The sequence below is a fragment of the Nothobranchius furzeri genome, chromosome 15, assembly GCF_043380555.1.
Source record: "Nothobranchius furzeri strain GRZ-AD chromosome 15, NfurGRZ-RIMD1, whole genome shotgun sequence".
In the NCBI taxonomy this organism is placed as follows: Eukaryota; Metazoa; Chordata; class Actinopteri; order Cyprinodontiformes; family Nothobranchiidae; genus Nothobranchius; species Nothobranchius furzeri.
In genome coordinates, this window is record NC_091755.1 from 27082270 (window position 1) to 27141076 (window position 58807).

The 58807-nt window shown below is 41.1% G+C and overlaps 3 protein-coding genes across 3 annotated transcripts; 1 reads left to right on the forward strand and 2 right to left on the reverse strand.

The window, feature by feature from the left end:
• Positions 1-18243: 18243 nt before the first annotated feature.
• On the forward strand, positions 18244-35530 carry avpr2aa (arginine vasopressin receptor 2a, duplicate a). The gene is made up of 7 exons (XM_015967823.3): positions 18244-18457; positions 19295-19346; positions 28620-28999; positions 31224-31469; positions 31709-31855; positions 32898-33447; positions 34572-35530. Exons 3-7 carry the CDS (start codon positions 28622-28624, stop codon positions 34769-34771), a joined length of 1521 nt encoding a protein of 506 aa, XP_015823309.3. The 5' UTR covers positions 18244-18457; positions 19295-19346; positions 28620-28621; the 3' UTR covers positions 34772-35530.
• A 5296-nt stretch (positions 35531-40826) lies between these two features.
• On the reverse strand, positions 40827-43107 carry ssr4 (signal sequence receptor, delta). The gene is made up of 6 exons (XM_015967822.3): positions 42928-43107; positions 42625-42743; positions 42467-42541; positions 42276-42365; positions 42121-42186; positions 40827-41329 (listed from the first exon to the last, which is right to left on the reverse strand). The coding sequence occupies exons 1-6, from the start codon at positions 43091-43093 to the stop codon at positions 41225-41227; spliced, it is 621 nt and encodes a 206-aa protein (XP_015823308.1). The 5' UTR covers positions 43094-43107; the 3' UTR covers positions 40827-41224.
• Positions 43108-44779: 1672 nt separating this feature from the next.
• arhgap4a (Rho GTPase activating protein 4a) lies at positions 44780-58559 on the reverse strand. Its single transcript, XM_054745896.2, has 22 exons — positions 58427-58559; positions 58053-58142; positions 57687-57858; positions 57447-57609; positions 57315-57377; positions 57114-57242; positions 56900-57028; positions 56599-56820; positions 56418-56519; positions 55927-56106; positions 55769-55853; positions 55529-55553; positions 52080-52176; positions 51899-51959; positions 51721-51798; positions 51501-51629; positions 51049-51154; positions 48782-49009; positions 48631-48686; positions 48326-48548; positions 45361-45409; positions 44780-45135 (listed from the first exon to the last, which is right to left on the reverse strand). The coding sequence occupies exons 1-22, from the start codon at positions 58434-58436 to the stop codon at positions 44998-45000; spliced, it is 2535 nt and encodes an 844-aa protein (XP_054601871.2). The 5' UTR covers positions 58437-58559; the 3' UTR covers positions 44780-44997.
• Between the last annotated feature and the right edge of the window lie 248 nt (positions 58560-58807).

Sequence of the window (58807 nt, forward strand, 5' to 3'; positions counted from 1 at the left end):
CAGTCTTCTTTGGTGGTTTCTGATGTCAGAGGGAGGCATTCTCATGTCCTGAAGAAGTCCAGAGCCTGTTGAGCTCACTGAAGCAATTCTTTATGGGGTCTCGTGAGACTAAAACATGTTGATCCCTGACTGAAAATATTTGTGCTGGTATCACACAGTTTTCTGTTATTATGGTCTCTGGCTTTTATTAAATAAACATATGAAAAATGTTTGGTTATTTGGTTTTGCACAACTCACACACACTTAATTTGTCATGTAATGTGGTTTTAACCAGAAACAGTTTTATTTCAATTAACATTTTAATCAATTAGTTACTCTTTTACACTAGTTGTTAGGCTGGAAGCACAATCAGCAGGGTTATACAGTAGATAAATCTACAGCCACATGTTTTCCTCCAAGTCATTAAAAACTTGTTTTAAACAAACTTAGATCAGATCATGTTCCGTCTGACAGCAGGCAGAGAGAACAGACTGAAGATAAAATCCTGGAAACAGTAATATCTCACTCTTTGTACATCTGAAGGTAAGCGCAGAGCTCTGAACCACTGACATATTTTGGTCAATATTAGGACCAAAAGTACAGCATCTATGCTACCATGCAGACAACAGAAGTTCTCAAATTATAAACTACAACCTTACATTGATGAGTGTATTATAGGAACATGTATTTTTATATAATTATACCTATTTTAGCCATATATGAGCTGTAACCTACAATCCGTTTGCAGCCTGGCTGCCCAAATGTCGTTTGTGCTTTTCCAAAAGTTAAACCCTTTGATAAAATACATAATCAGTGTAATAATCAATAAATATTATTGGTCAATAATCACCCCCCCCCCCAAAAAAAATCACTGTAGAAATGAGAAAAGGGTCGTTTTAGCGTCCAGTCCGGCCAGAAGTCGCTCATATTGACTAGCAGCACTGAGCTGTTTGGAACTATTCAGGGCTGCATGAACCACATGACCGCGTGTCAGCGAGTTCAAAGAGTGTCACAACTTTCTCTTTCTCAGGCTTTGGTGCTAGCTGCAGCAGGGTTGTTTACGACAGTTGTTATTCCACTTTCAACCAGTAGGGCAGAGGATCAGGAAACTTCTCACTGTTACTTTAAAATGCAACAATTCACAGATTTTCAAACGTTCTTGACTCAAAGAAAGTCAAGAACTCCTTCAAGTCGCCTCTTTCTGCTGCCTCCTGTAATTTGGGACTATTTCCTGATTTTGGCCTCCTTTGACTTGAATGTCCTCTCTCCACTCAGCGTGCGTCACGCTTCTCTAATAAGTTTTGATGAGAAAAGATTTCTGCAAATCCACCTGAAAACTCAACTTTGATTGTGTTTCTGCAGTCGATGTGTGACAGCCTGGCTGGATTCTTGTTCAAACTCTTGTGTTTTTTGTAAGAACAGTCGTTATTTCCTTGTTTGATGAAATTTAAAAGGGAGAAGAAAAGAAGAGCGTTTTGTAGACTGTGCGTGTGTTCAAGCTGATGCAGTTAATTAGAAGTAAAATTTACAAGAAAACAAACTAAAAAAAGCTGAGTTCTGACTTTTATGAAGAGCTGATTTGTTGCGTTGACCCTGGTGAAGCCAGGAGTTTGCACACATACCTGCGGTGACTCTATAAAGCCATCAGAGATTAGATGGTGACCCAGCTTCCCTCTTAGATTTTTCGTCTTTATGAGGCTCCAGTTAACTCAGTCTGAGTCTGATGCAGGAAAATGATTCAGCCCGAGACTCAAGTTAAGTTTTGTCAATGATCCTGCTTTTATTGATTTCAGAGCAGGAGTGAGACTCAGAGACTGACAGTTTTGTTTGATGAGCAGTTCATTTCCATATATAAATACTGATTATTAGATAAATTATGTTCAGCCTTTACCTCTTCAACATAATCCAGTTGTTCTTGGCTCGGAGGGCCAGCAGTGTGTTTGTTTTCTCTCATTCTGCTGCTGACCTGATGTTTCTTTCATTAGCCAATTAGGTGCACATTTCTTCCCGGCTTTCCCCGAACCGATGGCACGCTGTATATTTAACACATGGCTTCACTTTTCAAAATTTTTTAAAAGTGAGCTCAAGCTCTATTTTTCACCGAGCTACTGTACATCATAGACGCACCTCAGCATCTCGCTTACCCAGCATCGCAGACTCTAGCGCGCCTGTGTGGAGTTTCCATGTGTGCTCTTCTGTGGTTAGTGCATGTCAGTAAACACTTTGGTTAGGAAGAAACAACATGGAAGAGGGAAAAACAGGAAAGCAGGTGGAATCAAGCAGGAGACGGGAGGAATGATTGAAAGTGGCAGAAAAACTCTTGTTTCTTGTCACCTCTTGAGTGTGACCAGCTCAAGTTTTATGGATGCACAAAAGAAAAATCCGCTCTAATCTTGCCAACCTATGATTATATTTGGACGCAACTTTGATTTCTTCAATTTTCGGGAAAAAGTGTTTTGAAACCATTGACAAATAGCCTGTTTTGTATTTATGAAAGTACTCTGGCTGGTTTTTCTGCCTGATGGCGAACACATGACCTCATGAGTGAGGCCGGGCTGTTTATCTAACACCATATGAACCATTGTGCTCAGGACGTCCACTGAAAAGCTTGGATGAAATGGGGCCACCCAGAGATAGTTTATGTTCAGGGGCCTCCCCTCAGCCCCCCAAAACAGCAACAGTGAGGATTTCACTCTCACATGTTTCACTCGTGAATTATTAATGGGATGTACAACGTGGCATCTGCGTTGCATAAGTCTATGTGGCCTTCGCAAAAGGAACATTTAATCCACTGTCACTAAAATTTGTCATCTTTCCTGCTTGGCAGGTTGATGCATCAGCATGACTGTCCTGTCACAGCCTTGTCATCATGAATGCAGGAGCCCAGACTGAGCAGTAGCAGATGGAGTGAGGCAGGGATGGTTTGCCAGCACACTCAAAACAAGTTTGCTCCACATCCCAGATTCTTTACCTCGGGTTACACCTACGTCCCAGGAGATGAGGGGCAGTAAACAGGCACACTGAGATCTTTTCATGGCCTTTAACGTCAAACCAGCACTGGATTTCCTTCGAGGTTTGGAGTCTTCGAGGAGCACTGGCATAAACACTTTCACACCACACTATACTTCACGCTGGCACCGTTGGACTTCATTGATGCGAGGCCAAAGGATCTTTTGCTCAGATTAAAGTAACAGAGATCTGTGTCTAGACAAGGTCTGACAAAGTCAGTCAGCCAAATTAGTGCCCTTAGATGAGCTAACTCAAGACCGATCAAGTGTTGGGACTCGTTTTACAGAGGAGGGCTTCGGTAAACAAACACAAATAGGTGGATTTGTGCACACGGGCTCAGCTCACAGGCACAGAAGGCTTCACAAAACAGGGAAATAACCCGACACCTCATATGCATTCTACATTTGGAGACTGAAACTGGAGATGATGTTCAATTTATTTAAAAGCCATCTTTTATGCATGTATGTTTGTGTATTCCCATGTTTACCCACCTGCCTCCTTTCTAACCACCTGAGTCCATTTTCTTACAATTCGTGTATTTTCCTATCAGATTCTAAACTTTCCACAATGTGGTCTAGACTTTTGGTAATGGGAAAAAAAAAAAAAAACATAAATTAGACTCTTTCTGTTTGTCATGCTAGACTGATGATGTGCATGTTCCATCCTTTCTAATCTCCGTCATCTCCATCTCTTCCTCTCCTGTTTCTAGTCCAATAAAGAGAAACGGCTCTATTTATGAGTTCCTTAAATCAGAAGGAAAATATCATTGATTTACAATAGTTCAGAATAATAACCGACCCAAGCAACAAAGCAGGACAGGTTTAGCAGCCTTTTGTTGACATCATCCTCCTTTGCCACACAGCTGAGAAGATAAGTTCTTGAAAAGAGAAGCTTTTGCCTCTGGTTGTCTTTAATTTCTATAAGTGAAAATGTCCAGTGATAAAATAATATTTTGTAAGCATCTCAAACTTGGTCTAACCAATCAGATTCAATAGACTCCTTTTAGCAGCTGATTGGCTCTTTCTGAGTTAGTTCACGCACATTAAAGCAGAAGAAGGAATTTCCCTAAAGGACAATACTTTGACAAGCATTTGTTTCCTCATTTTGCAAGATGATTCTGAAATAAAAGGTCAACAGAAATGACTCTCAGTACGAACAGATTAAAGTGAATGCAATCATCATCATTCTCCATCACCACTCAGAAAAACATTTTTGTTGCAGTATTTCAAGAATGTGTTTGTAAAATAACAAGAACATCAGATTCCCATTCATAACTGGCAGTGAGTGAAGAGGTAAATGTGTAAAGCAACAATGCTCATTAATGGTGAAAGTTTTGTCACCATTTGTTACAAATCAGCAAAAGCTTTTTGTCCACACAGGCTTCTAGAGAAGGAAACACGGCATCCAATATGGTATCGCCCAGAGACTTAGACCCGCTCCATGTATTTTAGAACATATTTTTATGGTTATATGTTATATATTTTTCAACAACTGGGCATCTTTTAAGTCATTTACAACAATATTTCGATGGCTATTTCCATAGATTAATGGTAAAAACTACACATTGTCACTTTAAAGTCAATCTCACACGATCTGTGTTTAAGAAGTTATTGGGACAACAGTGAACCCAAAAGCAATTTTACCCAAAAGATATATAACATGTGTCATTTCTATACTAGGAGTGTAACATCGATCTACATAGATCAGTTATATGGTCGTCGATCCCAAATGCAAAAGTCGATAGAACAACTATTTAATTTAAAAAGTACTTTAATTTAGAAAATTACTTTATTTTGAAGTTCTACTGATACATCGTTTTCCACCTGATCTTGCACAACACCAAACACGACAAGTGAAGAAGCTAGTGGTGTCATGGCGAGAAGAGAGAAAGCTGTCAGTGAGGAAATCGCCCCTCCCCTGAGAAATAATTCTATCAATCACTTGTGCTGGTGAAGGTTCTCAGTCATCCAGGTCATGGTAATCCAAAAGGGTTCAAATGAAGCCAACTAGACTTCTTTGGTTTCTTGAAGATGTTTTGGTTCTCATCTGAGAAGCTTTGTCAATTGTAACTAAAATATGTAGCTGTCTTTTGTTATTTAACAAGCAGAAACTACTTTGGGTACCCCATCTCTCCATCCCCTGATGAGACACTGGCCTCTATTGAGAGAGAGTTGTAGTGATTAGATGCAGGAAGGTGTGACCTAGACTAAAACTGCCTAAGAATGAGATTCAAAGCTGCATTATTGGAAAGGTGAAACCATGTCCATTTACATTTCACTAATGACACATGTTCAAATATTTACACATCCCAACAAATCCCACAGGGATTTTCTTTATAATGAGACCAAAGTAATCAAATAGACCTTGTGGTTACAGAAATATACTCATGAAAGTGTGGGTGTGTCACCTGTGCCTTACTGACATTATTTTTTATGTAAAAAAATTGTTTTGGCACAAATTGTCTTGAACGATTAAAATGCGATTAATAAAGATTAATTTATTCAAAAGCCTCAAGTTCATTAGATTAATTGTTTCATTGAGTCCTGCCCCTACTTGTTAAATTACAGTTGTTTGGAACTGACTGTGTGTAAATGGATTTTAATCTAGACCTGTTTTCATATCAATCGGACATGCTTTTCAGTAGCATTCTTAGAGGACTTTTGTTTTGAAACCCTAAACCAAATATTGGTATATTTATTCAAACGCTTTTAACAAGAATAAAAAAAAAACAACTACTGAAACATTTTGCTTTGCTATTTATAAATTGTCACTTGTCAAAAGGCATGTTAGATGGTGACTGAACGTGCCAAACTTGGTCCAGACTTACAAAAATGCATTTTTTTTGTCATTTTTTTACACTCTAATCTTTCTCAGAAAATTAAAAGCAGCAGGCAGTCTCCAACTCTTTGAAAGGCAAATTGTATTTGCTTTGCTCATGGAAATTCTAACTATATTTTTGCATACCTTTGTTCTTCCACTAGCATTTCTGTAGCCAGAGTAGCATCAGGCCAAATTCAGATTTACACAGCCTGCCACACACAGGTGGATTTTTGCCATTTTAAGTCACAAAGGAGAAATAACCTGCCGCTTTGAACACATTTCACCCTTTTGCACAGGCTCTACATTCACTGCTGCTCCAAGGGTCACTTGATGAAATTACATTTATACGACACTTTGGAGTGCAAAACGGATTTAATGGTATTCCACTTAAATCATGGCATCTGAATATGGAAACCCCACAAATTGGCCCTGGCACTCTCAGATATACACAAACACATACATGCAATCAATCAGGCGAGGAACTATGCAGCTGACATGTAAACATACCACAAGAGTCCTTCTCTCTCCTCATGCGGACCAGAGAAGGCTCCATTTTCCCTTCTCCCTCTCTTCCTAAGTCTCTCAATCTTCTTCACACTGCTCTCTTTCAGCTTCTATCTTTTTTGCAGCTCTGCAGATAAATAAATACCATCACCAATCATCATTAAAACCATGTCAGGGCTCTACTGCACACAGGACTTTGTGTGGCGCACACGTGCATGCACACAAACACATGGAAGTGGAACGTTTCAACAAGGTGTTTTTCCACATGGTTCATTGGCTTCTTGATGCAAAATAAATATATTTTGATAGAAGCACAAGCACATTTAAGATGAAATGATTGCATATTTGTGTTTAGAGTCTGGCAGGTCAACGTTTGGGGAAGCTGAGCGTATTTCCAGCCTGGATTTAGCTCATCCTGACAATGTTTATGTTGATTCTTTTCTCTAGAATATTGTCACGGAAAGTTTGCTTTTCTCCACAGACTTCCTCTTTGTTTGACTCTGTGTTTACAAAGTGAAATTGATACACCTACTTTGTCAGTATTTCTTTTCCTCCCCAGCTGCAACTCCTCACCTGTCTGTCCCAGTTTGTGAAGCGGTGGCTCGTTGAGTCGGAGGCTTTCGGAAACATCGGGGATGTTCCAGGATTCGGGGGGGATCTGTCTAAGCAAACAGAGGCAGCTCATCTGATGGTTATATCTGTTCCATCACTGCCACTCTTCGCTTCATGCTCAGCTGGGTTTGATGATTTAAGACTCCTCTCTGTATTAATGTTATGCAGGTACACAAGTCCAAAGAGAAACCTGCTTTAAGCAGCTGAACAGAACCTAGCTGCAGGTTTCTATGCACCACCCCTCCTCCTCTCAGTCTCATCCTTAGTTATCAATCAAGCACATAGTTGACTTCACATGGCATCTTAATTATATTTAGCCTAAAGCACTAGAAACCAACTATTACTCCTTTGCAGGGAGACAGCCTCAGATTTGCTTTGTGTTTGTGGTCATTTGATGAAAGAGTATTTTAATTGGAAATATGCAGAATGTATGTCCAATACCAACAAGAAGGTCTTCAACTAGACGACAGGCGACGCCGAAGCTGAGCAGGATGGCGAGATTAAAGAACAGCTGGTTTTTGGTTTGTTATGTAATGAAATTCTATTTTCAAAACAAAATGGGAACAATGCAAAAGCATCAAGCTAATGGATGCATAACCAACTTCAGCACAGATAAAGCTGATTTTGTTTTATGCATTAGCATTAACTCAGATTTTGACTTCATGGTAAAATAATAATTCGACCCAGACTGATGGAAAAGTTTATGCATTACATCATTTAGAGGTAAATAGAGATGCACTGATTCTGGTTTTGAGATGAAACTAATTTCTGATTCGTGTACAACTGACCCACTGGAACAGGATATGGACCAATTCTGATTTGTCTCAAAGAAGCAGAATTAACAGAAAACTTAAAAATGATTGAGAGAAAATGATAATTCTGGATTATCTAGTGATACAGCACACAGTTATTGCTTCATGAACCAGTAAAAAAGTTGGAATTTTTAAAGACTGCTGATACCAGTGATGCCTTGACGAGCCTGGAAAAATAATCAGAATTTTCAGTTTTTGATCATGCCGAATCCTGGCCGATTCCAATCATCTACTGATTTTTGGTGCATTTCTAGAAATGTGAATATAAAGTTATTATTACAATTAATTAAACTACTGAAGGGGAATATATTCTGAAAATTTAAGAGTTGAATTCCTGACTTTCTCTGGCATTTAATCCACTCCAGATGACAGAAGCACCAAATTCATGGGGGTAGTGTCTATATTCAGACACTTCTCATCGTAAAATGATGTTAGTGCGCCTTTTCATGGACTCTTAGAGTGTCACTCAACCAATCAACAGAGATCAAGCTAGTCACAGTTTGCGCCATGGCACCATTCGACCAATCGGTGCGGGCCTGTGGCATGTCATTGGAGTGTCTGCAGAACCAGAAAACTGCCTTCTTGTAGCCAGGTCTCTTCTCACGTTTACAGCCAGATCTCTAAAAATAGCAACTTTTACATTACAAGATTGACAATTTGTGCTAAATAGGAATAAATACGTTCTAAATGTTAAAGTCAATGAAGTTGGTGAAATTATAGTGTGAAAATCAAAGCTGCCATATTTGATCATTTGCCCTGAACAAGTAAACAAGAAATTATGTATTTTTTAGGTAAAATCTATTGGTTTTTTTTTCACATAATCTTCATATTGATGATAAAAGTAATAATTATTATATGTACGTTTACTTTTTATCTACTGTATGTTTTTGCAGTGTACAAACCATAATGTGTTTGTTTTTATTACAATTGTTTATTGGCAAACATTTTTTACAGTTTATGATTTCTTAGATCAGAAATGTGATTTCTATCCCTATTTTTTAGCTTTCTTCTGAATTTCAAATGATTTTTACTTCCATGAGTTCACACACAAATGGTGGGTGTTCTGCTCGGATCTGGTGTTTACAAACACATCCAGCAGCTGGCAAGTCAGTTCAAACGTTAAACCAACAAGTTTGTAGTGAAGCCAGCTGTAATCAAACCACTTTCAGCTACCAAAGTTGTAAACCACCGTCCAAAAAACTCATGCAAACACAATCTCATTAAAATAAAAGAAATAGGTATAAATATGAGTTTTTATCCTCAGTTTTATACCATGAAACATAAAGATTATGTCATGCATTCAATTCTGTTTTTATTTAAACTCAGAAATGTGCACATACCTGCCAACAGTCTTCTCCTCTGTGCCTGCATCTTCTTTTACAACATTGTAAAAACAATAGAAACCTTCACGATGCTTTTTCAGTTTCAGCTGATTTTTCCACCAGATGACAAATCCAACAAAAATACTTACCAACAAACAGTCAGTCAGGTTTATTTTAGGCCTATAACAAATGATGTGTTCATGTATCAATAATGTGCATAACACACACAAACACACACTTGAGACTGTGATTTGTGGTGCATTTGGGTAGGGTGCTGGCGGATGTTGGAAAAGTGGATTGTTGAAGTGTGTTCTTATCCCAAATCTCTGTCTTTTCTCGTCTCACAGAGCGTAAGACACCACATCTGCATCCACATCTGTATTCTCACTCCTCACACTCAACACTCCAGTAAACAAACTCTCATTTGCACGGAAACACGCCGCTGCTTCTTTATGTACACACTCTGTGTAAACACAGGCCACACTGCTGCCCACAACCATCACGTTGTGCTTACAGGCTGTTTTTTCTGGACCATCACACTCTCCTCCTTTATTCAGCTGTGATGTCACTCGTGTTCTCGTATTTTCTCTGAACATTGACAGATAGTTTTACCTCTTCCCTAATTTACTCTGTTCTTATTTGGCTTCTATCCTCTAGACTTTTTTTTTGTGTGTTTGTGTGTTGATTGTTTAGTTCTCAATAGGATCCTGAGATCTACCATTCATCCATCTTTTCCTATTGCAATCAGGGAGAATAAATCATTTAAAGAGGAAACAAGTGAATAAATAAGAAAAAAACACCTTTAATAGAGTTTTTATCGTGTGTTTTTGTTGCAGCCTGCCCTTGTTTAAATGCCACACTCCTAACTGCATCATCCATCACTATATTTCAAAAGCATCCTTATGCTGAGTTAAATCACAAATATGTTGCAGTCATAGTTGTTTAAACCATCCTGTTCTTCATTGATTCTCTTGGTATTTTTGGTCATTTTTTGTGTGCATGTGTTTTGTCCTTGTTCTGCTTTTATCAGTCAACGTATTGCTTTGTTTTTCTGCACTTATCTGAGCCTTTTGTATGTTTGCCTTGCACACAGATAATCCATCACTGCCAGCCAATAAGATGGTTTTGAGAGTAGCAGCAGGCTGATAAAATGACAGGGTTTGAAGAACAGAGGACCAGAATAAGAAAAAAAAGATGAGAATAAACAAGTTTTGAAATCTCTTCAGTCACATAACAAATGCATCAAAATGCAGAGGAGGTCTACTTGTGCATACACAGACCGCCCCTAAAATCTAATGAATAACTCAATCCTAGCATACTGAAAGATTCTTTAAGTGGTGATTTGCTGGCAATTCTGAAGAGAGTGTCAGTATGAAAGTTATAGATAAGCATCGCCTTAGGTTTTGAATGGCCTATGTTTGGCTAAACGGAGTTTACCTACATAGCTGATGAGCTGACAACCAGTCTGAGTGCAATCAAGGCCAAAAATCACCATTCTATCATCATGGTCATCATGGTTATGCACCAGTAATTTAGTTAAGAGCAAATTATGCTTAAATAAAAGTCATGATTTGCAAAAATGACAGTGATGTAAAACTTTTTCAAATTTGCATAAAATGAACAACAAAAAACAACTAATTTCCAAAAACAATTTATGATTGTCTAAATGTGGTGGCATGGTGCTTCCTCTGAAATAAGCACATTTTTGCAGAATTTTTTTCTGCATATACCACCTGTGTAACTGTAAAAAGGTTAAGAGTATAATTCAGCTGCGACCACACATATAACCTCTTTGAAAATGTCAGAAAAAAAAGAACATTTTCCTTCATCTTCAACAGCTGAATGAATAAATGTTGGAATGAACCTTCCAAAAGGCCAGAATATGAAATAATGAAAAAATATAGGGAATTTTCACTTTACTGTGTCTAATTTTTAGTTTAAGCACAAAGAAAAAAGGAGGAAAAACTGTAAAAATGTGTCAAGTTGAACATCACTTCGACTATAAAGCTTGGTCATACTTTGGGTTTCCATTTCAGCCAGTTGGGAAGTTTTTATTAGTAGGGAAGAATTATTTTAAAAATATATCATAAAACACTAAAACCAAATTTGTCACGTAACATTTCTTGGCTTCAAATGGGCTTTCCACAAACACACAGGTAGTATTTTATTCTTGTCTGTATTTCTCAAAGGTGATCTTTTTTCTCTTCAAAAAGAGCCAAAAGTTTACAACAAATCATCAATTAATGTAACTTATTGGTTTAAATAGTAGAGCTGGACAAGTAACATATTTTCTAAACTATGAGGATTAAATGGACTGCTGGAGGAGAAAGTAGTCCCTCTGTTTATTAAAGGGGACATATACAAAACTCACCTTTTACCTCCATTTGTGTTGCCATGTGGGTCTCTACCTCTATGGGAGCCTAAGTCACGCCCATCTACTTCCGGACCATTGGTCCCCGAAAGAACGAAAAAATGAATGCAAGTCAATGGAGCTAAAAACATTACTTTTCCAGAGATGGGGAATTGTGGCATCAACAAGTCCTCTCCATGCCATGATTTATTTCAGCTCGGCAATGAAACCAGCTGATTTCAATCAGCACAGTGAATGCACCTGGGTCAGTTGCTGAGTAGAACAAAAACACGACATGGAGAAAACTTATTGATGCTACAATTCCCATCTCTGCTGTTTTCTAATTCCGCTTGTTATGTGCAGAGATTTCACATATGATGTCTGTAAATTTTAAAGATGCATTTTGATGCCAAGAAAGTGCTTATTTTCGAATGGGGAGAAACATTATTTTAGGTTTTACGTGAAAATGTGTCCAGAACTACAAATGCGCATCGCCAAAGTGACATCATCAAACCAGACATGGAGAAAAAAGGAAAAATGGCTGACAGTTCAGCAAACATCAAATCCGTCCTTCAGGAGGAAAGAACCACCATAAATCTGGCCATGTAGTGAGTAGCAGCTACACTAGGGAAGAAGACATTATGTGATGACATCATATATGCGACGTACCAACGTCTGATTTGTAGTCAAGCTAATCACAAACTTTTACAAGCTGAAAAGTCTCAAATACATGATACATCATTGCTTTTCATTTAAATTGAAGTACAGCATATGTGTAATCCAGGGCTTAAGGCAAAACGGATTAGAAAATAGCTCATTTAGGCTCATTGACTTGCATTCATATTTTTGTATTTGTGGGGACCCATTAGTTGACCGGAAAGGAGGAGACTTACCCCTCCTTTCTACCGGAGCCGTCAGCAGCACGTTACTGCAGCAGCACGTCTTGCTCGCGTAAGCTGCTGCTTGGCCCTTCCCACGAGACGCGAAGCAGCAGGGGAGCAGCTGTCACCGACCGAGCACGAAGTCACGCGACATTAGCAAAATCATGCGTGACTTCGTCTGTAAACACAACAACAAGCGGGAGAAATCTACAATGTTCCAAAAGGTTTGTGTTTTATGTTCTGTCCATTTTATTTTATATTATTTTATAACCTTTTTTTTAAAGTAAAGCAACCGGAAGGCAGTATGTTTCTTTATTCTGAAAACCTCGGGAAGCTTTGCTCCGTTTCCGCGTCCGATTTCCTGCCTTTCCTTCCCCAAAAATGTCGAACTTGACCTGTTTCAGAGGCGTAGTGCGTAGAAAATAGAACTGGCGCGTAAAGGCCACGACATGCTGCTCCTGAGACGCGGCCGACTCGTGCTGCTGACGGCTCCGGTGGAAAAGGTTCTGTTGACCACAGCGGTTCCTATCAGCAGCTATGACGTGCTGCTGCAGTAACGTGCTGCTGACACCTCCGTCACGGCTCCGGTGGAAAGGAGGGGTTAGGCTCCCTATAAACACTCCATATGTAATAAATAAATAAATAAATAAATAAATAAAATAAACCCAGTCTATTCATTTTTTTCAGAGTATTTGATTTTAGGAATTATTATGCCATTCCAAAAGTCCTCAGGCGGAAGAGGGGTGGGCATGTCCAGCTCCAGCTTGTATTCTTAAAGTGACAGAACCCTAACAGGACTCATTCTGGAAGGTACTGAAACTGACAAGAATAAATATGCTGAGATTGTCTGATGTGAGTGAGATTAAGTGCAAAGACCTTGATGAACATATATTTTATTGAGCATAGAACTATTTTAATTTAAGAAAATCAGTCATGACCGACTTTCCCTGCGCAGCAGCCATGTCTCTGCACGCTGCTTGCTCAGATTCATCTTCAGAAGCTCTCATTTACATCCTGCTTGTCAGTGAGAGTCACAGAACAGCCATTCAGCAAATTCATCTGCGTCTGCAGTGGCTATTAGCGTGACAGAGCACACAGAGTTAATGATGGTATGAAACATGTCTGTGGCTGCCCAGCTGTGACCGTATACATATGTGACAAATGAACTCACCTTTCCTTCCCTAATTTTATAAAAAGATCATGTCACGGTCTATCATTTGACTCCTTTGATGTGGGAACAAAACATTTGTCATGTCTGCACTTGTTATTTTTTTCCGTGTAGGAGAACATTTGTGCACAGAGATCACCTTGAAGCCGACAGAACAGCAGCATCACGTCCTGCCAAAGTGTCATTTATGGAAATGTAACTGAGACTGAAAGGACATGTTCACCTTGTTCAATCCCCCAGAAACAGAAGCTAAGATTGCTTTGTTTTCTAGATTCAGAAGTTTCAGATTTATTTTTAATTGGCCGCCACCCGAAAAACAATAATCCAGCAATAAAGTTTCTACCTGTGTGATTTTATCTGTTCACAAATATCTCATGAACGACTGGACGGATTATAATCAAATTCTCAGAAAGCGCCATCAGCTGATTAACATTTGTAATCAAACCCATTCAAGATGGCTTCCAAAGCTAATAAAAAAATTTTAAATGGCTGAAATTTTATCGATTTTACATGCAGGTGAAGGTTCTCAGTCATCCACGTGATGGTTATCCAAAGGGCTCAAATGAAGGCAACCTGACTTCTTTGGCTTCTTGAAGACGTTTTGCTTCTCATCCAAGGAGCTTTGTCAATTCTGACTGGAATAGGAGAGAGTCAAGCTTGTAAACTGTAGCTGTCTATTTGAAACAACCTATGAATATCCCCCCCCCCCCCACACACACACACACACACACATACACACAAGGAGTCATTGATGTCGTTATGTCCTATTGTGTTAGAAAGTGTATGTGACGTAGACTGAATCCGTTTTGGAATTAAGTTCCCAGCAAACATTGGTTTGATGACAATGTCGTATTCCTGGCCAAAAATGATCGGGGTAGGATGGCTTAAATTGGTAAAACATATGTAACAGAACATTTCCTAAAAATCCATTCCAATACATTTGTACATGTCTACAGTTATCTGGGGTTACAACTTTAATTTTAAAACTATTTAAAAACTGTTCATCTTATAAAATGGTTTGTATTTTAAATGCGTCCCGTCATGGTTGAAATTTCAACATCCACGGATTGGACTGACGTTTCAACATTCATCAAACATCATCAAATGCCCAAATATTTGCTGGGTTTTGAATTATGCCAATTTTACTAAAATACAAATTTTCTGTAAAAATTTCATTTTTTATCATTGCATCAAAAGTCAGAGGAGTTATCGTGCTGCTGCGCCCTGAGTGAGTCAAGTTCTCTCCCATTGGTCAACATCATCATAAAAAGTGTATTTTTCGATTTTCAAAAGTCAAAAGGATAGCTCAACTAGTAAGGCACCCGACTTACACGCAAGGGACCTAGATTATGAATCCAGGCTGGGGCAAATACTGTACCAACATCCAGTGTGGGTCCTCAGGTAAGACCCTTGGTGCTACTGCCTACTTCATACCAAGATGAGAAAAACCAAAATGTATGAGATTCTGACTTAGATGTCGATTGGTGTTTTCTTTTTACAGATACGATGTCCGCTGATGGCCATTAAACTTTCAAATGAGAAGTGCCAATAGACGTTGAATTCATGGCCAGAAAAGATGTTGTTTCAGCTTTCATTTTAGAACTATTTGTCCACCGTGACAGGACGTCTTGGACTGATGTTGCTTCAACGACCATCAAACGATCAAATGTTTGCTGGGTTCTTAGAGTCATTTTAAACCTAGTTCCAAAACAGTTTCAGTCTAGGTCACACCTTCCTGCATCTAATCAAAACAAGCATTCAAACACAATAGGACCTAACGACATCAACAACTCCTCAGGGGGTATGGAGAATGAGTATTCACAAGTAGTTTCAGCTCATTGAGCAACAACAGACAGCTACAGTTTGTAAGCTAAACTCTCCCATATTCCAGTCAGAAATGAAAAAGCTCCTCAAATGAGGAGCATAACATCCTCAAGAAACCAAAGAAGTCCAGTTGCCTTCATCTGAACACTTTTGATCATTGATTTTACAGATACAGAGTTTAAATTGACTCTGACAATAGATGCTAGCTGTGTCAATCACAACCCCACTAAATTATTGTATGTGATGTTTTTTCCAATATCTAACCAACAATTATTATAACTCCTTAACTTCCTTTATAAGATGTCATTTTAAGTCTGTCATAATAGGGGGTGAGTGATATGCATTCCTTAAGTGAATGACAGGCCTTCAATCACTTCCTGTTAGGAAGATTGGCAGCATACATCTCTGTGGTTTTACCTAACTAAGCGACCATTGTGTAAAGAAACGAAGCTGTCTTAGAGAAATCTGCTTGTGAGTTTTTCCCCCTTTTTGTGGGGTTAAAAATAAAAGCTGTAAAAGGATGCTTGACCAACAAATAAGTGACACACACTCTTAATAAAAGCATGTATACATTGCCTATTTTTTCCCATCTTGATGGCTCTGCACGAGAGAGGGAATTGGAAGCCTGAAGCAGACGTGGAATGTAGGTCAGATTCACGTTTACAAGTGATTCACGCTTGCAGCATCTTGTGGAAGGAGCCTTTTCTAGTTATTGTGGATCTACATAAAATACAATTCTTCATCTGTCTCTGGTATTTATAGGTTGTCTGACAGTTAATGATTCTCTCAGATATCCTTTAACTTCTCTTTTCCAGCGTTGCAGCCAGGTGTTGAGCAAACTGAGAGAACATTTATTTTAAACTCCTTATTCTCTGTTAGTAGCTGCGTCAAAGTGGAAAACAAAGCCAAAAACTTTAGACTAAAGTGTGATTAATCGCTTTTTCCCATTTCTTTATTCCTCTTTTCAGAATCTTCTGATCGACCTTCTCTCTGCATGACGAGGGCCCCTGGCTTGACTGACCAAGAGGCTGAGTGGTACGACTCTAGCTCAAGATTCCTTGTGCTTGTCAACACTTCTGTGCAAACAAAGAGGTCCCAGAGAGGAGCTGGAGCAAGATCATAGCTGGTGAGACCCTGTCTCAGAGAGAAACAGCTGTCGCTTTTGTTTTTTGATTTTTTTTCAGTTTTTTTCTGCTGAAAGAAGAGCTGAAAATAAGCCCCAACATGTGGGAGAATGACCAGCCAGAACTCCCAAAGGAAAAGATATTTTAAGTCCCGCTTTTCAACTCAAGTGCAGCCGTGCAGCTGAACATACTGGATTAAAGATGTTCCACCTGACGATTGACAGTCACAGTGTAACATGGAAACAGATACTCAGAAAACATCTCTCTTTTTCTTCAAGGTTATGTAATCTTGATCTTAAAAATTACAGGCAGCTTAAATGAAATTTTCATTTTACAGACATTTGATTTGTGGCCCACAAAAACTCTCCTTGTGTCCTCTTTACTCATTAGTTGGCTGGTTTGGCATTTAAACAAGAAAAGTGGATTAATGTTGCTGCTCTGCAACAAAACGTCCTCTGAGATCAGATAATATCACTAAAGCGGCTCTCCGGGATCTCGTGCGTGGTCCAAACTTCTCGGCTGAGGATGAAATCTGAAGGAAACATCTCCTGTGAATCTGGTTGGAGTAGCAAAGGGAAAAGGTCAGATTCTTTAAAATCGTTTGATAATCAAATCTGTCTTGGCTGCATGTTCAGGTTTTACAGACAGAAAACATGTCTACTGCTTCTGGAGAATCACGTGTCATGCCTGTACTTTCAGTTTCATTGATAACAATATGCACATACAATGTTGTGTAAAGGTTTAAAATAACCAAACTGGTATTGTTCTATTAATTTTAATAAAGAAATGAGATTAAATCTTGTTTTTGTGACAGGGTGCTGGTAAAAAATGGCAAAAAATCTCATATATAACATATTATTGAAGTCGTCTGTTATATTTAAACTCAAAACAGGTTCATTTACTCAGTTCAGCAGCTTTATGTCTCAGTTAATGATATGTCAGAGTTAAAAGGTAACAAAGAAAATAGAGACTTAGAAAATGTTTTGATGTCAAACTGAAAATGAGCGAAAAAGAAACCAAAGTCCGTCTACACCTTCAGAAGGGTGTGAGGAATTACCAATCAAGACCATTTTCTGGATTCTGAAGTGTGTTGCATTGGAAGTAAATAAATAACTTAAGCTTTTTGCATGCTACTGTTTTCCTTACTTGTCAAAATAAATGTAGTTACGCTGCCTTCTTTTTTCCCGTTCAGTGTGCACAAGCACTTCTGTGTCTGCAGATGGACATGGATTCATGAATTCCCTCTCTGTGTGCACACCTGTGAATGCTTCCTTACACCGCTTCCCTACAATCACGTGCATGAGTGTGAGAGAGAATACTGAAACTCTGAAACAGCATTTTTTTATTTTATTTTGTGTAAACGTCAATGTGTACATCAAGGGCGTGACCCTGGCTGACTCAGCCGTTTGGCATTCCTCAGCAGCTGCAAGACAAGCGCTTCAGCTTCCGTCGTCCAGAAACAATGGAGACAAAAGGAGCAAGCTTAGAATCAAAACACAAGCGGCGTGCACTGATGACTTACACAGGACACAAATTATTAACGTGGGAGGAAGGAGGATTGTCTTCCCCTGTGGTGTGTCACACACACACACACACTTCATAGGTATGTGTAACATCCTCCCTCCACTCCTGGCTCCACCCTCAGTCCCAGAGCACAGGCTGGTTGACCTGGGAGGAGGAGGAGACAGCTGGGGAGGGAGGTGGAGAGGGGTCCACGGAGCTGAAACTCATTTCTGCTGGTGCAGCCGGAGGCACAGCACATTGCAAAGGAATATTGGGACGCTCAAGGACCGGAGACACACACACATGGCTATTGAATGGACTGCAATAATAAACAGTTGTGAACGACAACACAGGAAGGACAGGAGGGTGCAGGACGTCTTCGTTTCACTAACCAAAAGATAAACTGTATTTTCTTTAAATTGTTTTTTTTTTCCTGACCTGACTGATTCCATCAGGATCCATCTGAGATTACACAAAATGCAAAAGTATGGTTTAAAAACAGAGATGTGAATATTTTGAGGATAATTTGACCGCAGAAGCAAATCATAAGTGAGTACAATCCTTTTATAAAATTTGTACCGATTTATTAGATGATTAAAGATGACCCTTAAATCATTTTTCGCTACAGGTTGATGTTAACAATGATCTAATCTCAAACTCACTCTTGGTGATTGGTCTGATTTAGAGAATATATTTATTTAGGTCGGCTAACTTTAGGTTTTATGCACGCCTGTGGTAGATAGTATCCCACTTCAGCTCTGTGTGCATTATTTATTAGTTTGATTCAACCAATTTATTTCTATTGAACATCTTGTCATTGATCACTGACACGTTTGATCATTCTAAGCCTTAATAAAATGTAAATAAATAAATAAATAAATAAAAATAAATAAATAAATGAAAGAAGTGGCATTTAAATCATTATTTTAAACAAGACGTATGAAAAGAAGTACACTGATTTCCACATTTAGCCTTTGAGCCTGGAAAACATTCATTTTGGTTTGATAGAAGAAAATGAGCTATTTAGTTTCTTGACTGAACACAAGGTAATAATATTTATTCATATGTACATTAAAAGTGGTATTTAATGCAGTTTCTTGACCTCAAGGGCCAGATCATCACTGTCAGTTGGTTTTCTAAGCAACACAAAGCTTGTTTAAACTGCTGGTATTTAATGGATTGCAGTTGTCATTTCATTTTAAACCTTATGGTATTTTAAGTACAGCTGACTGTGGTTGATTATAATAATTCTGTCATAAAAATCCTAACGGAGACCAGTTCCTTTGAGTTTTTCCACAGATCAGAAACATGAAGAAGGCGCTGCTCTCTGTTTGTTGTGGCCTGCTCTTATGTGTAACAATAATGGGTTGATGTTTTGTCTTATAGCCAAACAAAGCAAAGGAACACATGACAACGCCTACCATGCACTGACAACAAGGTAAGTGATGGAATCACACACTCACCTTGGGGTGCTCTTCGTTCTCTCTCTCTCTCTCTCTCTCTCTCTCTCTCTCTCTCTCTCTCTCTCTCTCTCTCTCTCTCTCTCTCTCTCTCTCTCTCTCTCTCTCTACATATACGTGCATACATGTGTGTTTTTTCTTGGAGAATGTGTGTGTCCTGCCCGTATTTTGAAAGGACAATTAAAGGTCTTCAGCTGACAGAGAAGATTTGTTATCCCAGGCAGGATGAATGTGTACGCCAAACGCTCATGTGCGGTTTGTCAAAGCCCGTTGATTTATTACTCGACTTTAGAGGAGGGGATTAAGAAATTGGAGCGGATCGTTATAAAGCTTGGTTTTCTTTGACAGGGAAGGCGATGATTACAGGATTTCCTTTAATAAAACTTGTCCCAGCAGAACAGTTTCCACCAATGAAGGAAATCTTTCTGGTTCGTCAGGGTGAATCGGGAACCCGACACTGATTTAAAGCGGGTTTTTTCCCATAAAATTCATTCCCTGATTGCGGCTTCCACCAGAGAAAATCACAATCAACACAGTTATTGTCATAGCTGGCTCCGTCTGGTATCCAATGGGGAACGGTTTCATCACGTGGTGCAGATCTGACCATATCAGCTGCCAACCTCCAGGCCTGTTTATATGCAACCTTCTTTTCTATCCGCAAAAGGGAACACTCTGAATTTTATATTAGCTGTACGACGCCCTGCTTTTGCATCAGGGCACAAGTTTGCTGCTGGTGTTCTAGTTAATGATACATAACAAGAAAAACAGTCAGTGGGCTTATGAACGGTCACTATCAGCACTGATAAGAGGACTTGGACCTTCTTCTGGACCAGACTTGGCTGAAGGATGGCGACAAAGTCGCTGCCACTTAGTGGCACAACTCAGCGCTGATGTGGGCAGGAGACAAGTAGGAGGGATGACGCGTGGTCCTACATGATTAACGTTTAATGGGGGAGTTTGGGCTACAGTTTGCAGCGGACAGGATGGTCTGACTGACACATATTGACAGAGAGTCGTGAATGGAGAGGCGTGAATCTGGGTTTTAATGAGTACATCAGGTGCCCCATGCACATTGAAATGCATGAGTATGTCCAGAGGATCCAGATGTCATTGATCTGAGTCATTCAGTAGGTAAAGTTATACTTTGTGTGTGTGTGTGTTGAAGTGTGTGTGTGTGCCAGTTTTGATCTAATTAGACACAAGGGTTCAAAGGGTCGCAGCCACTTTATCATGCAGATGAAATACCAAACAGCAAAGCTAGTGGCACCAAATGACTCATCGGAGCTTTTACTGTGTAAGAATCTATTTATCAGTGTGTAACGCCTCATGCTAAATTAGGACGAGGAGCAGAGACCACACACGGTGACGTGCAGCCTCAGCAGACTTGGATGCTGATTGGGACCCTCTTCATTTCCAGTTCCCTGCTGCCCGCGTCAGGACTCAGGGACAGATGTGAAAAACAAAAAACAAACAAAAATGATCAGGCATGTAAGAGGATGTCTCCTCTGTGGAGCTGACTCTCAATGACAAGAAGAAGAAGAAAGTATAATTTCTATAGCGCCCCTCAAGATAAAAATCACGAGGGTATGGGGGATTGTCTCAGAGGGAGAAGGATGAAAATGCAGCAAGTTAGTGAAAATACCAGGTAAGAGCAATGAATAAAGGGAGGAAGTAGAGAAGAATGGAGAAGGTGTCTGAAATGTGTTGTTTTGGTTCACGCTGAACTGCTAATGAGGACTGAGAGGTTCCCATCGATCAGACTGGGTCAGACCTTGTCAACGGGAACTAATCAAAGGACTGGCAGGCACAATCAAGACAGAGAGAGTTGCAGGAAAGTGACTGATCTTTAATTATGTCTGGATTATAGCATCTAATGTGAGAGCACCTGTTAGTGTTATTGAGCTCAGTTATTCTAAATAATCCAGTATAGTAACACCGAAACAATCTAAGCCTACAACACCTTCACTGGGTCATTGAAATGTGTTTGGAGATTGTCTGTGGAGTTATTTACATTCTGCACTGCGTGTTAAGGTTTTAACGACAAAACTGCCAGCTGAGGTGGCTCGGGCATCTGGTTAGGATGCTTCCTGGATGCTTCCCTGGTGAGGTTTTTGGGCACGTCCAACCTATAGGAGACCCAAAGGAAGACCCATGACACGCTGGAGGGACTGTGTCTCTGGCCAGGGAACGACTTGGGATTCACCCGGAGGAGCTGGCCCGAGTGGCGGAAAGAGAGGGAAGTCTGGGCACCTCTGTTTAGACTGCTGGTCCAGCGACCCGTCGCCGAATAAGCAGGTTAAAATGGATGGATGACAAAACTGCACTCTCACAAAGTAGAATAATCTTAGTTTTTCAAACCGCCCTGCTACTGACCAGAGTTTTTGCTAATTAAAATGAGCCAATTAAATGAACCACTTATTCAAAGAGCTTTTAATTGTAATTAGGGTTAGGGTTAACTTGACCTAGGGCTGACCTTAACCCTAACCCTTGCCTGGGTGGCAACAGATTTATGATCCCTATTTCTCTACTGCTTGAGACACTTTCCCCCCAAAACATGTCTCTTGAAGACGTTCTGTTCTGCACTTTGTGATGGTTTTAGTTTTTATAACTCAACATAGCAGGGACATGATGTAGTTTGTTAGGAGAATGACCAAAACATCTGTGCGTAAAGGACGACCGAGTCGTTAAAAGATATGAGTGTTTAGTCCTCGTAATGTTGCTTTTTGCGATTCAACAATCTGTTTCTGTCATCCCCGAAGGCTTTGTGAGTTTGAGCCACATGTGTGAGAACGTATGAGATGGAAAGCAAAGGACATGAAAATGGATGGCTGCACACCAGTTTGCCCATGGAGAGGGAGGCGGAGGGGAGGCTGGGGTGAGGTGGGGGTGGGATTCTGACTCCCTCATTAATCAGACTGAAAGCTTTAAAGTAAAGAGAGGAAGCAATGCAGCGAACTAACTACTAAAAGCAGTGTTTACAGTCCATCCAGCACAGAGAGATCGGATCATTTGTGCTTTACGTTAAGCCAGGCAGAAAAAACTCAGCGCCGATGTGATGTGCTTGGAATACATGAAACCGTATCCGGCAAAGTTCTGCAGACATGACGTTCTTTCATTGTGTTGCTACGAGGTTCCTCCTTCAATATTGGAAACATCAACACAAGAAGTTCAGAGCTGAGCGTAATGGCAGCGGCGTCTCTGAGCTGCTAAAGAGAAACCGTTGACACACAAATGATCCCAAACTAGTGACCAGCAGTTCAGGACAACAGGGTCTTATACAATATGTCTGAGAACAATGATGAGAAAGATGTACTACAGATGTTTCCACGGGTCCAAAAAAGTCATCATCTGTTTAGATTAACCGGTATTTAAAATAACTTTTGTTTAAACCAAAATGCTGTAAAATATATAAATATGAAAATACAAACTCAACAATGATCCGTATTGAGAGAAATGGAATACATGTTACTAACCCTAACCAGCTCAGTGGCCTAGTGCTAGAGCATCCGCCCTGAGACTGGGAGGTCAGGGTTCGATTGAGTCATACTTTGAAAAACTGGGACCCAATGCCTCCCTGCTTGACATTAAGCATTAAGAGGCTGGATTGGGGGGTTAAACCACCAAATGGTTCCTAAGCGCGGCCGTGTCTGCAGCTCACCGCTCCCCCAAGGGATGGGTCAGGTGCGAATAACAAATTTCGCACACACACATCAGTGTGTGTGACAACTGATGGGACTTTAACTTCAACATGTACCGATATTACATATTTAGAATACTAATTATGAGTAACTGTATTCTGTTACAGTTACTATTTTTTAAAATTGTATTTAGAATACAGTTACTTTTGTAATACTATTGGAAAACGTGTGTGTTTTCCACTTTCCACCAGAAAGATAAGTAAATATATTTTGGACATTGCCTGTCTCCATGTTGTGTAGAATATAGTCTGGCCACAGTTCATTAATGGCTCTCGGTCGTGGGGCGGGACCTACGGTTGTCTTTTAAACCGTTTCCGGATGCTGTTGGATAAAAAAACAACGTGACGTACTCATCACTACAAATGTTAGTCAACGAGGCAGTCCACCATACTTCGTCAAAAAGATGCAAATACAACTTTTTCTAAATTACCTTAAGTACTTATATCTGCTCTTGAGTCAAGGACAAACCCTGGCCAAAATAGTCCAAAGTTGTTTTAAACAAGTTGTTGCCATCTTTATATTAGTAATGTTCCACCCACCAATAGAACACTGTAATTGGACCGCTACGAATGTCAGTCAACATGCCATTGCATTGTTAAACTAATACACTGGTTTTCTAAATAACAGAAAAACAATCTATTGACACTTTGATAAATAAATAAATAAATAAATAAATAAATAAATAAATGTTGTTTTATTTATTTTTCCCAGTCAGTAAATTATGTTTAGTCTCAACATTCCCTCTATTTTCCTGCTGGAGTAGCTACCAACACAGGTTGCGACATCTAATAGACTTAAATGCTGTTTTTAAGGGGAAGTATTCCAAGTATTTAGAATGCAGTGCCAAAATTAAGCAAAGTAATGGATTGTGTTACAAAATACATTTTAAAGCAGGTATTCGGTATTCTTTAACCAAATACATTTACAAAGTATTCTCCCCAACACTGACAATGATAAAATAACTTACAAATACATGCAAAAATGATCAAATCAAGACTATGTTCACAATAAAATCACGTGTTTAATGTTCAACCAGAATGAAAAACCAGCATTAACAGATCCAGGGTGTTTGAAGTCACTGATGGAAAGGAAAGGTAGTACTGTGTTGCTATTTAAAAACAAGGAGAAAACGTGTCATTAATAAATACATAACTAACAAATAATGCACAACCTTTTGAAAACACTAAAACACAAATTGCACAACCCATTTGGCCTCTGGAGGCAGTAATTTTTTTAAGTAGGATGAATACTTTGAAGGCCACCTCTCAAGCCAGAAGGTGAAGGCTTCGCTCTAAATGTTGGGTGGATTCAACAAAACCGTTTGTGCCTGTTTGAGTACAAACCGCGCGTAAATGTCCTGGATTCAGAAGTTTTCTGTCCCCACATCAGGAACATGTAGCAAATGCATTGCTTCCATTTTCCCGAGTCTGGAGAAAAGCTGTTTACCATCCCTAAAACACTTCGGTGGTGTTTTTAGTGTGCCTTCTTTTGCATAAAAGCATATTTTAAAAAAGATTTCACCAGAGAATTTAATCAACTGGGCAGATTTTTATAATTAGATTATTGGAGGTCATGATGGACCAGCGCTTCATGCTCCAATAAATTATTCTGTAATCACACAGAAGGGCAGAATTCTCCTCAGATTGTGACTAAAACAAGGTCAAGAGAGCCCTTGATGAATAGAAAGCCTCGCTGCATAAATTCGTATTCAAACAAAAGTATTAACTGCATAGTAAGAAGGAAAATCTAAAATTTACTGTGAATAGATGAAGGTCATCATTTTACAAGAATTCTAAAAACTGGCAGGACTCAGACAAACCAGAAGTGTTTTTTCCCTCTTATGAGAAATGCTTTTCCACAGATCTTTTTTAGCCACATCTCCAACTTTGAGCTGGACAGAGAGGAGCAGCTGGCCCGGTCCATTATCCATTCATTTGAAATACATTCCTCTGGCTGAAGCCCTAAACACAGTTTGGAGATGTTATATGACGGCTTTTCACCAACTTAAAGAGTGCAAATATCTCATGATGGCCTTCTAATTGCATCTGATTGATTTAAATTTGCATGAATATTTTGTCATTTGTACTGTACCCAAATACCCAAAACAAGAAGTCATCATGGTCAAAAACAGTCTTTAGAAACATTATGAAAACATTTTGAAAGTCCTTTCACAAGAACAAGATTTTAGCTTTAGACACACCATTATTTATCTTAAACAACTCTAATCCCAGAAATGTAAAGATAGCAGCTCATGCTAACAATGTTTTAATCAACATTTACAGTAGGGATGTCCCGTTCCAATATCGATATCGGAAGTAATTCAATATTGGGCCACGAACAGTGTATCGGATTATATCGGACGGCATCAACAATTTCAGATGCAAGCAATCCATTAAGGTTCCCATTTTTGCAAACAGTGGTTTCGAATTTTTTTTTTTCACACTTACTGTTATTGGCTCTTGTTCTCCGATTGAGTAAGATCACCACAAAATAGGTAAAAGTATGTATGATTTGTGCCAATATCATTTCAGATTGATATCGGTATCGATCAATACTGAAGGCTGCAAGATCGGTATTGTATCAGAAGTGAAAAATTTGTATCGGGACTTCCCTAATTCACAGTGTTGATTGTTGTGAAAAACACACTTTTATTAATAGAAATATTGTTTTCTGGCTGGAAGTGCTTCACTGCTAACTCCCACTACAAATAACCAAATAAATGCATGTGACCACATAATACATGTATGACAGCTTGGTGATGTTTGATGAAACACGTCACGAGAATAATTGGGATTTCCTTTTTAACAGAGCTGTTTTTGGACACCAGTAACTAACCAGTTAGCCGTTAAATTGTTACGCTGTCTGGAATTAATCTCTAAAGGTCATTCAAAAACCTCCAACTGGTGTGATGACCTTTCCAATCACTCTAAGAATGAAATGTTGAATTTACATCACCAAGTAATCAGTGTTGAGAATGTCACTTCAAAATGTAATTAGTTATAGTTACTAATTACTTTATCAACAAAGTAACTGAGTTAGTTATTGAGTTACAAGAATATAAAAGTAACTAAGTACCAGGAAAAATAACCATTTCATTAAAATTTTCATAAAAATGTGAAAGAAAAAGTAAATTTCCTCTTTATAGAACTTACTTAATTTACTATAAACAATTACAATACCTAAATATAAATTTCTAAATAGACTGGAACACAACAAAATGTGTGTTCAAATGTTTATTACAAAATTAATAATTGAAATAAATGGGAACCTAACAGGAGGAACTGCAAACAGGAAACGTTACATTAATCGAACATATCCAAATGTCACTGTGTGATATGAAACTTGACCCTAATCAACTAAAATGTATTATTGTAAACAGAAAATACCTGCAAAGGGTTCCTGAGCCTTTAAATGGTCTCTCAGTCTAATTACTGAAATAAATAGACTTTTGCATTATATTCTAATTTTTCCAGTTTTACTTGTATGTATAATTGTCTGTTTTTATTAGCATTTCCACTATTGATAATCTACTAACAGCATATTTATAAACTAAAATCCTTAAAAACACCAGAACAGGCACAAATTTGATTGAGGACTTACATTTCTTAACTTGGGTCTGACCCAAATGTGGAAGTGCTGCAGCTGGGTGTTAAAGTCGTTCTAGTAACGCCCATGACGTCTGAGACTGATACAATCAGAGTTAGAGCGGGACTAAAGAAATAATCAGGAACACTAACTGGTTCCTGTTGGATACCTGGAAGATGGACTGGGAGGACAAAAGATCATGACGACGAATTAATGATAAACAGGTAAACAGGTGAGTGGACCTTCCTTACATGGGAAGTCCTGTAAAGAAGTGTAAGGCTGCAGACTGCAGTCTCTGGGTCTGCAGCCTGATCACGTGTTCCTCATTCCTCACTGGTCGTGATGCCTTGAATGTAAACATCCACCCCTTTAGCTTCCAATCAGCTGATGACAGCTTCAACACACCTCGCTGCTGAATTATAGTAATGCACACATTTTCTTATCGGTAACGGAAACTGCGTTATGACAAAAGAAGAAAGTAATAAATTTGATTACATGCTACTGAAAAAACTAACTTCCGTTTTAACTCTTTGATGCGTGAATTGTGAAATCTTCAACCATGACTTTTTAAACAATTTTTTTTCTTTCATCGTTAGGTGTGAATGAAACAAATTTCATATTTACATATTTTTTGTAACATTTAATTTACACATAGTTTATTACATGTCCACCTCAGTGGACAGCGTGCATTCTGAACATGAAATATGTTGGCTTGACTTACCGAAGTACAAATGGAGGGGCTCAAATGCAATAAAGTCTTCAACAGCTGTGCTTAATAGCAAAAATAAATAAATAACAATTTTGAGTACCTGTCCACTGTAGTGACCATTATGCATCATAGGATTAAACACCGTTATTCCCAATCCCATCAATGCAAGTAACATACACTTCCTTTTAACACAACAATGTTACCCTTTACATTTAAGAAACTAGGTTTATTGAAAGCAGTTGACATCACTTGGTTAAGAAAATTCAACATTTCATTTTTCACAGTGTTGAAACCCACCTAAAACAGTCAAAAGTTGCTACAAAGCCAAATTTGGTCAAACCCAATAACACCACTCTCGTTTATAAGAAAACTGCCAATTCGTTTGCTTATCCACTCTACTTTCATTAATGCTCAGTCTGGATTTTTATTTGTTTACATTTGACGAAATGTCCCTCCAAAAGCAGCCCCGCTACTCTGTTCTCAAATTGTCATCACGTTCCTATCAACTTTCTGTTCTCTTTAGACATTTATTTTGAAGCAAAGAAAAGTAAACTTTGAGTTCATTGCGACCAAGAGTGAGTATGACATGAAGGGAGGAAAAAAGAAAATGTCTCGATGCATGTGACGGAAAAAAGCTGGGGAAAGGGGAACAAAAAACCAAGGAAAAACAGGAATTCAGGGGGTGAGCAGGGGATGAGAACGATAAGGAGAGCAGAGGTGAATAGATGTAAAACTGGTAGGATAAAGAGGAAAGCTGTCAATTCGACCTTGAGAAAGTTTGAAAAAGAAAATAAACCAAAAATGGACTTGCGTCAGAAAGAATGGGAAGTTTAGAGAAATGAACAGGCTGAGGAGTTAATAAAAACACAGAGACACCAAAACATGGCAATGTATAAATGGCAGCATGAGGTTTTGCCTTTTATTGCTTTCACTGACAAATTTCAAAGTTACTAAAGATCTATTAGTAGTATATGATGTGAAGCTGTTCCTGTGGTTAATGGCTTTTTGTTTATATTTATATAAACGTCTAAGAGTTTCAGATTCTCAGTAACTAAATATGGAAAACCGAACCAGCCCGCTGAGAAGAATAGGTTTAATTTAGCAGAGTTTAATAATGTGGTTAAACATGATACTGATGTTGTGAAACGCTACCAGGGGGGTGCCTGGAGCACAGAGGCATGCTTGACTCCTGTTTGTCATATTAACCACAGATTGTTTACAGAAGCAACAAACACATTAACACTTTGCTTGTTTTCCAGGAATGGAAAGAATCAGTGCGGAAACAGCCTGGGATGGGTTAGGTCTCTTCTCCGTGGACGCCACAGGAAGAAACAACTTCTCCTTGTTTGTTACTGAGCTGAACTCCATCAACGCTTCCCGCAACAGCGGGGGATCCCTCTTTGGGATCTTCCCCGAGAATGGCTCCAATGCCACGCCTCACGCCCTGCCTCCACCCAGGACGAGGGACCTGGGCCTGGCCCGGGCGGAGATAGCCGTTCTTGGGGTGGTGCTGGCTCTCACCACCTTGGGGAATGGATTTGTGTTGTGGGTGCTTTTGAGGAGGAGGAAGCACAATGCTCCAATGCACCAGTTCATGGTCAACCTGTGTGTGGCTGACCTGGTGGTGGCGCTCTTTCAGGTCAGTTCACAAATGCTACAGCATGTGTCTTCTGATAATACACAGAAAAAGTGTCTAAGTCATTTTTCCATCCACAAATTTTTGGTTGTCTTCCCAATCACATCCTCTCTGTGGCTATGAGACCCTCCTCATTAACAGGAATTACCTTTGCACACCATAGCCAGAAGGTTTATCTTCATCAACACTCAAGGCTTGTTTCCAAAATCTGCTTTTCTGCCAACTTAGATGGTTTTCTGTAAAGGACCCAGGAAACATTTGACTTTTTAAAACTCTATCAGGGACTCATTTGTCTTATGAAAGACCTTGCTGCTAAAATAAAGATCCCATATATCAGATTTGACTTTTAAGACACCTGGGAAATTTTTAGAGTGATCAGGCCTTTTTACGATCAAAGTTTCATACATCTGAAGATAATTCAGAGCTAGAAAGTTGCCCTTTCTGTTTTATTAACAGTGTTTTTACTCAAACTCCATCATAGATTGTAAATTTTATCAGTTAAAAAAACTTAGTGAGTTATGTTATTTTCCAAAGACCGATCTTAAAGGTGTGGTTGACTTAAATGTTTTTTCTGATTATAATCGGTCACTCTGAGTTTTTCATTCAGGCTGAGCATGAAAATAGTCTCCTACACCTATCTCCTGCATTATTTCTGATAGAAAACAGACGATCAAATGCTAGGATTTAAAAATTGTCACATATCTATGTCACACTGTGAATTTGCATTCATGGCCACACCCATCTTGGTTCGTGCCCGCCCACAGGAAGGCTTTTTAAAACATTTTTTGCAGCGAGGAAAGAGAGTGTGTCTTAATGATAGTGACTTTGCAACATGGCTGAACGCATTCTGTTAGCCAATCAGAAGCGAGGTGTGTGCATATCATTAATAATAATGAGTAATCCTGCTGTTTCCAACCCACCTCAGCACCAGCTAACTTCTGCATCTCAGAACAGAAATATCGTAGATTTATTTTTAAATGACTGATAAGGCATTGATTTACACTTAAAAACACTGCGAATGTTTTGAACAAACAAATAAACCACACCTTTAAGGCTTAATAACGCACAGAACAACGTTACTAAAGTGACCCTTATTGTAAAGCGTTGCCCTGTTCTGTTGTGGACTTTTGATGTTTATATCGTCTGAAATGATTCTGACATAGCAGTGACTTGTGCTGAGCTGTGGTGGCCTCATGGAGGGGGCCATCGACTAGCACACTGCTGCTAACCACTTAAACATTCTCTCTCTCCTGATAATAACTTTTTGGTTTCCTTGACTTTTGATGTGCTAATACTAGTTTATCCGTTTAATTATAGATCCACTAGGATAAATACAATAAAGTTTATCTCTCACCAAATACAATATTTACTAAGACATCACAATATAACTATAGACACATTACTTGTCTTTGTGTGTGTGTGTGTGTTTGTGTCTGTGTGTGTGTGTGTGTGTGTGTGTGTGTGTGTGTGTGTGTGTGTGTGTGTGTGTGTGTGTGTGTGTGTGTGTGTGTGTGTGTGTGTGTGTGTGTGTGTGTGTGTGTGTGTGTGTGTGTGTGTGTGTGCTCTGTCTTCTCGATCCCCAGTGAGTCGTGGAGGACGGCTGCTTATACTGAGCCAGGATTCTCTGGAGGTTTCTTCCTGTTAAAAGGGAGTTTTCCTCTCCACTGTCGCTGCATGCTTGCTTAGTATGAGGATTGCTGTATAGTCACTGACACTAGTCAGTGACTTGATGCAATTTGCTGGGTTCCTTATATAGGAAACATTATTTCTGATTGGTTTAATGAACTGTGAATTGGAATGTTTATTATGTGAAGTGCCTTGAGACGACTCTTGTCGTGATTTGGTGCTATATAAATAAACTTGAATTGAATTGAATTGAATTGTGTTGTGTTTAGTTTCAAAGAAGCATTCTGTATTAGCATTAAAAGCAAATATGTGATCACTTCCTTTACTGTAAATATCAAGCTCTTTAATTATAAAGAGCCATTATTTATGATAAACATCATTTAAAAAGAGGTTTGTTGTGTGTAAATACAAACTTAGTGTGAACTGCTGATTTACTGATGTATGGTTAGATATCTACAGCAGCCTGCAGCACGAAATGATAAACTGCCAAGCTTGAGCCACCAAGACGTAGGAGTTTAATTCGTCCAATCCATTCCAACAAAGACATGTAACGTTGCTGCCAGTAATTAAAGATGTGTTCTTTTGTAATCTGTGATTCCAGGTTCTCCCCCAGCTCATATGGGATATAACAGAGAGGTTTCAGGGGCCTGACCTGCTCTGCCGGTCCATCAAGTACTTGCAGATAGTTGGGATGTTTGCTTCCTCCTATATGATAGTTGCCATGACAGTGGATCGGCACCACGCCATCTGCTGCCCTTTGCAGGCCTACCGTGTTGGGGCGATGTCCCGCTGGAACACTCCTGTTATGGTGGCGTGGGGCCTGGCGCTGGTCCTCAGCATACCACAGGTAGGGAGGGGTGAACAAACAAACCCTTTGACACACTTTTATGCACATGCACACACAAACATGCTGAAATAAGAAAAAAGAAAAGACCTCAGCAGGCGTCACACCCTGGTTTGTACAGCAAAGCTCAAGATGCTGGCCTATTTTTAGCTGGCTGAGGTCACTGCAGTTCAGGTGAGGGAGAGTCACCTTGTGTTATGCCTGCGGGTGAGCTGACCACCGGTTCATGTTGCGTCCATCAGGTGTTCATCTTCTCCCGCTCAGAGGTGGCTCCTGGAGAGTACGAGTGCTGGGGTCACTTTGCTGAGCCGTGGGGACTGAAGGCCTACGTCACCTGGATGACCGTGGCCGTGTTCCTGCTGCCCGCCCTCATCATCACCATCTGTCAGGTAAAACTGGTTGGACCTCTCCACTGTGTCCACAAAGACGATAGACAACAGGATTGCACGGATGTTACAGAGAGATGTGGCATGAATGAAATGCTGGGTAAATGTGGCAGCCATTGTTGAGTAACCCATGGGACTCTGCAGTTGGTGTTATGTAGCTGACAGGCGTTCTGGGCTGCCTCCCACCAGTCCTGCTCTATTTGGGGAAAGATATTTCTAGCGTCCAGCTATTTCTCCTAATTAAAAAAGCACTTGGAGGTCCACAGTAGAGATGGCTGCCCATTCCAAGAGCAGCAGACCCCATCTCAGCCAGACGTACAATCCACGACTCGTTTCTTAATATCACGTTTCAGATGGAGGAATGTGTTTTGACTTTTTAAATGAGAAAAGGAAAAATCATACCCCAAACAAAGAAATCCTGAACATTTTAGAAGACCTATCTGCATTTACAACATTTAAATTCTGGGACTTCTTTTTTTCCTTAAAGATCTAAAGAAAAAAGAAGACAAACAGCCTTTTACCCACTATTCTGACTCCAAGCTTCCTTCTGGAGGTTAAAAGGTCGAGTTGCAATTTGTTCATGTAGCTCACTTCCTGCAAAAAGCAACAAAATCAGCTTTATTTTACAGATAAAATACAAGTTCAACAAAAAGTGCAAAGATAAGCACACACATGTCCCATGACAGAGGCATAAATGGATAAATAAATCTAGAATAAATCCAACTAAAATAACATATTGCTGCTATCCTGTCTCATGTTAGTGATAATGTGATATTTTTTAAAGTACTACGTGACATTTATAAATGACTGTTATAGAAATTATATTGTTTGCTTTATTTTATTACTACTGAATTGGCATTAGGGCATTTTTAGAAGGCGTGGTGGTGCTTTGTAATTTTACCAAAAAAAAAAAAAAAGTCACACACACACACACATGCTCTTTTCTGTCCCGCCTCTGTTAAACTGGATTATTGGTCAGACTAACAATCTGTCTATCATAAAACTCAGCTGAGACTGATGGAAGAACAAAAATCCTGTTTTCCAGATTAGGATCTTCCGGGAAATTCACAACAACATCTACTTGAAGTCGGAGCGGATGGTGATGGCTGAGCTGAAGAGGAATGAAATCCTCTTTTGCTTCCACGGCTTTAAGAAGGAGGACGAGCGAGCCAGGGAGAGAGGGAGGCAGCTGATAGGGGCCGGGGGCCGGGAGGGGAGAGGGGCACAGCTTTTAAAGGCTGCAAATGACAGTCCTCACTGTCACATTCACAACAGCCACGTGGGCGAGCGTTACGACTACGTTCCACCTGTTATCCAGTACAGTAGCTGCTGCGAGCACCAAACCACAGCAGCGACGGAAGAGCAAACGCCCAGCAGCTCGGATTTCCACGAGTCTCTCAGAAACTCTCCCCGCACCTCCCTCGATTATGTTCCCCCGCCTCCTCATCCTGTCACCCCACCCCCAAGCATCACTAAAGCCATGTCCAAGACAGTGAGGATGACCCTTGTCATCGTGCTGGTCTACACTGTCTGCTGGTCACCGTTCTTCATCGTCCAGCTGTGGGCAGCCTGGGATCCCGACCCTCCCAATCAAGGTCAGTCACAAACACCCCCACTGTGTGCGCTGCTCCCTTTGACTTAACAAGAAAGGCAAACATCTGTATCCCAGAAATCTGTAGTGAATCCTTGATGTTGTTTTTCCCAGCAGGACTGACGCTCCTCAGCCCAGTTTATCCATTTAATTGCCCCAAATGAGCAAACTGGACCTGTTTTTACACTTCAGACAGACGAGCACCAAGTGATTACAGCCGTAACCTGTGATCACTGCTGTTTCCCATCTTGCTGAGTAAAGATCCCTTGTTATTTCAGTAATCATTCATTAATCCGAGGGCCACTTGGTATTCCAAGAACAAGATCCAGTGTGAATGTGGTAACAGGGAGGATAAGGTCAGAAACCATGTTTGTTTTGAGCCACGACCAGAAATCCCTGGATCACATGTCTCTGGCTACTGTACATTTTGGCAAACAAACAGCATCTGTTAATGTCTTTACATGAGGCAATTGATGACGACCGGTTCCACCTTAAGTTGTGGCCGATATTCCGGGCTGAGTAGGTGTCAGACAAAAGAGAAGAATAACAGTAAATAACCTGTTTACATCCTGCTCATTTTGCAATCCCATAGCTGGTTTCATCAACAGAGATCTGTGCCAGCAACGCGTTGTCAAAAACACAGGCGGACAAGCTGAGCCAAGTGTGTAAACACGTACACAAAAGCACATATGCATATAAAGAGTGTTTGCACATGCAGCTACGAGTGTGCATAAATATGAATGAGCCCTTACTGGCAGACTGCTATGAACATACGGAAACACACATCTGATCGTTATCAGCCTCGTGTTTCTGTTTGTCCCTGTCTGATGTCATCGAGAGGCCACAGTGAAATAAACATGTTATTAAGTAAAAGATCTATTAATAAATAGATTAAAAAAATGTTGGATTATTTTCCCTCGGGGACATTTTTAGTCCAAAAGGGAAATAAAGCAAAAACAATAAACTTGAAGGCTTTTCTTGTCATTGTTTCCTGTGAGAAAACAGTGTCATGTAAGTTGTACCGTGTCCTCGGTTTGCCCTCATTTTGTGTATGTGTGTGTGTGTGTTTGAATTCTCATTTTTATCCTTCTTTGAGTGTGTTTGTCGATGTTTCCGTGTCTTCTGCAGGAGTGGCTTTCACCATCCTGATGCTGCTGGCCAGTCTCAACTCGTGCACCAACCCTTGGATCTACACCGCCTTTTCCAGCAGCGTGTCTGGAGAGCTCCAAAACCTGCTTCACTGTCGGTCACGGCTTGGCCGACGGGGCTCCCTGCCCGATGACTCCACTGCCACGCACACTTCCACCACCAAGGACAACCAGTACTGACAGAGGCAGACGAGACGGAAGCTCACGCACCGAGAAATGCATGGAAATGCAAGGACGTGCTGCTGCACACAGATCCACCACCGCTCACGCTCCTGCAATCACTGGATGCAACAACACGCTGCTTGATAACAGCCTGACCTCCACCAGATGTTTGCACCAACAAAGGACAGCTGTTCTGACAGCAGGACATCTATCTGTCATCACCTGACCGCCCCACCCCTACAGTGAAGGAAGGGTGTCATTGAAAGGCGTCAACACCGTGCGCAGGCCTGCCTTTTTGGTGCATCTGTGATGCAAAATGACCTGGAAAGTAAAGAGATTTTCACCTCCACAGCTTCTGAGTTTGTTCAGTGATTCATGTGAGGAAAACAGAAAGAAAACACTGGCTGATTCTGACGCAGCAGAGCACGAGGAATGCAAAGGAGGGATTGCTAATAGCCTCGTGGTGATGTACAAAGCAGCAGCAGACAACAAGCTGTGGATGGAGAGAAAACCGAGCTGCAGCCGCGTGAGCAGAAATCATTCTGCATACAAAGGATTTCTGCAAAGAGCTGCAAAACTGGGGATTAACTTACAGGAAGAAAGAAACAAAAACAAGCCTATAAATGGACAGAAAGTCCAGTTAATGTGTCTGCATTCTGAGCAAACACAGTTTAAATGACACTTCCTGTTATGAACTCTTGGAAGTACTAAACACAAACATATAGAAGAAGAAAAAGAAATGAAAATATTCAGTCACATTCCATGTGCAGCACAAACAATGTAAAGTATATTTATTGACTTTGTAGGGCACATTATTTAAAAAACATCTGAATGTGAATCATAAACTAAAGCCGTCAAGCCAAAGATTTTCTAAAACTTAACCATCTACGCAGGTCTTAGTGGGAGAGGCGATCTGGGATTCAGCTGAAATGTAAAATGAAACAAGTCATTTAAATCGTCTGAATAAGTTCAAACCAAGTGCCTGTTGGATATTTTTAGAGGATTATTCTTCAGCTGTGCTGATCTTAGACTGATTCCTCACCAGAGCAGGGATCATGAGATTTGTTATATCACACTCTGAGCCATTTATGTACTTTTATTCTCTTATTTATTATTGTAAAATAAGAATGTACACATATATATGTATATATCTATATATGCATGTTTCAATCCTGCCTTCCTCCTCCAGTTTTTACCTTGCATCTGTGCAGAGACTAATGTATTAAACCCCCTAACTGCATGTCAAACTAAATGTTTTTATTTTTATAAAAGCTTATAGCTCCATGAGCTACTGCACAGACAGCAGAGCTGAGATTAGGTTTTCAGATCCGATGTTCCTGATGATCCCGTTGTGTTTTGTTCAGCGCTGTTGCAAGTGCGATGCTTTCAAGGTGTCTCGGGAGTGCTGGCCCGGGTCGAGAGGAGAGGCCTCACCTTTTTCCTCTGGGCGCTCGTAGTGTTTGGGATTCAGGCACGCCACGGTGCATTTGTTCCCCAGACACGAGCCCACCCCTGCTTTGATTCGCTGCCAAACAAAAGGTTGCTGCAACAGCGTCCCGCGTCTCACTTTGTTATATCAGGAAATGGATAAACTTCTCCCAAACCTCCGGAGTATTCCTGTACTTTTCCTTTCTCCATCAGGAAGCTGGGAGGTCAGAGGATGAATCCGATGCATAAAAATAAAAAAGACTTAAGACTGCCGTACTTTTCAAAGACCAATTATCCTTCATCATTCCATTATGCTTTTTGCAAATCCATTACAGGGCATTACAACAGGTTAATAATGAATGTACTCTAATAGATAAAGACTTTCCTGACACAAAGACCTAAAAATAGACCAATCACTGAAGTGAATTTCCTTTTCGCTGTCTTGCTTTTCTTTAGAAAAGACCTGACAGTTACTGTTGAACTGCAGCCCTCATCATCCCTCTCTTGTCAAAGAATGATGGATATGCTAGGCTGCAGTGAAGAGGGTGCTTACACTGAACGTCCTAATGCTTTTAGTTTTTACGGGAGGTGTCTAAACTCAAGGTCACCTAGTTCTTACCGGTGGACAGCGTTTGCTGCCCGCCTGTGGTGGCGTATGAGAATAAACAAATGATCAGCGAGCAAGGACGGAGACACGGGGCATCTTCCTTCCTTGGATCAGCCTGAGGTCAGCCAAGGAGCACAACCGCTGGCACTGAAGAATGACGGCGCCCAGCAGCCTTGATCAGAGTCGGCATAAATCAGGCCCAAGCTTTACTATTTAGAGCAATGTCGCTTAACTCTGCAGACCTGATGACTGCTGAGGCTGCTAAACTCATTCCAAGATGACAGGAAGGCAGATCCATCCCGGACCGGCCTACGCAACCAGCTCCGGCGTCAGTGTGAAGCATTGCCTTTTAAATTCAGATAATGCAAAAGAAAAACAGTGATCTTGTTATTCCTTCTCTTCTTCAATTTGTTTTTTCTTTTCAAATGAACAGCCAAGACCCATCTCCCATGTGTGTTTTCCTATATATAGACAGATGTGTACTTTTCAACCAACCATTACGATTCAACACAAACTTTCACCTCATATTTTATGGAAGAGAAATTCAAATGGATCTCTTCTCCGAGGGCTAGCTTTTATCGCCCTCCGCCACCTTGTTTTCATTACTCCAAGCACGGCTGTTTTTACACCTCTACAAGCCCTTCCAGGTTTTTCTTTCTTTGCAGTCGGAACAGGCATGTGGACTTTGTCTGATAAAACACGTTTTATGGGAATTCATTCGACATGCGTTGTCAGGATTTATGTGCTGAGAAAATAGCGTGTTGTGATGCGTCTGCTCCCGTTTAACCTGCAGTGTTTCATAGCTGCAGGCCAGCTCAGCTGTAAATGACAAGAACAATGCTTAATACCAGCCGCTGACCTTCTGCTGTGTAATGAGGGGTTGCTAATAGGATGGAGAAAGTGAGCATGTTCCCCATATATGGTTGTTTTATTTGACTGGAGATTGATTTGGGAGGCAGCGCGGATTATGGGATGCACAAACAAGACAGGAAGAGGGAAATGATGCAGTCACTTTGAGTTTATTTTACAGAGGCACCGATTTGACTGGACATTTATGGAAGACGTTGTGGATGTGGTCTTCTGTTTGATTGTTGGGTTACTATATTTATTTTTTTTTAAAGTGCAGGAGGGGTGATGCTCATGACATGCTGCAGACAGAAAGTGTGACTCCATGTGAGCATCATTTGTGAGATGCCAGTTTCCACATTGCTGACTCTGACTAAGCCCATCAGTGTCTGCTTCTGGAGCTGGTTTTTTACACACTTTTCTTAAAGTTTTTTTTTTTACTTCACAGAGAACATTTTATATCATTTTAATACACTGAAGCTCTTTATTAGAGGCTGAATTTTCTGGAAATTTGCCCTAAAGATGACAAAAACAGACATAAGTCTGCACATTTTCATTGATTTTTATTTTATTCAGAAGCTACAACCTAAAGCTGTTTTTTTTCAACATATTTAGACCAAACTGCAAGGTTAACTAAAGATAAAATACACTTTTTAATTTAAATACAGAACATTCCTTCTTTACTTTTTTTATTCTAGTTTTATGCACAATAATAAAGATTAGATCACATTAATGCAGGGTCTCACACAACAAACTGTCTTCTAATCAAACAAAAAGGATGTAACAGCCAACTTGGAGAATAAGACATACACGAAGAAAAACCCCACAGATGAACTATTCATAAATTGTAATTTCCTGCCTATTCATTCTGAAGTGATGATTATCTCTAGATGTTTCTCTCCACATCCATCGTTCTGAGCTCAGACTTTGAGAGCATGAGTTGTCCACTCTGCCCCAAATCACAGAACAAAAAGGAGGAAGAGTTTTATTACGAGCAGCAATTTGTTGGTTTTTGTTTATTTCTATTTACATCCCTGCTTCCAGCCATTTGGCCTCTTCCCACCATTTAATAAATGACTCCATGACAGTGCCTGGATTTAATCCAGTTGAACTCATCTCAGATTTGCCAGATGCTGAAAAGTGCTCGTGTTGAGGGTGTGTGATTAGAACACTTTAAAGCTCAAAAGATTTATGAGAACATGTTCCTTGGTGAGCATCACCTATAATTCACATCATGATGGAAAAGAGTTCTGAGTTTTTTTTAGCTCTTCAATCAGTAACTTATCAGCAAGTTTGCTTGAGGTGTCTGAAATGTGATTAGCTGCAGAGGAAATAAAATGTGGATTGTGCAGTCTTATTACCTAAACACATATGTGAAAATCTTATGGTCTTCAAAAAGCAGCGCAGAGCTGCCACCGTGTGTTCAGCTGGTGCCACTGCACATGGGAGTCAGAAACCAGCTCCATCAACTGCTAGCAGAATTAATGCTTATATGTGTTGGCATGCACTGAGAGAAAACAGGACCTGAGCTGCTGGGGCGTCTGAACACTGATGTCCTTGACTTTTTAAAAAACGCTGGTGAGGCAGTCTGCTTCCCTGCAGACAGAAATAAAAGCCAACATGCCAATCTCCAGTTCAGCTATGCTTTTCAAAGTCACGGTTCAAAGGAGACATATTATACAAGTTTTTGTTGTTATGAGGGTCTCTCCTGCCTCTATAAACACTCCAAAAGTAAAAAAAAAAAAAAAAATTCATCTTTTTTTCTGTTAATGTTTGGTTTAGGAATAACATGCTTTAAAAAAGCTGTTTTTAAAAAATCCCAATTTGTGACGCCACGAACAAGGAAATTAGAATTGGACCACCATGTGCAAGAGTTGCTGATGGGGGAGCAGCGTCTCTACACCAAGCCCCTCCGGGTTATCAGAGCTTCTCAGCTTATAGCAGCCTAAGGCCCAGTCCCAATACCCACACTTCCACCCTTCAAGTGCACGATTCCATCCAGGGATGCAAGTGCGTTCCGATCATCAAGTGCGGAAGTTGATCACACCTCTTTTTACACCCTTGAGCCGCACTACGCCCAAGTCCACATACATGCAGTCATTGGTGAAGGGTATTACCCACAATCCATTGCTGCATGGGAATTTTGAAAAGGCAAAGCAATAGCTCAAGTGCTTTTTCTGAAAATGTGAATTTTATGTTTATGTTTATTCATTTAGCAGACGCTTTTATCCAAAGCGACTTACAATTCATAACCTATAGGGCATGTTGTGATCTGTGGGGGAAACCGGAGTACCCGGAGGAAACCCACGCATGCATGGGGAGAACACGCAACTCCACGCAGAAAGGCCGCAGCAGAGTTTCGAACCTTAAATCTTCGTGCTGCGAAGCAACAGTGCTAACCACTGCGCCACCATGCAGCCCATTTTCAATTGAAAAACGTTCATTTTAGGACGATTAATACTTTTTCATGCTCTGAATATTTGACTAAGATTTAATTCAGACAGCATTGAAAGTAAATTTTGTCAAATAATTGTAAGTTGCCGATTAAACATTTGTTTTATAAAAGAAACAAACAGCGACCAGCATCCCAGCATGCAACGCGGTCGATGATGCAATTCTCCGTCCCAATTCGGACATCGATTGCACACTTGTATAATACGCACTCAACCCCTTACTGCACACTTCCTTTCATAGCGCGCTGTGCAAGTATTGGGATTAGGCCTAAGTGGGTGGGCGTGGCCAGCTCCAACATTTTTCGTGTAAGTGACAAAACCCTGAAGCATCTCATTCTGGAAGGTACTGATTCAGGTAAGAATGAAACTGCTGAAACTGAGTAATGCGAGAGGGATTTAGTGCAAAAAATGTAATAACTTCATGTCCCCTTTAAAGCAAAGTTGCTTTTTAACTATTAAGACTGTTTTAAAGCAGGTATGAAGTTTTACTAAAAAAGGTCAAATGAATCAGATGTGGGACGGAAAGAGAAAACGCTCAGCAGAACTGCTTTTCCATGTTTTTTATAGTCTGTGGAATATAAATTTGCTTGGACGTAGTTATCCAAACAGATTTATATTCTAGAGAAACAAAACATCTCACTTGACATGTTGCTAGGGATTAAGGGGTGGTGAAGTTCCTTCATTCCGCTGGAGAAAAATGGTATTTATGGAGGAGCAGAACCAACACATTACACACAAATTAGAACAAGCCATTTATTCGTTTTCCTGGAAGAGACACATATTTGAAGGCCTGTTCAGGCCAGCTGGTGCTGACACATTGTTGACGTTTCACGTGTGTGGAACTCAGTTGGTATTCAAAATATCTGCATGAGTCCCGCTCCGGCCACAGTACCCACACAGAGGAAGAAGCAGAATGTCCTTCAACACAGAGGACAACTGGTGACAGATTTATTCTGAAACGTTACAAGACCGATTGCACGAAACAGTCTGATTTTAGAAAATTAGCCATCGGCTTTGCTTCTTGCTCTAAAGCAGAAGTGGCAAACTCCTGTTGGTTCAGCTGCAACAGCAACTATTAGTCACATCCACCAGAGTCCAGTCTTTAATGATCCAGAGGTGGAAACAGTGTGGATCATGTTATGCTTGGATGGTGCTCTTGGCGCTAAAGGCCAGGTAATAGACCAAGATACCAATCAGGGCAGCCACCACCTCAGTTGAGACCCATGGGCCGTTCCACGCTCCCTGGAATGAGAGTTTTGGAGCAATTGAAGCCATAATAAATATCAGAAAAAGTATTCAGATTTTATTATTTCAGAATATGCACAGCTTTGGAAACTGGAATTTAAAACTCTTAAACACTAATAAGCTCAACCATATTATGATACATGAATTTAAAACAAACTGTTTTTATAAAACCAAGTTTCTATTTGGAAAAAAATGTGTATACAAAACCTTACCCAGGTTTCTTTATCATTTAATAGTTTATCTTTACATCCTTTCTGGCATCAACCAAGAAAATAGAGTGCACATTTTAAATAGATATTTTCACTTGGCACAACTTCATATTTAAACTGATCTCAGATCAGTCACAAAATGATGCTTCCTGGGGCTCTTTATTACGTTTAACTCAACGCAGTAGCTCAACAGGTAGAGCGGGTTGTCCAGTAATTGGAAGGTTGCAGGTTTGATCCCGGCTCCAGACAGAGAATTCTGCTATTGTGTTCTTGGGCAAGACACTTAACACACCTTGCCAGCTGGTGGTGGTCGGAGGGACCGGTGGCACCTGTGCTTGGCAGCCTCGCCTCTGTCAGTGCGCCCCAGGGCAGCTGTGGCTACATCGTAGCTCATCACCATCAGTGTGTGAATGTGTGTGTGAATGGATGAATGATACACTGTAGTGTAAAGCGCTTTGGAGTCCTTACTCTGAGAGGCGCTACACAAGTGCAGGTCATTAATCATTACATGGCTCTTCAGCTGATGAACAGGACTTTATGTGTTTACTAAACAATCATTGCATCATGGTTAAGACTCACCCTGTGGTCAATGTTAACAGAGAACAGAGGCTGGATGGCATTTATGTCTTCATTGTTTCTCTGAGCCTGGAACAAATGGAATTTATTATTAAAACATACTTACTCATAAAAAAAAGTCCCATAAGGTTTCAGCTGATCAAATAACAGAAACAAACCTTGCGCAGAGCACTGTAGGACTCCTCATCGAAGAATTTGACCTGATAGCTTCCAGAAGTGGCTTGTTTGTGAGGAAGACTCCAGGACACCTGAAAGAAGGGAGACATTAAGCACTTGTACACTAAAGTGATTTAACACCTACTATTTTAGCTTTAGCTGATATAGAAACATTTAAACACTGAGCCCATACCTGATATTTGCCAACATCCTGACCTCTAGTCACAGGAAACTGTCTTCCGTTGACATCTGCATACAGGGTGACGCTCTGAGAAGGACAAGGATCACGAACATTGGTCCCTTCGTGAAGCAGCATGTTTAATTTAGCAGGTGTTGGAGGTGGACTGGTACCTGGGCTCCGTTGGCACAGGTCAGACTGAGCTCAACGATGAAGACCGACTCTGAGGAGATGACTGCGTCCGACGTGGTGTAGGCCGACGGGGTGATGACTGGGTCTGTGCAGCTCTCTCCTGTCACCACAGGAAGTAATATTCAGATTAGACATAATCCGTGACACCATCACTTCGGCTTTAACACATAAACATGTTTCAGAGAGACTTAAGCGAGCAGCAGATATCGAACGTACTAGTTAGCTTAAATGCTAACAGAACAAATCAAACCTGCTCTAAACCCGCTGGTTCTCCGCACACCTACCCAAGCAGGAGACCGCCAGCAGCGACAGAAAAGCAGCTACCCGAACTATCATGGTGTCGGATGTGTTTGGTAATATTCTTGAGGTACGGTGATTGAGTTGCTGTACTTCTTTCACACTGCCTTGAATAAAGGAAGTACAGCTCAGCGCTAAAACCCTAGTGCGCATGCGCTGCAGCTACGTGGACTGAAGTGTCGCAAAGGGTTGTGGGAAACTACATCGTGGACACGTCATCCAAAGATGAAAACCAAGCAATTGAACACATTTCCCGCTGCCTTTAACTCCTCGCTGTTCTTTAAAATGTTATTGAATGCATTACTTTTCTTTTAAATGCATGCTGTTTGTTATCACTACAAAACCTATAATCTCAATACAAACATATGACTTGTATTTATATTAATCTAGTCTTATAGTTTCTTTAATTTGTACTGAGTGTAGCTATTCATAGACGAGACTGCACCTTAAAATGACTTCCTATAATTTTGTTATTACTGACGAACCCCCGTTGACACATTCAGCTTTATTCTAAGAACTTACCTTCAGTGATATACATAATTAAACTTTGCAGGAATGTTGTAGCTGCTGAAGACTGAACAGTTTAAAATTGTATTCAGGAGAAGTTATACTTTCTGGTTGATGTCAGGTGAAATGAGACAAATACAAAATTTTGAACGTTTCTATTGAAAGAAAAAACATTAATGGAACAAAATTTCTTTTAGGAAAAAAAGGCTAATATAAGCAAGTTCATCCAATAATCTATTTTCCTCCGCTTATTTTGGGTCAGATTGTGGGGCAGCAGCCTAAGGAAAGGGGCCCAGACTTCTCTCTCCCCAACCACTTGGGCCAGCTCCTCTCGAAAAATTCCGAGGCGTTCCCAGACCTTCCAGCTCAGCTCTCTTTACCACGACTGACTGGTAAAACGCCAGCATCACTGCAGACACAGTACTTATCTATCTCACATGCTCTTTCCCTCATTCATGAACAAGACACCTAGATACTTAAACTCCTCCACTTGAGAATCTCATCCCTGACCTTGAGAAGACATTCTACCATGGTCTCGGATGTAGAGGAGCTGATTCCCATCCCATCAGCTGCAAACCGCACCATCGAAAGCTGGAGGTCATGTTCTGATGAAGCCAACAAGACCACATCATTTGCAAAAAGCAAAGACCTGATTCTTAGGCAACCAAAACAGATCCCCTGAACACCTTGGCTGTGCCTAGAAATCCTGGTCATAATAGTTATGAACAGAATCGGTGACAGAGGGCAGCCTTGGCGGAGCCCGACTTACTGCTGGCAATGTGAACCAAGCTTTGGCACCAGTCACGCAGGAACCTGTATCAAAGGGCCTGGTTCTCCATGCTCCCAGAATACCCCGCCCAGGGCAACATGTGATTCACTGAAATGAATGCAAGGTTAAAGGGTCTTTGGGGGAAAGAACAACAGTTGATGATCAATAAAATGCTCAGGTGAGAAAAAAAGAAATGCATAAAATAAAAAGAAATGCATAAAATATAAAAGTGCGTGTCCATTTTAAATAATATCTGAGAAAATTAGAAATTTATTTATGTATGTACAAAGAAAAGGGGTGAAACATGTAAAATAATTTACACCATTCCTCACAGCCACAATGTTCACAGTTTTCAGAAATGTAACATTCTTATTGAGAAACTTAAAATCGTGTGCTCAAAGATCTGCACGTAACCCTAAAAATAAAAATAAAAAATCAAATACATTATCTCCAGTTCTGAGATAAAAACAAACATCCATGCATGTTGAGTAAAATCAGTTTTCATATCTTACTGCATGTTAGTTATTCTGGAAATTTTTTGTGAAAATAAGAACCAAGGGGCTTTTGAGGGAGAAGGCATTCAAAGAGAATAATCCTCATGGGGGAAGAGACTACGGGTCAGCGATTTCAGTTTTGTAGACACTGATGTGCTGAAAGCTTCTGTCAGAGCCCTTCGGACAGTCCTCAGTTTTCATCAGCATCTTCTCTCTCTCCCTTTTCATGTGGTGTGCTGAAGCAGGTCCTCTCACTCCAGTGGATCTGCTGCTCTAAAAAGCCCAGCTCATCTCCCCTTCCAGCCCTCCCACTTCCCTTTTTTCTGTTGAGCTTGAGCAGAAGGTGTCGAGACGGAGGAGGGTTCCTGCGGTGCTCGCCGTAAAAGAAGTTCCTTGAAGACCAACTCCATCTGGCGACAGACTGCCTTTAATAGGAGATGGACAGATGTGATGAGAGGGAAAACAGAACGGTCCTTGTTCTTTGAACTTGCCGTTATTCAACAGTGAGTTCTAGCGTATTTATCGGCTCAGAAACAGACATCTGATAGATCTACACATTCACCATCAACCCACTGATATTTTACAAATGTTTTCTTCTTTACAACCTTAAACTGAGTAATAATAAAAACAAAACCAATTTCTGGACAGACCTTGTCCACATGTTTGAGAATGTCCTCTGAGGATGTAGGTTGTCGAGTTCTGAACGTCAAAAGAGAAATCAGAATAAAAAATTATGTTCCTTTTAAAAAGGAACACAGCAGACTGAAACTGAACTAATAAAAATGAATGCGGACATATGCACCTACAATTAGCTTTGTGTTAAATTTTTAATGTAAATCAAATAATACATAAAGTCATCCCCAAATCAACTTTTTTTGCTGATAAACCAAATAACCAAGTGTCTAATCGTGCTGTAGACACGTGTAGTCAATAATTTGGCACTTCAGTGCATCTTAGTTTTGGGCAGAATATTTAAATTTTAACTATCAGTGTTGCACCCTCTTCAGGTAAAAATAAAAAGCTTGGTACTAGGGATGACCTAGGGATCAGGTTTTTTTTTACCCTCGAGTCCGAGTCATTTGATTTTGAGAATCTGCTGATACCGAGTCCCGATCTGATACTTTCGATACATAAAAAAAAAACCCGTTCCAGAATGTTCCTTATTTTTTATTTAATTAACTTTTAACAACAGATCACTTCTGTGAGGTAGCTTGAACAATCAAGTAATAAATAACAAATTCTTCACTTTTGGACTTTATTGCAAATATCAAAAGTCTAATATAAAAAACAACACTTAAACTTAAAATACCTGGCAGGGGTCCATTTTGCCTCGGCTCCCAAAATGCTTAGATACGTCCCTGGGCATGGGACGGAGTTTTGAAGATGATCTGAATTGTATCAACTATATAAATACTACATGCTGATAAATTATTGCTTTATACAGGCACAAACGTGTAGTGGGATAAATCTACCTACATTTTATTTTGTTAAGAACTTTGTTTTGTTTTCTTGGTTTTTATTTTACTATCTTCCTGTCCTGTCTGTCTCTGATCTTCCTGCATCTCCTAGTCCTCCAGAAAAACTGCCTGCTTCCTTCTTTTTCACCTCACAAGTAACTTTTTAACTAGCAGATCAAATTGATCTATTGACCGCAAAAAAAGGAGTGTGCGCTGCGCTGCCCGGCTGCGCCATGACGAGCGCTGCAGCAGGGGCAGCGCGAGCGCGTCCACACGTTATGCTCAAATACAGACAGAACTTACCAGAGAGAAAATGAACGGACATGAATGACTGTGTTAATTATATATTTTTGGTGACGCCACTTAGAAACTTAGAAAATGTTACTGTGGCCGTGTGCAGAACACAGCTGGAGTTCATGAATAAACAGCGGTCTGCTGCATCTCTGCTCAAAAGAATCCCTGCTACGCTGAGTCCATATAGAAACTGGATCTTTTTTGGGCTCCTTCTGGGTGTGCAAGTTAAGGGCATCAGGGGAGCTTGACAACCTTTAAGGAGAACCAAGTTGCTCTCTTGTAATTTGAACCCAGTATCCGAGTCCGGATCAGGGCTTGGACCGGGAAGTAAAGCGTGATCGGGGCCGATTTCTGATCATGTGATCGGATTGGGACATCCCTACTTGGTACAATATGATGTCACAGTGCTGCTGCTGCTGCGTGTGTGTGTGTGTGTGTGTGTGTGTGTGTGTGTGTGTGTGTGTGTGTGTGTGTGTGTGTGTGTGTGTGTGTGTGTGTGTGTGTGTGTGTGTGTGTGTGTGTGTGTGTGTGTGTGTGTGTGTGTGTGTGTGTGTGTGTGTGTGTGTGTGTGTGTGTGTGTGTGTGTGTGTGTGTGTGTGTGTGTGTGTGTGTGTGTGTGTGTGTGTGTGTGTGTGTGTGTGTGTGTGTGTGTGTGTGTGTGTGTGTGTGTGTGTGTGTGTGTGTGTGTGTGTGTGTGTGTGTGTGTGTGTGTGTGTGTGTGTGTGTGTGTGTGTGTGTGTGTGTGTGTGTGTGTGTGTGTGTGTGTGTGTGTGTGTGTGTGTGTGTGTGTGTGTGTGTGTGTGTGTGTGTGTGTGTGTGTGTGTGTGTGTGTGTGTGTGTGTGTGTGTGTGTGTGTGTGTGTGTGTGTGTGTGTGTGTGTGTGTGTGTGTGTGTGTGTGTGTGTGTGTGTGTGTGTGTGTGTGTGTGTGTGTGTGTGTGTGTGTGTGTGTGTGTGTGTGTGTGTGTGTGTGTGTGTGTGTGTGTGTGTGTGTGTGTGTGTGTGTGTGTGTGTGTGTGTGTGTGTGTGTGTGTGTGTGTGTGTGTGTGTGTTAGCATCTCCGCCCTCTCGGTCTGCATTTGTTGCAGGAAACAGGAAGTGGGAGTGGATTAAGACTTACTACACAAATGCTGTTGCCTGGCAGACCGAGAGGGCGGAGCCACTAGCAAGTACACGCAACATTCTGACATCATAATGTACCAAGCTAATGTCATAGTGTACCTCTTAGCCAATAGCGATGGCAGATTAAAATTCAAATGCAGTGCAGAGATTTTACCTGAAGAGGGTGCAACACTGAGTTTGGGCAGAATATTTAAGTTTTAACCAAGATGCACTTAAGTGCCATATTATTGACTACACATGTCTACAGCATCATTAGACATTCATTTATATAGTTAATCAGCAAAAAATGTTGATTTGGGGGCAACTTGCTCAGGTGCAGTGGTCTCTAGTAGGAATGCATGCTTTGAAACACCCGTTTTAACTTTTATAACTCACCACACTCTCATTTTATCCATTCCTTTTCCTCTAATAAGTTTATGTCTAAAATGTTGCATTGAAGAAGTTAATTATACAAATTATTCGTACATTTCATATTGATTCACTGTTTGTAGCTGAATTTACCTGTTTCTGTTTGTACACTTTCATTATGCAATGCAACACTTTTTGCATGTTAGCTGCTTACCATAGCCATAACAGCCTAGCTTATCACTAAAATCATTTAAAACTGGTGACACACTTCAAATTTAGAAAAATGTAGAATATTATCGATAAGAAATTATAATTTAATTAATAGGAAATTCCTCAGATTTGTTATTTATGTTCATATTATTTAAGTCTGTGTACCGATCAGTCCGTTTTACTTACTCTCTGCGCATAAAACTAGGGGAAAGTGGTTTCCTCAGCTTGCTTGGTGGCACGATGGGGATCTGGAGATTGCTCTTTGCAGCTGAGGGGGCGCCGCCCCCTGCTGCTCTTCTACTGTGATCCAGTGCATCGCTGCTATTGGCTTGTGGGCATTCTGCCTTCATCTGTGCAGCAAGCACAGAAACAGCTGTACCATTCGCAGGTGTGAACCTCATTTCCAAATCTATAACCAGAACAAGTTATTCATTAGTCTGAGACTCTTTGGCTTCAGATTTGAAGAGTCAAATAAAAGCACCTAATCTTACCATCTTTGCTAAAGGTGAGCTCTGCTTCTACTTCCCCTTCCTCAATTAAAGCCTCACTGTAAACAAGTGAACCACAGATGATCTCATTACAATATGCATTGTCCACATGTTATGTAGATGTTTCCTTCTGAGGTTAAACCTATTAGCTTACCTGTCGTCCTGCTCCAGAGACATACACTTCTCATACACCGGTCCTGGCACTTCACTCTGACTGGGGAAGATGCTTTCATGTTGGATGATGATGCTCTTCACCAGGGCATTGATCTGAGGCTGCAGGGTCACGACATCATCGTCCTGCTCGCCCCTCACCAAGCTTGGGCCAAAACACACAGCCAAGTTGTAAGGCTGCATCATGTTCTCGTCACTGTACTGAGACACACTGGTGACCAGAAGACATGGGATCAGTTTACTTAATGAAAATGTTTTATCTTCTCTTTATAAATGCAAACACAATAACTTCTCTTATTGCAGCCAAAAGTTTTACAATTATATTTTTTATGACTCCGTCAAAAGAAAAAAAATAAAGTTATTGTGCTACTACCCTTAGGAGATTGTGAAATATTCATGAAGTTTTTTTTATTTCAGTTAAGAGTTTGCTAAATTTGGAATTTTTTGGTCCTCTAGCTTGATAATTTACAGGAAAACAGGTCAAGTTGCAAACTATAAAAACTGATTCCTAGAACAAAAATAAAAAAAAAACCATTGTAATGAAGTTCAAAAAAGTACAGGCACGACTGAAAGTTGAGTAATATCTTGCAATATTTTATTATTCATTTAATGGTATTTTTGCTCCAATTGTAATTAAAACTGCAAAGAAAAAGAATGTTTTTCTCCTTGGTGAAAAACATTCATATGTTCAGTTAATTAGTACGTGTGCACAGGGGTGCAGATAGGATTTTCAAACTGGGGGGGGGGGGGGGGGGACAAAGTTCCAATGTACCCCCCCCCCCCCCCACACACACACACACAAAAGTCTTAACTAGAGCTCAGTCAGTTTGTGTAATTTCATCCAATGGTTTACGTAAAAACTAACTTTTATATTCGTGTTTGAAACCATTATGCAGTGGAACGCTGGCAACAAAGCTCTGCCTGATCAACACTATCCAAGTCAGTCATTTGTTATTCTCCCAATCAATTACTAACCAAAACCTCATGTTTTATGCAAAACATTAAAAGATTTTCAGCATACCAATCTTTACAGAAAACATAAAAGCCCCAAAAAACTGCACATAATATAATACGATATTCTCTTATCACTTAGAGCAGTAGTTCCCAAACTTTTCAGCCTGACCAACAGATTTTCCTTCGTATTTTCACGGTATTGAGAAATTTTCATGATATTTGGAAAGTTTTAATTTAGATATTAAAACAGAGAAGTAGGTCTTTAAAATATAAATATATGAAAACATGACAAGAGAATAATACTTGTAAAACGTGTTTTAGCTCCGTTTGTTGGCTACAGAAGCACATTCATAATCTAGAAAGGTAAAGTCGCCATCTTAAAAAAAATGGATTGGGAGACTATTTGTGTGATATGCTTGTCAGCTAGCCTGGCAAGCCAGACTAAATAAATATATTATTTAGTCTGGCCACGCTCCATTGACGGCTCTCGGTTGTGGGGCGGGTTCTACCGTTGTCTTTCAAATGATCTCCACATTCCACTGGACAAAGAATGTGACATCCTCTTGTTTCACTCTGTTGCATCATCCCACCCACCAGGCATATAGAGTGCCCTGATTGGCCCACAAAGAAGATAAAGCTCTGTGATTTGATCACTAAGCAGATAGAGCACCATGATTGGCCCACCATTATGGACCAATCACAGCTCTTTATGTGTTTGAAACCCCTCTAGATAGCTGTGATTGGCCAGCCAGAGTCCTGGTAGGAGCTGCAGAGGTTCCAATGGAGTGTGCCTAGACCAAACTTTGCAAAGCAAGAATTTGGTCTAGTTCACTAGGCTACTTGTCAGCCACTCGATGGTGCCATCGGATAAGAGAAATACTCCGGAAAGACTAAGTGACGTGTATCAGGCGTTTCAAATCCTACATCTACTTTCTATCAGAAGCTAATGCAGGAGATAGTTGTAGGAGACTATTTTCATGTTCAGCCTGTATGAAACACTCAGGGTGATTGATTATAATCAGAAATACATAGAAAAAAGGATTTTTCAGTGAACCACACCATTAATACAACTCAGCTCTTACATGATTCATTTTCAAAATTCCCTTCTTCAAACAACAAACCTTTATTATGATCATTTATAATAACCGTTTTATTTCATCCCTTACATTTTTATAAGAAGTAAATAAAATGTTTTACCTCAGCTAACAGCATCAAGTCTCAACAACATAATCCTGAAAAAAGTTGTTGTTTTTAATTAAACTTTATTGTGCAAAATGAGTAGTTAAGAGTACTCACTGATGAAGGAATGCGAAGAGGTATCTCATGACGATAATAATGGGCTCTGGGTACGAAGAGATGACCGCCTTTAGCTGAGCTGCCCTCTCTGCCTCATTACTTAGATCTAAAGAAACATGATGATGAAAGATAAGCTGATGCAAAACACACACACACACACACACACACACACACACACACACACACACACACACACACACACACACACACACACACACACACACACACACACACACACACACACACACACACACACACACACACACACACACACACACACACACACACACACACACACACACACACACACACACACACACACACACACACACACACACACACACACACACACACACACACACACACACACACACACACACACACACACACACACACACACACACACACACACACACACACACACACACACACACACACACACACACACACACGTGCGTGTTCAAGGAGCTGATTGGTGCTGCTGATGGGAAAGAGCGGAGTCTTCAGACATCTGAAGTAGAGCTTCAGGACTCCAGCCACAGAGTCCAGATCATATTTCTGACCAGCCAAAGGGTCGTTACCTGCAGGGGAGACCACAGCACACTGCCTCGCTTTATTTATGCTCTACAGAGAGAAAAGCTGGAAACACCAGCTGCTCACTCACAAACACACCTTGCTCAAATGCATCTTTCAGGCTGTTGACATCCATCTGAGATCCTGGTACCCTAAAAATCCCCTCATGATGGAGACCTGATGAAAAAACAACCATGTATTCATTAGTCCATTAAAACTGAATGATCAAGATCTCTGCTGAACAAACAAACAGCTTCTGCGTCTGAGGAATACTCACCGTAAAGGTTTATGAATCGAATGCAACTTTCCACTACAAATGGAATCTGTTGACCCGATTCCTGAATGAAAGAAGTTGGGATTTTAGGTTTAATCCAGAATAGGTTCATAAACATCATCTAACGGAGAGAAAAATCTTGTTTTATCCAATACCAGCTTAGTGTAAGGAGTATGGTGGCTACCTGAATGAAGGACAGCATATCTCCACTGAAAAGTTTATGGTTGTGCAACAAACTGGAACTTGAAGGATTCTTTTTGATTCGAGACCTCAAAGAATTCCTGAAGAACACAATGAAAAAGTTTTTTTCCAGAACTGAGTCATTATGGCATCTCATTTTTTAGATGGTGCGGATTGTGATTTTTTTTAAATTAAACAGCTCGTCATCTTTTTTGAATTATTTGGGAAATTGCAGTAAACAACTCCAAAGGTAATCAGAATCCAGGTAAACTGCTATAAAACAAAAGTACCAAAACAAAAGTTGGGTGAATACATTTCCTTGTAAATGCCTCAAGAGCCTGTGTGAGTCAGATCTTATACATTTTATTTTCTAATATTATATTTAATAAATTTTGAGCCTAAATATGGAATTTTAATATAGTTTGAATGCTTTGACATTTAACTGTTATTTAAAAGTGCATTATTTTACAAATCAACACCCCATAGTCTGATGAATAATCCTAATTTATTTATTTATTTATTTTTATCTGATGTACACCAAGCAAGCCTTTGTACACTGGTATGTGGGTTCTGGTTTCAGTATGAGTTCCAGTTGGTGGCGAGGTAAAGCTCTCAGCCATATTGGAATCTTTGAGGCTTTGCGTGAGCTGTTTGTCTTCTTGGGTCGTTTTTTTATTTATTTATTTTTTTATTAAAACATTTCACAGATAATAGGAGGGCCTTTATAGTCAAAAATATTTAATTTGTAACCTTTTTCAGAGTTGAACATTGCAGAGGTGAGAGGTTTCCTCTGAATGAAGGTGTTTATTGAGCTTTGATCCTAAAGACAAAATATTGAGTCCTGATCTGCATAATAAACACTCCTCTGTTTCCTTCCTTCTGTGATCTGATCCTGCTGAAACGAATGCAGAACGAGTTTCCCTCTGACACGTTTGTGTTCGTTTCAAACACATTAACTCAAGAGTATTTAATTTTTTTTACCCCCTGTCCTGTCTGGCTGTGAAGCAAACAGAATTAATGTCTGAATGCTGGTGACAAGCCTTACAGATTTACTCAGGTGGAGCATCAAAGCTTCTGTTGTTAATGCCACGCCTGATACTTAATAACTTTATTGCTATTGTTTTTTGAATGCTTGCATTTCCGACCAGACATGGAGACAGAGGTGAAAGAGAAAGGAAAAGATAAAAGGAAGGGGGGTTCCACAAAGATTAACAATCAATGATGAACAGGGGTCTGCTTCTAGACCTGCAGAAAAAGGACACACAACAATACAACAGGAGCAAGCTATCACTGCGTCAGCTTGATGAGAAAATATAAAATCAACCTTGTTTTACTGAACAATCACACAACAATAAAATCACAGTGCATTTAGTGCCAACCACAGCCTTGAGACATGTGAGCGTGCCCAAGTCCATACTTATGAGAGCACCATGTGAGCACCTGTGTGTACACGTGCTTGTATATGTAAGGTTTCTCTATAGGAGCGTCCAATAGGTTTCTCTATTAGAGCATCCAAGAGTCTGAGGGGCCACAGATCCGCCCCCCAAAGATGTGTAGGAGATGGAAGGAGCTCCAAGTACCAGAGATCCAGGAGCTGCCCCAGAGCACAGGGACCCCAGGGAGATTGCAACCAGAAAAGCCCCAGCCCTCCTCAAGAGGTGCAGAGGATTGCCCCGGGGGGCCACATCCAGCAGCTGGCAGAGCCCCGGGAGATATCAGCGGCAAGCCCACAGGCCCGCCCACAGCCTCCCACCCCCCAGCCGGCCGAGCACGGAACCCAGTGACCCGGGACCCAGGTGCAACCAGCCCCGCCGGGGACCCAGGGACCTAGACTCCACCAGGCGGCCACCGGGATTTATAAGGCAAACACCAAAAATCTTAAACCCCCTGACCTGGGAGCTGCGAACACTCAGACAGATCAAGGCGCCACAGTCCACACCAAGTGTGGCAGAGGGAGGGGAGGCGAAGATGTATAGCATCAAAAGAAGTCCCAGGAGAGGGGAGGAGTCAAAAGCCCAACCTGACATATACATTCATACACAGACACAGTCACACACATGCTCACACATACACACCCCTTTTACTCTGGTCCCAGTACTGCTGCACAAAGGGTACAACCATCACCGGATCCCAGAGTTCAACCCTTTCTGCTGGGGTGCTGATGAGCAGGCTCCCCCGCCCAACGCTGAGCAAAGCAACCCATCACCCCAGACCCCAACCAGATGGCCAGATCCCCCTCCTAGCCTCCAGCCCCAGGAAGCCAAGCGACAGAGGTGTGCTAAGACCCCTAGTCTCCCTCCGCCTGCTCCAACACAGTGTTGATGCATGTTGATGAGGTATATTCCATGGCTGTGGTGAGCGAGGGGGTCTGCTTCAGGCCGACCAGGGCCAACACACCCACTGCTGACAGCAAATTCACACCTTCCATTAGAGTAAGCCTCTGATTGGTGGGTAGAATCAGCCCATATGGGCTTAAGGCAAGGATGTGTGGAATCAACCAGGCCAGGCTGGGGCCGACTGGGGCTACCCGGCCTGGGCCGACCCGGTACAGATGGGAATGGCCCATAAGTGCAGTTTAAAATTGGAAGTGGGCACCGGCACTCGGGACGAGGCTGAAAAATCCCCTTGCCAAATGCCATTGAATGTGCTCACTCCCAAGGCCCTAAGTGTGTGTTTGCGTGGAAGTCGTTGGAAGTGTTTAATGTGCAAATAAAATTAGGGGCAGGTTGCCACAGGAATGTGGAAATGGGGTCCATACCCGCACCCCCTGACTTGTCCACCCCCCAAGGTTCTAGGTGGATGTTTGCGTGATGATGTGAGGAAGCAGAAGGAGAAAAATGTGTAGGGATGGGGAGCAATGGCTGGTTGGCCTAAGCCCTCCAGGGAGCCAGCTCCCCCCACTGGCCCCAATAGGCACCTCCGTTGTCAAAATACCACCCCAGGGCAAGGAGCCAAGATCTACCTGAGGCCCCTGAGCCCAGGTCAGGCACTGCTGTATGTTCAGCCTTCTTCCCGGCAGCATACATATCAGGACCCGACCCCCAAGGCCCCGCCCAGATCCCCACACGGGGCCGGCCACCCCCACACCCCGAAGCCCCCACCCAGACCTACTCAGGTGTAATGCAGCTGCCAGGCAGCAACCCATGGCCACCACCAAGACCCCCAAGGGGCCCCACTCACAACTGCCAGTAGTTCCCCCCCCCCCCCCCCCCCCCCCCAGGCATTCCAAGCACCTCCAGAGGGAGGCAGCAGCCCCCCCAGTCCCAGATAACCCCAGTGAACCCATCTCCAGGGAACGTCCGGATACTCCAAACTCAGACCCTCCACCCCATCACCCACATCATCCCGCAGGACAATATCAATCTACCCCATCATCGCTATGTGATGGAACCGATCAAAGGAGCCTAAAGAGATGGACTTGAAGTGGAAGCAGAGTATAATCATAATTTTTACCTGGGCTTGCGTTCATTTGATGCTTCTGCAGGAAGAAATGAAAAGGTTAGACACAACAGAGAACCACCCAAGTAGAAAAGGTATCTGACATTCTATCAGCTGTTTAAAAGAAAAAGGAACAAAACTGTCTTTTAATGTAACACGCCGCTGTGTTGTACGTTTTTTTATGTAAATGACACTTTGCTTTGTTACTGCAGGCTGCTTTGTGATATGGTCACGTGAGAATTGCAGAAGTCATACCTTTTTCCACAGCCTCTTTAAGCAGGTCATGTTTGGCTTGGAGTTTCGACTCCAGCGAGCTGCCGACGAGGAACTCTTTCACTCTCTGCAAAACAAATAAAATCCATCAGTCTGGAATTCCTTTGAAGAGTGAACTTTTGGGATTTCTCAGACCCAACCGTGAAGTAGAGGTTTTCTATTTCCTGCAGGTTGGCCCTGCGCCGGGTCCCGTTGGGTCTGAGGCTTAGATTCTCATTGCTGCCCTCCTGAGGCTGGCCACTGCCACTGTTGGACTCCAGATCATCATCACTGATCCCCTCCAGCAGGGACGACCTAGCTGCTGACATGCTTGTGCGAGCCTGCATGAAAGTGGGAATAAAAGAATATGCAGAGGCGTTTTGACCTGATAGATTGGGGAGGAGTTCAGGTGCATCAGAGACGGCTGCATTCCACGTTTGCAGTTGTGCACGTTGGTTTTAAAAGTAGTTAAAAGTAATAATTCTTCTAAATGCAAAACAGCCCTCATTTGTGAGAAATAGACCTAGACCTACATGAACCACATTTCCAAGTTAGTAAATCAAAAACACCAATAATGATCTAATCCCGCTTTTCAGTTCAGACAAAAACATCGTGTACAGAACTATTACTGACAGGATGAGATGTTCTTTACCTCTCCGGATTCCTGCGTGACCGCCTTCATTCGGGTTTGTATCTGTTTGAATCTGGTCTCCATCTCACACCTCGTTTCGCTCTCTATGCCGACTTCAGAAATCTGCCAGACACAAGGAAATCTTGTGCCTGGAATAGTAAAGAATAGATAAAAAAAAGTATGTTTTGATAAAGAGACACACCTGATCCCCTTCATGGGGCTGATAGGGGAAGCGAAGGGGCATGGAGAAGGTGCTGTAGTGCTCCTGCAGGAGGACGTCTCTGTCTCGGCCCTGGTCTAGTTCACTCACGGCTTCCTGGAGCTGCTCCAGACCTGTGCTCACCTTCTGCTGGGTTGTCACCCGACGAGACAGGTAGGCCTGCATCACCCGGCCCAATGTTAGGTGGTACCCCACATCTGCGCACTGAGGGATATCATGCCAAAGTTCATGGAGCTATTTTATTATAAAAGTAAGAAAAAGAGTTGCAAACTGATGGTCTTACATCTATGAGGGTAGAGATGTCCTGGAGGAAGTATTTATTCATGGAGGAATTAGCTGCAGCCAGGTTCAAGAGGTAATCATTTCTGGCTTTGCTGCACTTTAGTTGGATCTCTTGAACTTTAATTTGTCTCTGCAAAATATGAAAATAATATCAGCAAGGATTCAAACAACAACAGCATGCATACTCACATTTCAGCAGAATAAAGATTATTCACTTTTTCTATCAACCTCTCCAGTTTTTTAGAGTTGCTCTGCTTCTGCTTTTCCTCCTGTTTCTCTGCCTCTCTCAACTTCCCCTCCGCACACACAAACTCAGAGTGGTACTGGAAGTACGTCCGCCATGCCTGAACAAAAACTTCTTTTATTTAGATGTTTTAGAACATAAACAATGTTCTGGTGATGAGTTTCTCTCTTACAGTCAGCAGCTCAGTGGTGACCTTGAGTAGACCGTCCTGCAGCTGAGAGCAGAGATCTTTGCTCTGCAGAGACAAAACACAGTGAGCCTCGGTGGGTTCAATGCCAAACGAACATTGGTTTTAGTGTTGCACCTTTTTAGCAAGGCGCTGTGTGTATTCTAGACAGTGTATGATGGGCTGGACCAGAAGGTTGCTGCAGCTTTCACCAAGTCTACAGTGGTCCCTGCTTTCCTGGCGGGTCTGAGACAAAAGAGCCACCCAGACTTGGGACACAGAGTGATTACCGGGGTCCTTCCTGAAGAGAAATGCATCAAGAAAAATGCAATAAAGTATGAAAATAAACATGTATACAAAGACTTCCAATCCCATCACCTCTTTATCTTCAGAGTGAACCGTTCAGCAAGCCTCTCCAGGGAGCGGGCGTACTCGTTCTCGATCTCCCCTCGTCGCCTCAGGTAGTCAGTCATGTCTTGCAGCTGCTGGGTCTTTTGCTCGAGTTGCAAATCTAAAACCTTTAGCTGGTCTACAAGCTGGCAACGTACCTCTGAAAGTTCAAACAGTGGAGGAGAGGAAAACTGTCAAGACCAACGGCAAGCCTGACTCATTCAGAACTTTTTGTTGCAGGGCGAGAAAGTTAATTTGCAACATTTCCCACACAACAGCCTGCTGATGACAGTCGGTGTGATAAAGGGGAGGGGGTGGTGGAGGGGTGAAAACGGCACAGATGGGAACTTCTACCTCTTATTTGTGTGTCGTAGTCCATCGTACCGACCCTCTCCTTCCGATGTTTGGCGTGAGAACTCATTGTTGCTCCAGCAGGGTGGAATCCTGTGGGGGTGAAATGACTGAATCAAAATGTAAGAATTAAAAACAAGCTTTGTTCCTTTTGTTTATCTCACAACATGGACACAATGCGGTTTTTGTGGATGCAATCAGCTCTGGTCACACTCCTGGACAGGGTCTCCTAACAAAAGCCAAAGCCTGCAACCCACTGGTGCACACACACACACACACACACACAACTGCTTTTCACACACTTTCATGCTCCAAACTCCCCCAGCCACAACAACTTCCTCCTATCAGAGAGAAAGATCAAAAAGTGTTCAGCTTACTGTAACACATCTCCTCACACTGGCCACCCTCCGTGGTGCCTTTCTGAGACAAACACACACCTAGAAAAGCAGATGGCGTGTTGCTTGTTGCTCCAGACACACTGCAGAACTGCAATGTGCAAATATAGCGCTCAACATCTCGGCTGCCCTAAAAATAGGTTGAACCAAGAGGAACAAAACTCTCAGAGGGGATGGTGGCTCTGAAGACAACAGGTGGCTTTTACCAAGTGATGCAGTTCCAGCGAAGGTTCGACGTGCTTTTTTAAAACCTGGATGACTGATTTGAAATTTGGCTGAACCTTCACAGCAGCTTTTACTTTTTGTTCTAACTAAAACAAACAGACCTTTGGTCATGAGAAAAGTACATGAGCACATGATACT

Coding starts and splice junctions, on each gene's coding strand:
- ssr4 (XM_015967822.3), bottom strand. CDS start 43,093: ATGCGCACTAGGGTTTTAGCGCTGAGCTGTACTTCCTTTATTCAAGGC. Junction 42,542..42,624: donor CCTGTGCCAACGGAGCCCAG/GTACCAGTCCAC, acceptor TGTCCTTCTCAG/AGCGTCACCCTGTATGCAGA. Junction 42,366..42,466: donor AGGATGTTGGCAAATATCAG/GTATGGGCTCAG, acceptor CCCTTCTTTCAG/GTGTCCTGGAGTCTTCCTCA.
- arhgap4a (XM_054745896.2), bottom strand. Junction 51,960..52,079: donor ATATGCTGTCCTTCATTCAG/GTAGCCACCATA, acceptor TCTTTCATTCAG/GAATCGGGTCAACAGATTCC. Junction 51,155..51,500: donor TCAGCTCCTTGAACACGCAC/GTGTGTGTGTGT, acceptor ATGTTTCTTTAG/ATCTAAGTAATGAGGCAGAG.
- avpr2aa (XM_015967823.3), top strand. CDS start 28,622: ATGGAAAGAATCAGTGCGGAAACAGCCTGGGATGGGTTAGGTCTCTTC. Junction 31,856..32,897: donor TCATCATCACCATCTGTCAG/GTAAAACTGGTT, acceptor CCTGTTTTCCAG/ATTAGGATCTTCCGGGAAAT. Junction 33,448..34,571: donor TCCCGACCCTCCCAATCAAG/GTCAGTCACAAA, acceptor TGTCTTCTGCAG/GAGTGGCTTTCACCATCCTG.